Source organism: Elephas maximus, chromosome 8 (genome assembly GCF_024166365.1).
Source record: "Elephas maximus indicus isolate mEleMax1 chromosome 8, mEleMax1 primary haplotype, whole genome shotgun sequence".
Taxonomy (NCBI): Eukaryota; Metazoa; Chordata; class Mammalia; order Proboscidea; family Elephantidae; genus Elephas; species Elephas maximus.
In genome coordinates this window covers 49,469,200-49,541,288 of record NC_064826.1, presented here as the reverse complement: position 1 = coordinate 49,541,288, position 72,089 = coordinate 49,469,200, and positions in this window count along the sequence as shown.

Sequence of the window (72,089 nt, the reverse complement as noted above, 5' to 3'; positions counted from 1 at the left end):
GTTTTCTGACCAAACAATTTCCTTTAGTATTTCTTGTAGCTTTGGTTTGGTTTTTGCAAATTCTCTAAGCTTGTGTTTATCTGTAAATATCTTAATTTTGCCTTCATATTTCAGAGAAAGTTTTGCTGGATATATGATTCTTGGTTGGCAGTTTTTCTCCTTCAGTGCTCTGTATATGTCATCCCATTGCCTTCTTGCCTGCATGGTTTCTGCTGAGTCGTCTGAACTTATTCTTATTGATTCTCCCTTGTAGGAGACCTTTCTTTTCTCCCTGGCTGCTTTTAAAATTTTCTCTTTATCTTTGGTTTTGGCAAGTTTGATGGTATTATGTCTTGGTGTTTTTCTTTTTGGATCAATCTTAAATGGGGTTCGATGAGCATCTTGGATAGATATCCTTTCGTTTTTCATGATGTCAGGGAAGTTTTCTGTCAGCAGATCTTCAACTATTCTCTCTGTGTTTTCTGTCCTCCCTCCCTATTCTGGGACTCCAATCACACGCAAGTTATCCTTCTTGATAGAGTCCCACATGATTCTTAGGGTTTCTTCATTTTTTTAATTCTTTTATCTGATTTTTTTTCAGCTATGTTGGTGTTCATTCCCTGCTCCTCCAGATTTCCCACTCTGCATTCTAATTGCTGGAGTCTGCACCTCTGACTTCCTAGTGCGTTGTCTAATTCTGTAATTTTATTGTTAATCTTTTGGATTTCTGCATGCTGTCTCTCTATGGACTCTTGGAACTTATTAATTTTTCCACTATGTTCTTGAATAATCTTTTTGAGTTCTTCAACTGTTTTATCAGTGTGTTCCTTGGCTTTTTCTGGAGATTGCCTTATTTCATTTCTGAGTTCATCCCTGATGTCTTGAAGCATTCTGTAAATTAGTTTTTTATATTCTGTATCTGATAATTCCAGGATTGTATCTTCATTTGGGAAAGATTTTGATTCTTTTGTTTGGGGGGTTGGAGAAGCAGTCATGGTCTGCTTCCTTATGTGGTTTGATATCGACTGCTGTCTCTGTGCCATCACTAAGATATTGTAGTGATTTATTCTATATTTGCTCACTGAGTCTTATCTTGTTTTGTTTTCTTTCAATATACGTGGATGGGCTACTAGATTGTGCTGTCTTGATTGTTGTAGCCCTTGAGTTACTTATGACCTATTACCAGCTGGTTTGGGCTGTTACCAGATATATATGCCTGAGTCCATTCACTATTCTTGAGTAGAATCTGATTTTGGGTCATCAAGTGTGTGGTGCACCGTATCACCTATCCACCTTGAGAAGTAGTGATGATAGTTGTGTGCACCAGATTCTAGTAGCAGCTGGGGTTCACACTCCAGGGGGGGCAGGATGCTGACAGGCTTCCCCCAAGTGTCAGTGAGGTAGGTGTGTCTCTATTCCTAAAGCACCTTGCTGGGTGGGCTCTGCAGCTATACCTTAGGCCCCCAATGCAAGTATCTCCACAGATTGGTAGGTGTCACCCTCCTTAGACCCCTAAGGCAGGAGGCTAGGTAGTCTGGGGGGAGCTTCAGCCCTCAGTTCCCTGTTGTGGGTCAGTGAGGGCTCTGTTGAATAAGCAGAGATATCAGACCTGGGAAACTTGTGTTTCCAGTAAATCTGTTAAAAAAATGCAGTCAGATCCCTTTCAGAAAGGCCTTTGCATTACAATAGCCACCTTGTTCCCTGTATGGTTGAAAGCTGGAGACTGTGGATCACATATGCTTGGCTGTAGCTGGTTCTGTGTTTTTAGTCCAATTAGGGAACGATTTTTGGTCCCTGGGTTTTTTGTGGTTGCTTCTCTCAGGTCGGAAGAATGGGTTAGGAAAAGACTAAAAAAAAGGGGGGGGGAGAAAAACCACGGAGCAGTTCTCCCTCTGGCTCAGGAAATTCTAATGTTAATGAATCTGCCTGGGAAGGGGAGGGGAGGGTTCAGAAAAACAGGAGAGAGTAGCACCCCTGAATATAGACAAAGTTACTTATCTTGCTTGAGATGACTCTTTTATCTGAGATTCCCGAGGGGCGTGTTGCTTATGTGTGCTGGCTGGGTAGAGATTGCCCCCAAGGGTCAGGCCCACAGAAGCTGCAGTCAGTTCATCCACTGCCAGTCCAAAGCTCAGCGTCAAGTTTCCCAGGCTGGGACGCTGCACTCCCAGCTCCAAAAACAGTCGCTGCCTCCCGGGGACTTCTCCTCCCGCCAGCTGCCAGCCGTATTGCTGCGCCGCCCACGCAGACTGGCTGGGCCCCCTCCCGGGGTCAGTTCAGGGAGGTAGGGCTGCACCCCGTGTTTGCACCTTCACAGGATGTCCTGCTCAGCTCCCCCATGCCCAATCCAAAGCCCCGCGCCAAGGTTCCTCGGCTGGGGCACTGGACTCCCGGCTCCAATACCAGTCGCTGCCTCCTGGTGACTTCTCCTCCCGCCAGTCGCGTCGCCGCACCTCCTGCGCTGACCATCTGTGCCCTCTCCCGAGGTCAGTTCAGGGGGTAGGGCTGCACCCAGTGTTTGTGCCATCACAGAATATTGTGTTCTGCTCCCCTGTGCCCAATCCTAAGCCCGGAACCAAGGTTACCTGACTGGGATGCTGGCTCCAGGCTCTGAAAACAGTCTCTGCTTCCCCGTAGTTGTTCGTTCTCCATCTCTGTCACTCAGGTCAACTCTTTAAATTTGTGTTTGTTACTCAGGGTTTGTAGATTGTCATGTATGTGATCGATTCACTTGTTTTTCTGAGTCTTTGTTGCAAGAGGGATCCAAGGTAGCGTCTACCTAGTCAGCCATCTTGGCCCCCCTTCCCATTCTCATGGATTTTTACCTCAATTTTTATGTGATTTGGGCCATTCAGGGAAATTCAACCCATGACTGGTTAACTATCATCTACAACAGTTTCTCCCAGACACCTGGCAGGATCCAACACAACTCCTCTATGGAAAAGGGCATATTCATCCCCAGTCTCAGAGCATCTACACAAATGTCAGCTTTCTAGGGCAGTGATCAACAATCAGTCAATAAAGAAAGACAGGAAAAAAATAAAAGAAAGGAAGGAAGGAGGGATGAAGAGAGAGAGGAAGGACAGAAAGGAAGGAAGGAAGGAAAGAAGGAAGGAAGAGGAAGAACCAAAAGACTCAAGAGACAGCAACATTAGACCTATAAAGTCTTGAGATAATGGAATTAAGAAAAGCAGATTTTAAAATGGCAATGCTCACCATATTTAAAGAAACATATATAAAATTTGAATTTTTTTTGTACAAAGGAGGTAATTATAAACGAGTGATATAAAAAAATATAATAAGCATGAAAAAGAATATAAGACTTTATAAGTAAAAATAAAATACTGAAATTAAAAAACACAAAAAGAAACTGATACATTTACAGCAATTTGGCTATGAAGAAAAGAAAATCAGTAAAATTGAAGATAAACTAAAACAAATTATTTGGAATTTGACCTAGGGAAACAAAAGAAAATGGAAAATATAGAGGGTAAAGGACATGGGAAATGTAGTGAGAAGATCCAAAATAAGTTTTCTGAAGGACCAGAAGAGAAAGAAAGAGAAAACGAAGAAGAAGCAGTGTGAGAAGAGATGAAGACCAAGAATGTTTTACATCTGAGGTGTATCAGGATATGGTAGTCAGAAGGGAGGTACTGGTCATGCAATATCTCAAGCACTTGAAAAGTATAGGCACAACAGATAATGTCAACTGTGGAGGTAATTGGCTGTTATGAACTACCCTAGAAGACTTGACTAAAAAGAATGACAGGCTCAGGAAAGCCAACAATTACCTCAGGCCATGTTGCGAATGCCAGAGGCCTCTGTCTCCAGCAGCTTGATGGCAGATTAAGGTGAAAATCACAGCCCAAGAGAACTGCGAGGTAAATTATATGCTCAGCCACGACTCTTCTATGTTAAAGTCATGGCCCTGGTAAATAGATGTGCAACCCTGATATCTGAATGTGGACATTGTGGTGGATGTACCTGGGAAACCAAAACTCATATTCCTCTGAACAGGCCAGATGAAGTAGCCCACTCCTCCTTGCCAGGGGCAGTCAGTCTTCCCAGTTGTATTTAATTCTGCTGAGGAATATATAAAAGTTAAACAAGAATAAGTAAAAGCTAAAATGTGGCTATTATTAAAGGTGAAGCCATACCACTTTTTAGTAGGAATATAAGTACTATATGCATGTAAGCACTGTGTCATATTCAGCATGCCAGAGAACTAGGTAGATGACTTATGTCATGTGAGTCAGAGCTTGACAACAGGTGATTGGGTTGCTGTTATCTTTAAGCATTTCCCCCTTCTACCATTGTATCTCCACCAAGCTGAGAAAAAGAAAAGAAAAAAAAGAGAGAGAGAGAAAGATTGGTCTAAATCCTTAGGTAATGGATTGTATAAATCCAAATCTATCTCATCAGAAAAATCAACAGATTCAAAACTTTACCTTATCTTCAGGACTACATCTGGTCATCTGCAGGAAAGAAAAGAAATTTCATGTTTTATTTTGTCTTGTTTTCAGAAACTTGTTGGACAAAAGCAGGGTAGAAAGGCTAAATGTTACATTGCATGATAATTGTATGTGAAAGAACCAAAAGGAAAAAGAAAATGATGATGTTTATACTTTGTTTTTAAATTCATGGCAATTTTTATCTGAAACTAACTTTAAGGGGAACATAATTATGTCTATCAGAAAAGTCATAATAGTTCAAATCAGTCTTTTGAAATAAACTAATCACCCAAATTAAAGACTCTACTCTCTTTTCAATAGAGTTTGATTATAACCTGGTGTTGGAATTACTGACACACTGAAATAACTACACTAACTCTGTGTAATTCCTAGTTAGAACAAATAGAAATAGCTCTTTGACCTTGAAGAAGTCATCCAAGGTTTATGGAACCCAGTTTCCTTGACTATAAAATAAGTAATTCAACAAAATGATCTCTAAAGTCCATTCAAACCCTAGTATATTATGAATTCTTTGACACTCTGTTTCAAAATGTATTTAACCTTAAATTAAAAAACAAAACAGCAAGCCATCAATACTATTGTTAAAAATATATTTATTTGCCATTTTTAGGCTTTTCATGATCTATGCTTTCTTTGCCTTTCTTTTGGATTCTACTTTTATTTGTATGTCAAAAATCTCTTCTTTAAAATTTAGGTAAAATGTCAGCTCCTTCATGAAATCTTCCCCAGTGGCCCAGGCAGCAACCCCCCAATTTCCAACTCACTTGAAGCCCTCACATGGTGTAGTTCCAACCCATTATTGTCTTCTTCAAGCCTCATGGTAGTCTATGTATTAGTTAATGGCTAGTCTCCACTCTGCAAATGTAGATACTGCTTATGCTATGTTTCTTCCTTTTTCTTTTCTCTGTTGCTTTCTTTTGGGTGACTTTCATTCTACCATTATTTGATGTCAAAAATCTCTTCTTTAAAATTTAGGTAAAATGTCAACTCTTCCCCAGTGACCCAGGGAGAAATAATGTTTCCTTACTCAGTTCCTAGTAACTATTATTAATCTTTCTTCTAAAACATAACCTATCATGTTGGCCTGAATTTTTATTTTTTGTGTTTATTTCTTGCCCTCTTTAGGAGAAACAAAGTTCTTTTTGGACATATCATGTGTTGGGCATGGTATATCCTTCCTGTTGTCCACTCCATGACTAGTATTGATTATTAAGAAGAAAAGGAAGGTTCATGTATATATATATATGCTATTTTTTCCTTTATCAAAATTTTATTTTGTTGTTGTTGTTGAGAATATACACAGTAAAACATACACCAATTCTAATTCACACTCATGACCTGAATTCAGGCCTCATTTCAGGATTGACAGGTCTAAATTAGTGTTTCATTGGATTGTATGACTCTTCAACTGTTTGCACACAATATACCATTGAAAGACATCACTAGCCATATTATCTTCTTGAGAGTTGTGCCTCCATTCCACTGGGTGTCTTGACAAAGTCACTTCTTATAAACAACAGGCAAATGAGTGTGACATGCATTTAACCAACCCATAATAACGTGGCAAAGAAGAGGACTAGCATGCTTATAATAGAATTTGCATCAAAGGAAATCTGGGCTCGATTAAAGACAAAAGGGAATTCCAGGACTTGAATACTCCAAAGCAAAGAGTTTGTAAAATGTGTGGAGCACACGGCTATTTATTAATTTAATTGTTCTTCTTATTATTCCTTAATACCTGGAATTAGTACTTAAAGCAACAGATCATCGAACATAGAAAGTACCAAGAAGATATTTTGCTTGAGGAGCCCTGGTGGTACAGTGGTTAAGAGCTTGGCTGCTAACCAAAACTCAGCAATTTGAATTCATCAGCCACTCCTATGAGGCAGTTCTATTCTGTCCTATAGGGTCACTATGATTCGGAATCAACTTGATGGCAATGGGTTTTTTTTTTTTTTTGGTTTGAATTACTATGAAGAAGAAAAATAATAGATTGTTTTATATTTGACTAGATAACTATTTGAATCTTAAAGGGAAACCAAGAACTATTACAATGCAGAATCCTTTTATAGGAAAAGACCATATTATTTTTTGTTATTTCCTCTTCATATTAAATGAGAGGGAATTTTGTTTTTTATTCATAAAAGCTTTTTGTTTCAGATACTAATTACATAATTTATTTGTGACTAGTACAAATTGTTTAATCATTATAGTTAATCATCTATGTTAATTAACAAGAAACATTAGTTATAAAGCTTAATTTCTACTAAACATCTTACTGCTTATGTAGGTATATTTCTTTATGGATTTATTAAGGATATTATTTTCCTGTTAAATGTTGCAGTATATCCAGAACACCTATTTTATTATACAGCATTATTTTAACCTTAGGCAGTTGATATATAATCGTATAATTAGGATCTTTCCCATTTAAATGTTTTGACGTTTATACTAAGTTAATTTTTTTCTTAGCCTAATATATAGAAAAAGAAAGGGCAGGGAGTTTTGTTAAATAATTCTTTAAACACTATCTTTTAGAATTTTTTATAACTTTGTTGTACAAATAGATGCTATAATTAAATCTCACTTGTTATTTTTAAGCACATCTATAAGGTCCTATTCTTAAAAACAATTTGGGCCCAATGGTGTGAAAGAATCTCTTCTAGATATTGGGATACAAGCTTTCAAAAAGCTTGACATCTAATTGGAAATATGGGCTAGAAGTGTAAACATAAATAATGCCAAATACATTCTGTAGACACTATTAATAAAAGTTTATTATTTCTATCATTGTTATTATTTATAGGACAAGTACTATGAAAAGGTGATACAGAAAAGTTGGATTTTGGACTGGTGTTTAAGAATCGGTTGTTGTTGTTAGGTGCCATCGAGCCAGTTCAACTCATAGCGATCCTATGTACAACAAAATGAAATACTGCCTGGTCCTGTGCCATCCTCACAATCATTACACTTAAGCCCATTGTTGCAGCCACTGTGTCAATCCATCTCATTGAGAGTCTTCCTCTTTTGTGCTGACCCTCTACTTCCCCAAACATGATGTCCTTCTCCAGGGACTGATCCCTCATGACAACATGTCCAAAGTATGTGAAAGTTAGTCTCGCCATCCTTGCTTCTAAGGAGAACCCTGGTTGTACTTCTTTCAAGACAGATTTGTTCCTTCTTTTGGCAGTCCATGGTGTATTCAATAGTCTTCTTCAGCACCACAGTTCAAAGCCATCAATTCTTCCTTGGTCTTCTTTATTCATCGTCCAGCTTTCACATGCATAGAGGCAATTGAAAAGACCATGGCTTGGGTCAGGCGCGCCTTAGTCTTTAAAGTGACATCTTTGCTTTTTCAACACTTTAAAGAGGTGTTTTGCAGCAGATTTTCCCAATGCAATGCTTCTTTTGATTTCTTGACTGCTGATTCCGTGGGTGTTGATTGTGGATCCAAGTAAAATGAAATCCCTGACAGCTTCAATCTTTCCCGTTTATCATGATGTTGCTTAGTGGTCCAGTTGTGAGGATTTTTGCTTTCTTTATATTGATCCGTAATCCATACTGAAGGCTATGGTCTTTGATGTTCATCAGTAAATGTTTCAAGTCTTCTTCACTTTCAGTTGTGTCATCTGCATAACGCAGGTTGTTAATGAGTCTTCCTCTAATCCTGATGCCCCATTCTTTTTCCTATAGTCCAGCTTCTCGGATTATTTGCTTAGCATACAGATTGAATAAGTATGGTGAAAGGATACAACCTTAACACACATCTTTCCTGGCTTTAAACCATGCAGTGTCCCCCTGTTCTGTTCAAACAATTGCCTCTTGGTCTGTGCACAAGTTCCTCATAAGCACAATTAATGTTCTGGAATTTCCATTCTTTGATATTTTATGCATAATTTGTCATGATCCACACAGTTGAATGCCTTTGCATAGTCAATAACACAAGTAAACATCTTTCTGGTATTCTTTGCTTTCAGCCAAGATCTATCTGTCATCAGCAATGATATTCCTTCTTCCACGTCTTCTTCTGAATACAGCTTGAATTTCTGGCAGTTCTCTGCTGATAAACTGCTACATCTGTTTTTGAATGATCTTCAGCAAAATTTTGCTTGCACATGATATTAATGATGTTGTTCGATAATTTCCACATTTAGTGGGATCACCTTTCTTGGGAATAGGCATAAATATAGATCTCTTCCAATCAGTTGGCCAGGTAGCTGTCTTCCAAATTTCTTGGCATAATTGAGTGAGTACTTCTAGCACTGCACCTGTTTGTTGAAATATCTCAGTTGGTATTCCACCATTTTCTGGAGTCTTGTTTTTCACCAATGCCCTCAGTACAGCTTAGACTTCTTCCTTCGGTACCATTGGTTCCTGCTTATATGGTACATCCCGAAATGGTTGAACATTGACCAGTTCTTTTTGGTATAGTGACTCTCTGTATACCTTCCATCTTCTTTTGATGCTTTCTGAGTCGTTCAATATTTTCCCCATAGAATTCGTCAATATTGCAACTCAAGGCTTGATTTTTTTCTTCAGTTCTTTCAGCTTGAGAAATGCCAGCGTATTCTTTCCTTTTGGTTTTCCACATCCATGTCTTTGCAGATGTCGTGATAATACTTTAGTTTGTCTTCTTGAGCCACCCTTTGAAGTCTTCTGTTCAACTCTTTTACTCCATCACTTCTTCCTTTCACTTTAGCTACTAGACATTCAACAGAAAGTTTCAGAGTCTCTTCTGACATCCATTTTGGTTTTTTCTTTCTTTACTGTCTTTTTAACGACCTCTTGCTTTCTTCATAGATGATGTCCTTGATGTCATTTCACAACTCATCTGGTCCTCAGTCATCAGCGTTCAACGTGTCAAATCTATTCTTTTGATGGTCTCTGAGTTCAGGTGGGATATATTCAAGGTCGTATTTTGGCTCTCGTGGACTTATTCTAATTTTCTTCAGTTTCAACTTGAACTTGCATATGAGCAATTGATGGTCTGTTCCACAGTCAGCCCCTGGCCTTTTTCTAACTGATGATATTCAGCTTTTCTATCGTCCCTTTCCACAAATGTAGTAGATTTGATTCCTGTGTATTCCATCTGGCAAGGTTCACGTGTATAGTCGCCATTTATGTTGGTGAAAAAAGGTATTTGCAATGAAGAAGTCTTTGGTCTTGCAAAATTCTATCATGTGATCTCCAGCATGTTTCTATCACCAAGGCCATATTTTCCAAGTACCGATCCTTCTTCTTTGTTTCCAACTTTCTCATTCCATTCTCTAGTAATTATCAATGCATCCTGATTGCACGTTCAATCAATTTCAGTCTGATGAAGTTGGTAAAAAATCTTCAATTTCTTCATCTTTGGCCTAAGTGGTTGGTGCGCAAATTTGAATAAAACTCATATTAACTGGTCTTCCTTGTAAGTGTATGGATATTATCCTATCACTAACAGTGTTGTAATTCAGGATAAATCTTGAAATGTTCTTTTTGACAATGAATGCAATACCATTTCTCTTCAAGTTGTCGTTCCTGGCATAGTAGACCATATGATTGTCAGATTCAAAATGGCCAATACCAGTCCATTTCAGGTCACTAATGCCTAGGATGTCAATGTTTATGCATTCCATTTTATTTTTGATGATTTCCAATTTTCCTAGATTCATACTTTGTACATTCCAGGTTCCAATTATTAATGGAAGCTTGCAGCTGTTTCTCCTCATTCTGAATCATGCTACATCAGCATATGAAGGTCGTGAAAGCTTGACTCCATTCATGTCATTAAGATCGACTCTACTTTGAGGAGGCAGTCTTCCCCAGTCATTTTTTGAGCGACTTCCAACCTGACAGGCTCATCTTCTGGCACTATATCAAACAACGTTTTGCTCTTATTCATAAGGTTTTCATTGGCTAACTCTTTTCAGAAGTAGATTACCACGTCCTTCTTCCTAGTCTGTCTTAATCTGGAAGCTCAGATGAAACGTCCGCTATGGGTGACCCTAATGGTATTTGAATACTGGTGACATAGCTTCCATCATCACAGCAACATGCAAGCCCCCACAGTATGATCAACTGACAGACACGTGGGGAAACAATGGATTAGATTTGGGTAAACAAACAGAGTGAATTTTTAGGAAGTAAACAACATGAGCAAAACATAGGGACTAGAATCTATACAGTGGTTCATGGGATAATAGGAAGACCAATTTGACAAAAAGCTAGAATTTGTATAGTTAAATGTGGGAATTAAATTTTGAGAGGAAGCATGTAATATTTTAAATTTAATCAGTGTTGCTTTCATTGACACTGAGGCAAATGATTGGTTTGAAGTTCTTGTGAGTAGAGAAATCATTGGTCGTTCACAACAGAGCTTCTCAAACTTCAATGTGCACGCCAATTACTTGGGGTTCTTGCTAAAATGTAAATTCTGATTCAGAAGTTCTCAAGTACAGCCTGAGATTTCATTTTTCTAACGAGCTCCCAGATGATGTCAATACTGCCAATTCCTAGATCACATCTTGAATAATAATGATGTAGAGACAAATTTAGCCGCAGTACCTGGAAACCAAGAAGCTAATTGGAAACCTAATGCAAGAATCCTGATGTAAAGTGAGAAAGGTTAGTGACAGTAAGGAAGGGGATAAAGAAATTTTACAATGAAAGAGTTAATAGATTAAGTAATTTGGATCGATTTGGGAGGATCCCTGAAAAGATGATTCCGCTTACTATATATTCCACGTTGTTGTTGCTGTTAGGTACTGTTGAGTTAGTTCTGACTCATAGCAACCCTATGTACAGCAGAACAAAACACTGCCCAGTCCTGCACCATCCTCACAATCATTGTTATGCTTGTTGCAGCTACTGTGCCAATCCGTCTTGTTGAGGGGGTCTTCTTTTTCACCTATGCTCTACTTCACCAAGGATGATGTCCTTCTCAGGGACTGTTCCCTCCTGATAACACGTTCAAAGTATGTGAGACGTAGTCTCGCCATCCTTGCTTCTAAGGAACATTCTTAGTGTACTTCTTCTAAGACAGAGTTGTTTGTTCTTTTGGCAGCCCATAGTATATTCAATATTTTTTGCCAACACCATAATTCAAAGGTATCAATCCTTTTTCAGTCTTCCTTATTCATTGCCCAACTTTCGCGTGCATATGAGGTGATTGAAAATACCGTGGCTTCAGTCAGGCGCACCTTAGTCTTCAAGGTGGCATCTTTGCTTTTTAACCCTTTAAAGAGGTCTTTTGCAGCAGATTTGTCCAATGCAATGCATCATTTGAATTCTTCACTCCTTCTTGATTCCTTGTTAGATCTTTTCAGTTACTTAACTCACAGCTAACTGAATCAGCCACCTGGTATTCCTTGGTTCAAATTTCAGAGAGAGAATGTAATTGTTCCAGCTCCAAATTGAAGGTCACTGAATGGATTAGAATTGGACACATTTAGGTAGAGAGCCCACATATTGTTCAAGGCCAGGATGATGTGAATAAACTCACATGCAAAATACAAAAGAAAAAACTACTTCCTCAGAGGATTTGGCCAGACTTATTTCCATTAGATAGAAATTTGGGGAAAGAAAGCACAGTGATTTCTCTATTAAATTTTTTTCCCAATTTTACAAATAAGAGAACTGAGGTTCAGAAAAGTTATATAACTTACCCTGGTCATATACCTTGTAAATTTTTGAGAAAGATTTAAATAATTGCCCTTTTAACAGCATTAAACAGTTTTTTAATTCTCATTCTCATTTCGATCCTTGGTCATGTTCTTTTCTCTCTCTTTACTCTATCCTCTTGTAACTTAAAATCTATTTTTTAGAGGATGATTCCAAAGTTTATATTTGCAGTAAGGAAAGAAAGGAAGAGGAAAAAGATTAAAAGGGTGGAAGCATGAAATTAAGAGTAGGAAAGGAGAAAATAATTGCAGTAGGAGCTGTGATAAAGTTATTCCTAACTTCATATGTGAGTCTTTCTTCTAGTTAGAGCTCACCCAATTCTCTAAAGAGAGTAGATTTTATGATTCTTTCCATAATATATTCTGATTGTGTACTGCTGCAAGCATGCTATTTAATATTTTGTTGAGTTCTTCAAAATGGTTTGGATTCCTGAATTTACTAAGCAAAGTTAACTGGTTTTATAAACCAGCACACCTATCAATTTGAAGCTCCATGAACTCCAAAATTATGTATTATATATTATAACAAAGAACACAGTGATGTGTAATCATACATGTGCTTTATCTGGAGAATTGTCCAAATAGAAGTTTATTTATAAGTACATAGAGCAAGTATGCTGACATTTTGCTTGCTTGACAATGAATAGACACACACATGAGACTTAAGAACAGGGCATCTATTAGGTCTGATAAAATATTTAGCTGAAATGCCAGCAGTAATAGTTGACTTCTTGTGGGTAGTCCACTCCAGAGATTATAATCTTGAATTTCTCTCTTTTAACATTTTAGAAGAGTGCAGTGACTGGTAAAAAGAATGCCTATGAAATAACATAAGGTAATTTTTTTCTGATTTATTTTCAAATATTTAATAAAAATAATAAGCTCCAGATGCAAAACCCCAGTGTTTTACTGTTTTATTAAGTGTTTTTTTATGAATACTTTCTGCCCTCTCTATTTACTGTCTGTTTAGAAAGCAAGAAAAAGAAGCAGTCTGGCTTCCATTTTTACAAACACGATTCCACTAAGTTTACGTCAAAGATAAGTCTATTCTACGAGATCTATACTTTTTACAGTACAGTCTTTTGAAGAAAAGAAAGCAAGGTGTAGAATGGTTTCCAGCATATTTCTACTCTAATAAAGAAAATATGTTTTTGGATAATTGAAACAGTGTTTATGCTTCTTCAGTGATTAAATATCAAATTAAAAACAAGACAACTCACGCCAACCAAAATGACAGCAAGTAATATCAGCTAAGCAATCTTCTATCACTTCAAAATAGAAATTTCTTTGGCTCCTTTTTAATTTCTAAAGCTCAAGACCAGAAAGAAATGAGGAGAAAATTCATTTTCACATAACAGCCCAATCATTACAAATAGATTATGAAATATTCTGTGAATCAAGGGAATTGTGACTATTTAAATGAAGAGTTGTTACTGACAATAAAGATGTTATCTAGTAAGGGTGTCATATAAGGCATCAGCCTACCATATTCCTTTTTAAACACACGTGGCTGGTGTGTTCAAACCACCGACCTTTTGCTTAGCAGCCGAGTACATTAACCACTGTGCCACCAAGGCTGCTTCAATTAATATAGGTGACCACAAATGTAAGATGAACTAGCAGGATGCAGCTAAGAAAAAGAATAAGGTGATTTTCTGAATTAATATGAGAAATATGTTTTTAGATTAAGAAAACTATTAATAATAATGATCATTATTGAGTATTCACTATGTATCATAAACTTTTTTTAAAATAATTTTTATTGTGCTTTAAATGAAAGTTTACAAATCAATTCAGTCTCTCACACAAAAACCCATATACACCTTGCTACACACTCCCAATTACTCTCCCCATAATGAGACAGCCTGCTCTCTTCCTCCACTCTCTCTTTTCCTGTCCACTTTGCCAGCTTCTAACTCCTTCCGCCCTCTCATCTCCCCACTGGGCAGGAGATGCCAACATAGTCTCAAGTGTCCACCTGATCCAAGAAGCTCACTTCTCACCAGCATCCCTCTCCAACCCATTGTCCAGTGAATCCATGTCTGAAGAGTTGGCTTCGGGAATGGTTCCTGTCCTGGGCCAACAGAAGGTCTGGGGGCCATTACCACCAGGGTCCTTCCAGTCTCAATCAGACCATTGAGTCTTGTCTTATGAGAATTTGGGGTCTGCATCCCACTGCTCTCCTGCTCCCTCAGGGGTTCTCTGTTGTGTTCCCTGTCAGGCAGTTATCATTGTATCCAGGCACCATCTAGTTCTTCTGGTCTCAGGATGATGTAGTCTCTGGTTCATGTGGCCCTTTCTGTCTCTTGGGCTCATAATCACCTTGTGTCCTTCATTCTCCTTTGATCCAGGTGGGTTGAGACCAATGGATGCATCTTAGATGGCTCCTTGCTAGTGTTTAAGACCCCCGGTGCCACTCTTCAAAGTGGGATGCAGAATGTTTTCTTAATAGATTTTATTATGCCAATTGACTTAGATGTCCCCTGAAACCATGGTCCCCAGACCCCTGCCCCTGCTACACTGGCCTTTGAAGCATTCAGTTTATTCAGGAAACTTCTTTGTTTTTGGTTTAGTCCAATTATGCTGACCTCCCCTGTACTGTGTGCTATCTTTCCCGTCACCTAAAGTAGTTCTTATCTACTATCTAATTTTATGTAATTAGTGAATACCCCTCTCCCACCCTCCCTCCCTCCCCCCTCGTAACCACAAAAGAATGTTTTCTTCTCAGTTTAAACTATTTCTCAAGTTCTTATAATAGTGGTCTTATACCATATTTGTCCTTTTGCAACTGACTAATTTCACTCAGCATAATGCCTTCCAGATTCCCCCAGGTTATGAAATGTTTCACAGATTCATCACTGTTCTTTATCGATGCGTAGTATGCCATTGGGTGAATATACCATAATTTATTTATCCACTCATCCATTTTTGGGCACGTTGGTTGCTTTCATGTTTTTGCTATTGTAAACAGTGCTGCAATAAACATGGGTGTGCATATATCTGTTCGTGTAAAGGCTCTTGTTTCTCTAGGATATATTCCAAGGAGTGGGATTGCTGGATCGTATGGTAGTTCTATTTCTAGCTTTTTAAGGAAGCGCCAAATTGATTTCTGAAGTGGTTGTACCATTTGACATTCCCACCAACAGTGTATAAGTGTTCCAATCTCTCCACAGTCTCTCCAAAATTTATTATTTTGTGTTTTTTGGATTAATGCCAGCCTTGTTGGAGTGAGATGAAATCTCATTGTAGTTTTGATCTGCATTTCTCTAATGGCTAATGATCATGAGCATTTCCTCATATATCTGTTAGCTACCTGAATGCCTTCTTTAGTGAAGTGTCTATTCATACCTTCTGCCCAATTTTTAATTGGGTTATTTGTGTTTTTGCAGTATTATGTAGATTTTAGAGATCAGGCACTGATCAGAAATGTCATAGCTAAAAACTTTTTCCCAGTCTCTAGGTAGTCTTTTTACTCTTTTGGTGGTCTTTGGATGAGCATAAGTGTTTGATTTTTAGGAGCTCCCAGTTATCCGGTTTTTCTTCTGCATTCTTTATAATGTTTTCTCTACTGTTTATGCCATGTATTAGGGGCCCTAACGTTGTCCCTATTTTTTCTTCCATGATCTTTATTGTTTTAGATTTTATATTTAGGTCTTTGATCCATTTTGAGTTAGTTTTTGTGCATGGAGTGAAGTATGGGTCTTGTTTCATTTTTTTGCAGATGGATATCCAGTTATGCCAGTACCATTTGTTAAAAAGACTGTCTTTTCCCCACTTAACTGTTATGGGGCCTTTGTCAACTATCAGCTGCTCATATGTAGATGGATTTATGTCTGGATTCTCAATTCTGTTCCATTGGTCCATGTATCTGTTGTTGTACCAGTACCAGGCTGTTTGGACTACTGCGGTGGTATAGTAGGTTCTAAAATTGGGTAAAGTAAGACCTCCTACTTTGTTCTTCTTTTTCAGTAATCCCTTATTTATCCGGGGCCTCTTTCCCTTCCATATGAAATTGGTGATTTTTTTCTCCATCTCATTGAAGAATGTTGTTGGGATTTGGATCAGAATTGCATTAAACGTATAGATCACTTTTGGTAGAATAGATATTTTTATAATGTTAAGTCTTCCTATCCATGAGCAAGGTATGTTCTTCCACTTATTTAAGTCTCTTTTGGCTTCTTGCAGAAGTGTACTGTAGTTTTCTTTGTATAAGTCTTTTACATCTCTGGTAAGATTTATTCCTAAGTATTTTATCTTCTTGGGGGCTACTGTAAAGGGCATTGATTTGGTAATTTCCTCTTCGATGTTCTTTTTGTTGGTATAGGGGAATCCAACTGATTTTCATATGTTTACCTTGTAACCCGATACTCTGCTGAACTCTTCAGTTAGTTTCAGTAGTTTTCTGGAGGATTCCTTAGGGTTTTCTGTGTATAAGATCATGTCATCTGCAAATAGAGATACTTTTACTTCTTCCTCGCCAATCTGGATGCCCTTTATTTCTTTATGTAGCCTAATTGCTCTGGGTAGGACCTTCAACACAATGTTGAACAAGAGCAATGATAAAGGGCATCCTTGTCTGGTTCCCGATCTCAATGGGAATGTTTTTAGGCTCTCTCCATTTAGGGTGATGTTGGCTATTGGCTTTGTATAAAACCCCTTTATTATGTTGAAGAATTTTACTTCTATTCTTATTTTGCTGAGAGTTTTTATCATGAATGGGTGTTGAACTTTGTCAAATGCCTTTTCTGCATCAATTGATAAAATCATGTGATTCTTGTCTTTTGTTTTATTTATGTGGTGGATTACATTAATTGTTTTTCTAACGTTGACCCATCATACCTGGTATGAATCCCACTTGGTCATGGTGAATTATTTTTTTGATATGTTGTTGAATTCAGTTGGCTAGAATTTTGTTGAGGATTTTTGCATCTACATTCATGAGGGATATAGGTCTAAAATTTTCTTTTCTTGTGGTGTCTTTACCTGGTTTTGGTATCAGGGATATGGTGGCTTCATAGAATGAGTTTGGTAGTATTCTGACCTTTTCTATGCTCTGAAATACCTTTAGTAGTAGTGGTGTTAACTCTTCTCTGAAAGTTTGGTAGAACTCTGCAGTCAAGCCATCCAGACCAGGGCTTTTTTTTGTTGGGAGCTTTTTGATTACCTTTTCAATCTCTTCTTTTGTTATAGGTCTATTTAGTTGTTCTACCTCCTTTTGTGTTAGTTTAGGCAGGTAGTGTGTTTCTAGGAATTCATCTATTTCTTCTAGGTTTTCAAATTTGTTTGGGTATAGTTTTTCATAGTAATCTGATATGATTCTTTTACTTTCAGTTGGGTCTGTTGTAATACCATCCATCTCATTTCTTATTCGGGTTTTTTGCTTCCTCTCCTGCTTTTCTTTTGTCAGTTTGGCCAATGGTTTATCAATTTTGTTGAGTTTTTCAAAAAACCAGCTTTTGGTCTTGTTAATTCTTTCAATTGCTTTTCTGTTTTCTATTTCATTGAGTTCAGCTCTAATTTATATACTTGTTTTCTTCTGGTGCCTGTGGGTTTCTTTTGTTGCTCTCTTTCTATTTGTTCAAGTTGTAGGGATAGTTCTTTGATTTTGGCCCTTTCTTCTTTTTGGATGTGTGCATTTATTGACATAAATTGGCCTCTGAGCACCACTTTTGCTGTGTCCCAAAAGGTTCTGATAGGAATTGTTTTCATTCTCGTTGTATTCTATGAATTTCTTTATTCCATCCTTAATGTCTTCTATAATCTAGTCTTTTTTGAGCAGGGTATTGTTCAGTTTCCAAGTGTTTGATTTCTTTTGCCTGCTTTTCCTTTTATTGATTTCCACTTTTATGGCCTTACAGTCAGAGAAGATGCTTTGTAATATTTCAATGTTTTGGATTCTGCTAAGGCTTGCTTTATGACCTAATATGTGGTCTATTCTAGAGAATGTTCCATGTGCACTACAAAAGAAAGTATAGTTGGTTGCTGTTGGGTGGCGTGTTCTATATATGTCTACGAGGTCAAGCTTGTTGATTGTGGCATTTAGATCTTCCGTGTCTTTATTGAGCTTCTCCCTTGATGTCCTGTCCTTCACTGAAAGTGGTGTGTTGAAGTCTCCTACTATTATTGTGGAGCTGTCTATCTCACTTTTCAATGCCAATAGAGTTTATGTATCTTGCAGTCCTGTCATTGAGTGCATAAATATTTAATATGGTTATATCTTCTTGGTGTATTGTCCCTTTAATCATTATATAGTGTCCTTCCTTATCCTTTCTGATGGATTTAACTTTAAAGTCTATTTTGTCAGAAATTAATATTGCTACTCCTGCTCTTTTTTGATTGTCGTTTGATTGATATATTTTTTTCCATCCTTTGAGTTTTAGTTTGTTTATGTCTCTAAGTCTAAGGCGTGTCTCTTGTAGGCAGCACATAGACGGATCTTGTATTTTAATCCATTCTGCAACTCTCTGTCTCTTTATTGGTGCATTTAGTCCATTTACATTCTGGGTAATTATGAATAGGTATGAATTTAGTGCTATCATTTTGATGTCTTTTTTTGTGTGTTGACAGCTTCTTTTTCCCACTTCATTTTAGGTGCTGAGTAGATTTTCTTTATATATTGTCTTTTCCTATTTGTTGTTGTTGATTTTGTTTCTGCTGTGTCTGTATTTTTCCCTTGTACTTTGTTTTGATGAGTAGCATAGTTTGTCTCCTTTGTGGTTACCTTATTATTTACCTTATTTTTCTAAATTTAAAACTAACTTTTATTTCTTTGTATTGCCATATCTTCCTCTCCATATGGATGGTGTATAATTACATTTCTTAGTCCCTCTTTATTATTTTAATGTTGTCTTCTTTTATATAATAACATCGCTGTTACCATGTGTTGGGCTTTTTTTAATCTTGCTTTTTTTTTGGATTTCCTTGTCTGGGTTGACTTCTGTTTGCCCTGCTCAGTGTTCTAGTCTTGGGTCGATACCTGATATTTTTGATTTCTAACCAAAGAACTCCCTTTAGTATTTCTTGTAGTTTTGGTTTGGTTTTTACAAATTCCCTCAACTTGTATTTATCTGGAAATATCTTAATTTTACCGTCATATAAGAGACAGTTTTGATGGATATATGATTCTTGCCAGGCAATTTTTTTCCTTCAATTTTTTAAATATGTCATCCCATTGCCTTCTTGCCTGCATGGTTTCTGCCGAGTAGTCCGAGCTTATTCTTATTGGCTCTCTCTTGTAGGTGACTTTTCTTTTATCCCTTGCTGCTCTTATAATTGTCTCCTTATCTTTGGTTTTCACAAGCTTGATTATAATATGTCTTGGTGACTTTCTTTTAAGATCTACCTTATGTGGAGTTCGATGAGCATCCTGGATAGATATCTTCTCATCTTTCACAATATCTGGGAAGTTTTCTGCCAACAAATCCTCAACAATTTTCTCTGTATTTTCTGTTATCCCTCCCTGTTCTGTTACTCCAATCACTTGTAGGTTATTTCTCTTGATAGAGTTCCACATGATTCTTAAGGTTTCTTCACTTTTTTAAATTCTTTTATCTGATTTTTCTTCATATATATTAGTGCCAAGTGATTTATCTTCGAGTTCAGAAATCCTAGCTTGTACTTGCTCAATTCTGCTTCTCTGACTTTCTATTATCTAATTCTGTAATTTTATTGTTAATCTTCTTAATTTCTGATTGTTGACTGTCCATGGATTTTTCCAGCTTTTTAAACTTTTCATTATGTTCCTGAATAATCTTTCTGAGTTCTTCAGTTGCTTTATCTGTGTGTTCCTTGGCTTGTTCTGTGTATTGTCTCATTTCCTTCCTGATGTCTTGAAGGGTTCTGTATATTAAACTTTTGTATTCTGCTTCTGGTAATTTCAGGAATGCACTTTCATCTAGAAGATCTGTGGATTCTTTGTTTTGAGAGCCTGTTGAGGTGATCATGGCCTGTTTCTTTATGTGACTTGAAATTGACTGTTGTCTCCAAGCCATCTATAAGTTATTGTATTAGTTTATGTATTATGTATTGTATTAGTTTATGCTTGCTTACTGTGTCATAGCTGCTTGCTTTGTTTTGTTTTGGTATATCCCTATCGGTTGCTTGAGTGAGCTAGGTTGATTATTTTCACCTTTGGAGCTCTGGTGTCCTGTCCCCAGCTGGCTAGAGCTGTTATCAGTCTAGGATTCCATTCAGTTTTCTTGTATGAATTCAGCTCAGGTTTCCAGGTAGCTGATCACCAAGTGTGTGGTACAGGCTCTGTCCTACAGTCTTAGAGGGGCAGGGGTGATTGGCATATATACCCGTATCTGATTGCAGCAGGGGGGTCACGCTCTGAACAAGGCAGGGTGCTGAGAACCGACCCCCAAGTGTCTCTGAGGAAAACGCACCTCTGTTCCCTACAGTGTGCTGGTGGGTGGGCTCTGCAGAGGGACCATGGGACCGGGAGGTACCAGTTATCCCTGGACCCCTGTCGCGGGTGGCTGGGCGACCCAAGTGGAGCCACCAGTACTTAGGTCCCTGTTGTGTGTAGGTGAGGACCTTGTTTAATAGGCAAAGCAATGTCAAGTGTCAAACACCCACCTCTCCACCACACTGCTGAAATGGTTGGAGTTTGCGAACAAGGGCCTATTCTCCCAAAATAGGCCCACACAGGTCCATGCAGAAGGGAAAGGTGCTCAAGATCCATAGATGGTTTATGCCTGGACAGGAGCTGCTTCTGTCCTGAGCTCCTCCAGTTAATGGAGCTAGCAAATTATCTTTTCCCCCAAGTTGGAAATTTTTTCCTTCCCCAAGGCCAGGAGGACGGCTCCAGGTGCTACCAGGGTCTCTCTCATGCCTAGGGATTTAGTCGCTGAAGCTGGTTTGGGGGTGGGAGGGGCACGGTAAAATATACACAAGTACTTAGCTTTTGCTGAGAGTGCCCTTTTGCTCAGGTTCCAGAGGTGCGAGTAGGCTGTGTGGCTGGCTGCTTCTCCGTGAGGAAACTGAGGCCGAACACTAGGGCCAGCCTGCGGCCGCCGCTGCCGCCACTCTGGGAATGGTGCCTGAGGGCTGCCCACAATTCAGGTCCAGCAACTCCTCTTTGCTTCTGAGTGGTCTCTTCCTTCCCCTGCCCCTCAGTTCATTGTCTAAGCTTGCCTTTGATGCTCAGGGCTCCCAGCTTGTCACAAATATACTCATTTCACTTTTTTTCCTCAGGTCTTTGTTGTAAAGAGGGCTGGAAGGAAGCGTCTGTCTATTCTGCCATTTTGGCTCTGCCTCCTCATCATAAACTTTTTAAAGATTTTTTATAGATTTGTATGTATATTCATATGTTATTAATTAAATTAATCCCCATGACAAATCATTTAGGTGGATCTTATATCCCCATTTTATATACATGAAAGATTAAATGCATAGAGTTTCTTGCCCAAGATCAAACAGTTAATAAGTATTAGAGGCAAAATTCATACCTAGGTTGTCTAGAACCAGATCCCATACTCTAATAACCATATCTATATATTCGAAAGGCTTTAATGTGTAAGAGAGTTGCTAACATTGATTTGGGAGTTGTTTCAGAATTCAGTACTAGAACTATTAGGTCAAAGAGAGTTGTCTTTTGACAAAACATAAGGAAAACCTTGGTCAACAATTAGAAGAACTGTCATAAATGGAATGCGTTGCGTTTGAGGTTCTGAACTCATAATAACTAAATTTATCCAAAGAATCGCGATGTATTAATTTGTTAAACATGTCCTGGTGGAGATTTTTGTATGAAGTAGAAGAACCCCAGATACACTCCAACGAAATAGCCTGTGCATTTGACATTAGAGAAGAAATCAGGGGAAAGCAGATCTGTTTTGGCATCTTGTCCTGATATCACTTTTTCCATGTCTTGCCTGGTACAGGATAGAGCCCAGGAGTAGATTTAGAACACCTTGTACAGCATAATTCACATTCACAGGGTGTTTTAGTGAGCACCCGAGAGCAGAATTAACAAATAACTTCTTAAATCCCTGCAATTTTTTCAACTAGCCTTAAACACGGGAGTTATAAAAGTTAAAATCCTTTATTTTATAAAGTCTAAAGAGGCAAGAAGGCACTTGCAATGCACGTTTCCCCATGATGTTCTATCAATGTTACTCAACTTTCTTTGGAAAAGTGAAGAATAATTCTTATTCTGTGACCAATCTTGGACCTCCGTTCACAGACTCAGGAAGCTGCCCAAAGAGATAAACTCTGCAAGATTTTCTGTGCTTTAGCATCCAGATATGTATTTTAAAATGACTTTCCAAACTTTGGCTATTCAATACACTAAGTTGAGTACTAGAAGAAAATGTGAAATGATGAAACTGATTACAACCTAATTAAACAAAAGTACAAAATCTGCCTTTAGATTATTACCCCCGAGCAGCACAGTAGTCACAGAGAAGCATGCTTAAAATACAGCAACAAGAATGTGTATGGAATAATATTTATATATATATGCACAAAGTATAGTTTATTATTCATAATCCTTTTGGCTTATCTTAATTATTTTAATTTAAAAAAGAATACATTTCTTCAGTTTTAATCACCTGCTTAGATAAAAATTCTATCAATTGATAACAACACCTCTTTAAATTTAATTATTACTACAAATCTATCTTAAGGATCTTTGGTTTGGTCTAAGGTCCCTGGGTGGTGCAAATGGTTTACGCCTGTCTACTAACCTAAAGGTTGTTGGTCTGAACCCAACCAGAAGCACCATGGAAGAAGATTCTGGCAATCTGCTTCCATAAAGATTACAGCCAAGAATACCCTATGGTGCAGTTCTACCTTGTAAACATGTGGGGTTCACCATGAGTAAGAATCAACTAGACAGCAAGGGGTCAGTCTGGCCTCTTGGAAAATTAGTCTATATTTCTACCATCTCAATGATAATGTATATTGCCAAATCCCTATCAGTGAAGAAAGCACATTCATACATAAGGCGAACTGTAAACATGAAGGGTATATTTGTGAACAGGAGAAACTTTGATAATATACTAGGAAAGTAAGTTCAAAATGCAAATTAACAGTCCAGCTAGAAACAAAACAAATAGAGCAAACACTGGAATACAAGTATTATGAGAAAGAGAACTTCATTCATTTTCCTCATTATTTTCCAGGCGCCTAGAAGAGAACAAGGCACTCAATAGACACTCCATAGATAAATAAGTGAATAAACAATAGTTAGAGAAAATAATCTTTGGTTTTTTTTACTGAATTGCTTACTCAGAGATATGAGGCAGAACTCAGAAATAATAACACTGTTTGTATGTGTCATTTTACAGGAGGTAAAATTAAAATTATAGTAAAACAGGATAATATAGGAGGTTTTCTAAAAGGAAACAAGAAGAAATTCTATCCAAATAGAAATGCTATTAATTTATTGTCCCTAATTCAGGTCAGGTGAATTTACATGACATTAGGCACACATGTATAAACATGTCTATGTCAAATTTTAGGAAAAAAACATTAGAGACTTTTCTTTGGTAGAATTGCCAAATTTACCTGCAGCAAATTAAAACAAAAGAAAATTAAAAAAAAAAAAAAAGTGACGTTCGCCTCCTCCTTGGATGACTGTGAATTTTTACCTTGTTATCCATACCTTCTGGAGCGCAGTAACAAATAATGATCTAGTATAGAAATAGTAGATTTAGGAATCTCCTAAATGATACTGTCAAATTTTAGAGGTTCTATGCCGTCTGAGAGGGCCCTACATTTATAAACTTTGTAACCTAATAAGGAAAGCAAACATTTGTCAAATAATCTCACAACTACAGAGGTAGGAGCCCTAATAAGTGCTATGAAGAAAATATACAGGGTTCTATGAAACCATAACATAGGTCGACTCGTTCTAGTTTGCAGGGTCAGAAACTGCTCACCTGAGGAAGTGTTAAGCCAAAAAAATAAGAGATAAGAACCTCAAAGTACAAACAATGCAGATATAAAAAAATATTTCATGATGAAATACGTAGAGACTCAGCAGAATACACATGCCTCCTTAGTGCTCATCAACATACAGTTGGGGTTGGTCCTGATATGGATGACCGCTCCATGGTTTATGCTCCAGGAGAAGAAACCTGCTTCTTTGTCACACCTTAAGTGTATAAGTAATTTGAAAATGGTCAGTGAATATCAAGCCAATTACACTTATGTTTGGGGAAATTATGGTTGGATGTATTGCTGCAAAGAGGAAATTCAGAGCTTAGATATTATATGCTGAGGAGAGACTGAATAGCAGCACTTATAAGAGCTAGAGACTTTTTAGTTCTTCCTTCTAAGCCAACTGAAAAGAAAACATACCCAAAGATTCCAAAGCCATAGAGAGTAAGGTACCTATGAAGAACTGAATTCAGACCAGTGTGGCTGGTACACAGAAGGCAATGAGAGGTAAAGGTTAGATGTGCCGAAAAATAGGCTGGGGTCGAATCAAAAAGGGCTTGTTAGCCATAGCAAGGATGATTGCCTTTTCCAGAAAGCCATGTGAAATCACTTAAAGGTTTTAAGCATTTGAGTGATATGATCAGATCTTCTCCGGTACTGAGATGTAAAAATTAAAGATTTTGAACATGGAAGAAAAATATATGATGACTCACTCCTCTGCCTCTTCAGACAATGAATTTATTTTAAGAGCCAAGTGAATTGAGGTACCTAGAACTGGATGGAAGACAAATCACAGGACAATTTTCTGAGAGCCAACTCACCAAAAGGACACTCCACCAAATGATCAATTTGCTGAATGACTAATGTGTCAGATTTAGTGGTTTCCTTTACCTCTTTACTTTCAGTTTATTACATTTATTTTGCCTTTAAAAATAATTTTAAAGGATTTTTAAATTGTCTCTGCACCAGATCTCTACTACAAAAACTGGAGACAATGGGGCAGAGATTTTTTATTATTCATAAGTATAATATATGAATAATAATTCTTATATATATGGGCAACTATTCTTAATGCTACAGTTGTCATACACATTACATGTAAGTACATTGTAGAAGATGATCTGATAATTTTAGTTTTAAACAGTGATATCTATTTTAAGCAGTTAAGAGGAAAGAAATCTTATATATTTACCCAGATTTACCATTTCAGTTGCTCTTCATTCTTTCTTGAAGATGTGAGTTTCCATCTAATATTATTTCCCTTCAATCCATTTCTTTCTAGTAAGGCAGGTCTGCTGGCAACACATTCTCTTAGTTTTTATTTACCTTGCAGAGGCATATCTAAGGCATGGCAGGTATGACATGTGCCCTGGGTGCCACTTATGGGGGTGGAGGGCATCAATGAACAGTTTCTGTTAGCAGTTTCAATCACCAGCTGTGAAAGATCATTCAGTAATTTAAAACTAATTGCCATATGTGTTATTTTCTGTAGATATACCCATTTATCTGAAAATATCTATCTTTGCCTTGATACTTGAAAGAAGTGTTTGCACTGGATATAGAATTCTTACTCTTTTTTTTTTTTTCAGCACTTTAAATATTTCATTTCTCTGACTTCTGGCTTCTATCGTTTCTGATGAGAAGTTTATGATCGTTTGATTCACAGAATGTAATGTGTGGTTTTCTTCTAGCTGCTTTCAAGATTTTCTATTTATCTTTGAATTTCAGCTGTTTGACTGTTTTTGGCTTTCTGTTTATTCTGTTCTAGGTTTTCACAGCTTGAATCTATAAATTTGTTTTTACCAAATAGAGGGTTTTTTTTTTTTTTTTGCCATTACCTCTTTAAATATAGTTTATGATCATTTTTTATCTCCTCTTTTTCTGGGATTCCTGTATTTTATGTCTTAGACCCATTGTTATTGTCCCACAGGTCCCTAAATTTCCATCAATTTTTCATTTTTTCTCTCTTCTCTTCATAGTGAATAATTTCTATTGATCTATATGGTCACCATGAGTCAGAATTGACTTAACGACATTGGGTTTAGTTTTTTAATATTAAAGTTCACTATTTTCTCTTTCATCTCCATTAGGATATAATAATATCTGGTGAATTTTTATTTTAGATGTTGTATATTTCAATTCTAAACTTGCAATTTGTTTTTGTTTTCTATTTTGCTACTATCTTCTGTCTTTGCATTCATTACAAGTACATTTTCCATTACCTCACTGAACATAATTTTAATAGATATTTTTAGAGTCTGTCTAACAATTTCACTATCTGGGTCATCGTTGACTTGATCAGTTGGTTGCCTGCCTCCCCAAGAATGGTTCACATATCCTATTTCTTCCTATGCCACATAATTTTGGATTATATCTTGGACATTGCAAATGTTGTGTTGTGGAGACCCTGAAATCTGTTATAGTCCTCTAAAGGGCACTGATGCTTTTGTTTTAGTGAGCTATGAACCTGGTTAGACTCTAATTGCAAATTCCATCTCATTTGGAATAGACAGCAACTCAAATTGTGGTTGAGATTGCTTTCAGTCTTTCTGTCATGGTTCAGTAGTCAACTAGAGACTTGGGGCAAAGTTAATATGCTGAATCTGGAGTTCCCTTTCTTTGACTGTCTCCATTCCATTATTTCCCCTTCACTTACCCTGTTTGCTCCAGGCTCCTTCAGGGTTCCTTCAGCAAGCAAGGTTCTCATCTCAGTTTCCGTAAAAATGTTAGCAGACCTGTTCAAAGCTACAATTGCAGCTGCCCTCAAGGCAAAGATACAAAATAAACAAACACAAACAAAACAAAACAAAAATCACACAGCTGACTCGGTGTCTGTTGCTTCCTCCATGTTTAAACTCTCCTCTAAAATATGCCTCCTCTTGTTGACTCTCAAGAACATTCATAATACTGTATTTTGTGTGTGTGTGTGTTTTTTTTCTAGCACTTACCACTTTTGTATTATCTCTGGAAGAATAGGTTTATTAGAAGACTACTGCTAACATTCATTATATTTGAATATAAATAACTATTTTGCAAAAAATAAACATAAAATTATTATTGTGGAAAATATAAACAGTGTTATATCTCCACCCCTGAGCCATCCCTTTCCTTGGCTGCTCAGTCTCCAGCTATGTTTATGCACTATTAAGCAGTTGGAACAAAGGAAAATAGAAAAGGTTTTAAAATCATTAGAGAGAGAGAGAGAGCTGCATAAGACCTCTTAAAATGTTTAAAACCAAAGATCTTACTTTGGGAACTAAGGCAAGCCTGATGCAAGCCATGTTATTTTCAATTACTTCCTATGGATGTGAAAGCTGGACTGTGAATAAGGATGTTTGTTTGAAGAAGAAATAATGTCTTTGAATTATGGCATTGGTGAAGAATATTGAATATACCATAGACTGCCAGAAGAACGAACAAACCTGTCTTGAAAGAAGTACAACCAGAACGCTCCTTAGAAACAAGGATGGTGAGGCTTTGGTTCACGTACTTTTCACATATTATTAGGAGGGACCAGTCCCTGGAGAAGGACACAATGCTTAGTAAAGTAGAGGGTCATCAAAAAAGAGGAAGACCCTAGACGAGATGGATTGACACAGTGCCTGTAACAATGGGCTCAACATAGCCACGACTGAGAGAATGGCCTGGGACCAGGCAGCGTTTCATTCTGGTGAACACAGGGTTACTATGAGTTGGAACTAACAATAAAATACATATATATATAAAACATATATATACATACATACACATACACATATATATGTGTATATATATGTATATATACATATACATGTACATATGTATACACATATATATGGAACCCTGGTCTCTCAGTGGTTAAGCACTTGGCTGTGAACAAAAAGTTTGGCAGTTGGAATCCACAAGCTGCTCCTTGGAAACCTTATGGAGCAGTTCTACTCTGTCCTACAGGTTTGCTATGAGTCAGAATCAACTCAATGGCAGTAAGTTTTTTTTTTTTTTTATGTCAATTTGCTGCACTGTGGTGGCTTTTGTGTTGCTGTGATGCTGGAAGCTATGCCACTAGTATTTCAAATACTAGCAGGGTCACCTTGGTGGAGAGGTTTCAGCAGAGCTTCCAAGCTAAGATAGACTAGGAAGAAGGAGCTAGCAGTCTACTTCTGAAAAAATTGGCCAGTGAATAACCTTATGAATAGCAGCAGAACACTTTCTGATGTAGTGTTGGAAGATGAGCCTCTCATGTGGGAAAGCACTCAAAATATGACTGGGGAAGAGCTGCCTCCTTCAAGGGAGAGTTGACCTTAATGATGCGGATGGAGTGAAGTTTTTGGGACTTGGTTTGCAGATGTGGCATGACTCAGTATAAGAGGACACAGATGCAAACATCCATTAGTAATTGGAACGTGGAATGTTTTAATTGATCAAACATGCAATCAAGATGCATTGGTAATTACTGGTGATTGAAATGTGAAAGCTGGAAACCAAGAAGGATCAGTAGTTGGAAACTATGGTTTTGGTGATAGAAATGATGCCAGAGATCACAGGATAGAATTTTGCAAGAGCAGTGACTTTTTCCTTACAGGTACCTTTTTTCAACATAAGCAGAGACTATATGCACGAACCTCACTGGATGGAATACATAGGAATAAAATCAACTACATCAGTGAAAAGACACGATGGAAAGGCTCAATATCGTCAGTCACAATAAAGCCAGGGGCTGACCGCAGAACAGATTACCAAAAAAGAACAAACAAATCTCTTCTGGAAGAAGGTGAACTAGAATCCTCCTTAGAAGTGAGGACGGTGAGATTTTATCTCAGGTACTTTGTGCATGTTATCATGAGAGACCAGTCCTTGTAGAAAGGGCATCATATTTGGTAGAGGGTCAGCAAAAAAACAGGAAGACCCTCACTGAGAAGGATTGACACAGTGGCTACTACGATGGGCTCAGATATAGCAATGATTACAAGGATGGCACAGGACCGTGCAGTGTTTCGTTCTGCTGTACACAGGATTGCTGTGATTTGGAGTCAACTCAATGGCACCTAGCAACAACAGTCCCTGTCTTAAAACGGGATTCCATTCTGTAGATTCCGTTGTAAGTCGGTTCTGACCTTAGCTGAATACTTTTTTTTTTTTTTTTTTTTAGTTTTCATTATTATTGCCTTTTATTATCAGTGTAGTTAGAATTCTGAGCTTTGTCTTTGGGTGGTGGAAATATTAGATATAAACTTACAGATATATTTTAACACATACATACATAAAAAACACACAAACGATAAAAATTTACTCCAACAATAAAGAAGAGTTGGACAACATTGACATTCTGTCAGTTGTGGTTATAACTCCACTTGTGGAAGGTTCTGGATCATCTGGATTATCCGTCAGACTGGGGATAGCATTTCCAGTCAGAAAATTAGTGAGAATTATCTCTCATTTTTTCGCTCATGTATTTCAAAGTAACGTCTCCCTGCTTCCTGGATATGCCTATCGGCTTTAGCAAAGTGATCAGCGTTTGGGTCCATGTTTTCGAGTAACTGAAGCCCTTAATTTAATTTAGAAAAAAGTTCAGATAATTCTTTCACTGTAAAATTTTTTGACAACTTCTCTTCTTCCCCTTCCTTATTCTTTCTTTTTTCGTCAGCATTTCTTTCATCTTCAAAAATCCATAACTCCTGATCTGTCGATTCCCCTCCTTCATGATCTATGAGCTGTTCTACATGGGCATTATCAAGTTCTAAATTCAGCGTTCTTGCCATATGGACGATTTTCCCACTGAGCTCTTTTGTCATATTATCCTGATCAAATGCTTGGAGCACGTTCACATAACTAAGCAATTTTTTTTCCAAATTCCCTGCATATATTTTCCTGTAACTTTCTCTCAGGAAGAGACAATGTTCCGGATATACTGAAAAAAAAAAAAATACTGAAGAACATTATAATTCTTCCAGAAATCACATTTTGTTACCATACCTCCATCTGTTGCAGCTATTGCCTGAGAAAATGTAGTCCATAGATAGTATCCCTTGAAAGTGGTGACTGCACCTTGATCCATAGGCAGAATCACAGCTGTCTTTATTGGGAGGTAGATGTACAAAAAAGAACAGATAAACAGATGGTCATAAGTGTGGTTTGCTGTAACTTGCCTACTTCATAAATCAGGGACTACCCATGTGTGTGTATATACATATATATATATACCAAAAAAAAAAAAAATGCCTGTTGCCGTTGAGTCGATTACAACTCATAGTGACCGTAGAGAACAGAACAGAATGGCCTCATAGGGTTTTCATAGCCATAAATCTTTATGGAAGCAGACTGCCACATCTTTCTCCTGCAGAGCAACTGTTGGATTTGAACTGCTGACTTTTTGGTTAGCAGCTGTTGCTGTTAGTTGTCATCAAGTCAATTCAGACTCATGGTGATCCCATGTGTGCAGAGTAGAACCGCTCCATAGGGTTTTCAAGGCTGTGACCTTTTGGAGCAGATTGCCAGGTCTTACTTCAGAGTTGCCTCTAGGTGAGTTCGAGCCTCCAATCCATGGTTTAGTAGTCCAGTGCTTAGCCATTTGCACCACCACACACAGAGAAAGACAGATAAATAGATACAGACACTCTACTCTGATATTTCTGCACAGTGTAATAAAAATAAGTATGCACTTTCTACATTTGACACAAGCAAAAGTCAAGGCATGAATCCTGAACACGACCTACCAGGAAATTTATATACATTTTTTTTTAATTTTAGAAAGGTTTTTTCTTTTTAAAGAAAACAATTCTCTGCCTCCTTAATGTGCTCAAATAGTAGCAGTAGCAAATTGATCATGAAGAAGTGAGGAAATTGTTTGTTTGGAGACTACTTCATAGGTATCTGTTTCTTTATGTTTTTGCACTTCCATTTGGCTACATAGAATTTGTAGGGTTGACCGGCATGAGAACAATCCAGTTAAAAATATTCCAGCCAGCGGTTTGCTAAACCTCACAATTCAAATCATTGAACATTTATGATAGTTCTTTGAATATTTTAATCAAAAAATAAGTATTGATAGTATCTGTTTAATAAATATACACGTACACACATGAAACATTTTTCCTCTGTAAAATGGAAGGGTTTGGGATCCTTAAAGAGCATATCCAGCATGCATGTGTGGCCTTAGTGGGGTTCAGATACCAGGGACAAGTCTCACAACAGATTGTCACTTAGCTGAACATTAAAGCCGCTGTGGTTGTTTTGGCCATTATGTAATTATGTTTTTATGCTTAGTCATATAGTATATAATTTATTTATAATTATTGCAGTTAAAGACAGACAAGATAAAAGACACTGATAATGAATTACAAATTAATGACAAAAATGCATTCACACAATAATAGTTATATAAATTTGCATTAAAATATTCTTCAAAAAATTTACAAGTTGCTTTTGTCTGACTACAATGATACGTATATATGCATATGTATATATACAAAATTCCCAAATCCCAGATAGTGAAAGCAGTTTAAGTAATGTGTAATAATTTTTTATTCTTAAATTTTATTTATTTTGTTGTTGTTGAGAATATACAGTGCAAAACATACACCAATTCAACAGTTTCTACATGTATAATTTAGTGGCACTGATTACATTCTTCGAATTATGCAACCATTCTCACCCTCCTTTTCTGAGTTGTTCCTCCCTCATTAACATAAACTCACTGCCCCTAGGGTTCCCATCTAATCTTTTGAGTTGCTGTTACCAATTTGATCCCACACAGATAGTCCTTAAAAGAGCATAATTCTCAAGGCAAGACTTTTTTTTACTAATGAAGCTGAACTATTGTTAAGTTTTAAGAAAACTTCAGGGAAAATTTTTGGTATAAGCTTTAAAGACTATCTCAGGCAAGAGTTTCAGGGGTTCATCCACCCTCTATGGTTCCAGAAAGTCTGTAGTTCGTGAGAATTTGAAATTCTGTTCTGCGCTTCTACATACACCTACTCCTCACTTATCAACTGTCCCATTATCTGGCATTTCACATTTATGACAATAGTAAAAAAACCTACTATTTTGCACATTAATGACGTATGTCGGCAGTAATGAAGGCCAAGGTACAAGGCAAGGGTAACATTGGTTGTGATGGTTAATTACATGCCAACTTGGTTGGACCACGATTCTCAGTGGTTTGTCAGTTATGTAATGATGTAATTTGTCAGTTATATAATGATGTAGTCATCCTCCATTTTTTGGTCTGATGTGGTCATCCCCCATTTTTGCATAATGCCATTTTTACATAATGACCTGGTCTTTGGAACCTAACGATGTCAATAAGTGAGGACTGGGTGTGTTTTATTTAAGATGCTCAATTTATTGTTAAGATTATACAGTGAAACCTGAGAGACTTGGAACTGGACAGGGCTGCCTTGTTTTTCCAGTTCTTCCAAATTTTCCACCTTTGACAGGGTGCTGTTTTACTACTCTCTATCACTTGTTTCAGTGGAAAATATTTCAGTTTTCCTTCTTTGACAGGTTTTCCCCTTATAGTTTCCAGCTTTGTAGGTTTTACTTTATAAATAAAAGGAAACCTGTGGTGCAGTGGTTAATGTGCTTGGCTACTAATTAGCTTCTCCAGGGGAGAAGGATGTGGCAGTCTGCTTCTCTAAAGATTCAGGGCCTTGGAAACCCTATGAGGCAGTTTTACTCTGTCGGAATGGACTCAATGGCAATGCATAGTAATTTGACAAATAATTGTTTCAATTCATATTTTAAGCAATGTTTGGCCCACAAACCATATATATAAAGCATGTTATATTTTGGCTGCAAAAACTGGAACCTATGTAAGGTGGAAACCTGTTAGAGAAGGAAAACTAAAATATTTTCCACTAAAACAAGTGATAGAAAAGTGGTAAGGCTATACCCTGTCAAAGATGGAGAACTTGGGAGACCTGGAAAAACAAGACAGCCCTGTCAAGTTCTGACTCTCACAGCTTTCGTTATCAATAAACTGAATACATTGTTGAATAGAATATGTGAAATTTCTCCTTTTTAAAAAAAAAATTTTTTTTTAAGGTTATAAATAATATTATAGTTCAAACATGTAATAGGATATAAACAAATTATTTGGAACTATTGTTTTTACACACCTTCTACATTTGTTTGCCAACCACTTCCTCCCCCTGGGAGGTAGTTTTATGAACACCACTATCAAAAATGGATTACTCAATAAGCAAGGTAAGCATGTGCATAGGGCATCAACAAAACAAGGACACCAGTTGCCCAAAGCAAAAACTCAGAGATGCCAAGCAGACAGGGCCCAAGGAAAAGCGAGGGCTGCAGTGGAAGGGAATGGGCAGGGCACTAAATGAAATTGATACCAGCTCCAGTGCATAAGAATGTGCCAGCCAGAAATAAATTTCATGCTGGGTCACAAGCGCACTCACACGGAAAGTTGTTTAAACTATGAGGCCCCTACCACTTCAACACCTTCGTTGACATCTGTCTCCTATGGTCTGCTCCCGTGTAATTGAAACTCCTTATCCAAGCAAGTCTCTTGAGAGTATACTATTTCTTTCTAATAAACAAGAGGTGGGGGTGGGCTGTTGAGTCTAACTCTTGCTATATTCACCCAATATGCAACTGGATCCAACATGAGTGGTTACTAGGCAAGGATATTAATAGATAACAGGACTCTGATCCATTTTGACAGGACTGTCTTGTACATCCACATCTGTTGATCCAGCAACTCAAGCCAGGAGGTCCAGCAGCGCTCTTTGCCATGATACAAACACAAGGATATGCTTTTGTACACATCCTGGTAAACAACCAATGGGAACTGCAGTCTCAGATGATGCACAATAGTGACGGAACTTGCATAAGTCTACCACTGCAATGAATTCAATCAAATTACTTTTTAACTGTATAGCATTTACACAAGTTATGTCCTAAGTTTTGTAAACAATAATATTTATAACTTCATCTATAAAACGTGTGACATATATGGGAACACAATCTAGTATACGTTTAATATAATACTAACATGGGTAACAATTTAATATAACACTAACTTAGCAAATGTGCAAAAAATACTGGAAATTTTATTTATTGTATAATAGGTGGGATATTCTTTTTGTAGTAATTGTAGTATATAGTAAAAATGTTAGTACCTCTCATCCACTAAAAATATTATAATCCAGTTCACCTCCTTCTGCTAAAATGGCATGTGCCACTTTTGAATTCAATCACTAATATTACAGTCACATTTAAAAAGAAGTTACATCATGGATAGCTAAGACACACATATCACATATATATATGTACATATATAACTCATATATCCTATTCAAATGCATGAGTAAGCAGAGAAGGGGGCACCACAGATTATCAGTGTTTAGGTCCCTCACATGCCTTAATCCAGCCCTGGCTACTATGCCAATTTTTTTTTTACAACAATTTTGTTCTTAAAAAAAAAAAAAAGAATTGGCAAAGCATATTTACAAAAATACCTCCTATGGAAAGGGAGCAGTTGGCAAATATACAGAACCAAAAAAAAAAAAACCCATTGCCATCAAGTCAATTCCAACTCATAGTGACCTTATTGGACAGAGTAGAACTGCCCCATAAGATTTCCAAGGAGCAGCTAGTGGAAACAAATAGAAGTTGGATGTTATTTATGCAAAAATATGGTACACTTAAAGGCAATATTAAATACATTATTTTACTTTTTTGCCTTAAAAATAACAACAAAAATTTCTAAAGAGCTTTTGAAATTACATGAAACACCAAAAAGTTACTAATGAACTAATGAAAAATGGTGATTAGAGACTATTCTACCATTTTGCAGTTGACAAAACTAGACTGCGAAGTGGTGTCTTCATCATGGTCATAAAACTAGACATGATAACTTCCTGGGTCTTACTGTTATTTTCATATTTTCTCACTATATTTCAGGGCCACAACTCAATAGTTTTTATTTCTGTTATGTATTATAAATAAAAATACTCTTATGCTTTAAGAAATCTAGTATTATTAAAAAATGTTATTTCCCATTGCTGAGAGGGCTTTAACCACTGCACCACCAGGGCTCCAAAAGAGAGCTAGAATGGATTAAAATAAGAATTAGCATCTATTACAGAGAAACCAGTTAAGAAAATAAGATGGTAATTTGAACATCTCTCCTGAAATAATAACAGTATTACAATATCAAGTGTGAGTAGCAATTTAAAAAAATGTAATTATAGAGTTAGCAAAAATTTCCCTTTTCCTTGTTATGAGAAAGTAGGAATAGGAATTAAATCTGTTCCATTAGTTTTGGCCCTTTATGAGCACAGCTTCCGGGTCACTGGAGGCACTGAACTCACATCCATCTTTTATTGTTTTCAATTCCAGTTTTTCATCTCTCTAAAATGAGATTTTTACCTGTTTACAACATAGTGTTTGGTTTTAAAATTTAACAATTGTTTTGTCCAGGTTTTATAGTTTGTTTGTTTGTTTTTTTTCCCCCGGAGGAAAGATTTCACTGAAACAAGTTATTCTCTCATAGTCAAGACCAAAGTTTTGAAAATCGTTATCTGAGCTCACATTTATTATCCCTATTTTAGAAATGACTAGGTGATAGAGACTCGCCCATCGTACAGAGCTAGTTACTAGCAGAACTATAACTTACATTCAAATCTGCTAATGCAAAATCTATTGATCTTTCAGTTTTACCTCAAAGGTTATAAGTATTTATGTTAAAAACACGTTGAACATGTAGAATCAACTGTAAATAAAATACATTAAAACCTGTTATTTATGACAGGCTCGTTGTTGATTTTATCTGTGTGTGTGTATATTATATACATGGAAACCCTGGTGGCATAGTGGTTAAGAGCTACAGCTGCTAGCCAAAAAGTCGGCAGTTTGAATCCACTAGGAGCTCCTTGGAAACCCGAAGTGGCAGTTTTACTCTGTCCTATAGGGTCGCTATGAGTCAGAATTGACTCAACGGCAGCAGGTTGGTTTTTTATATATATATATTTGTGTGTATATATATGTGTATGTACGTATGAATGTGTATATATATAGAGAGAGAGAGAGAGAGACAGTCTATTTTCCCAAACACTGTAGAGCTCACGGTATGTAAAATCTATTTCTATTCCAAGCATTCTAGCCTCCTATTCTATGGTGCTATTATGTTTTGTGGATATGCACTTATTATATAAGACTGATGCTCTTATTTAGGAGATGATCTAGGACAGAAGGGATCTTAAATAGTTAACACAATATCGAAATTGTTAGGATGAGTCATTAACTTTAATGAAGGGCATTTTTTTCCTTTCCTTTTTATATTTTATCTACTCATGTAATAAATAATAGTCATAATGAAACTATAGAAGTGACAATGATAATTTTGATGATTGTATAATTTCACATTTCCAGAAGAGCTAAAGCATATCCCATCCTTAATCAGTTGTTTAAATTATATGTCTTAAAATGACACTCAGTGTTTTAAAAAAGAAAATGTATTTTGGGAGACTTTCATCCTAAAAATAAATCTGCCTCCATTAGAAAGCCTGATTCCTCATTCTCCTGCTCATTTAGCTTAATGAATGCCATTAGCACCGGCTGTTGATCATAATGGATAAGTTATGAGTTGCTCTTCTTCTCCCTTATGTTTTCCACCCCAGGAAAAAAAATCCCCCATGCAGGTGGAGTCTTTACAAGCCTGGTACTTCCTCATCACTGAATAAGAATGATGATATAAAAATAACTTTGAAGGCAATTTTGATAAGAACAAGGCCAGATCCTTGCTCTCCAACTTATTAGCTATGGAAATGAAAGCATATTGAGAAAATGTGGATGATAATGCATTGGGGGGTATTTTGGAGGGTGAAACAATATGGATACAATTTATTAAATAATTTTATAGTATGTTATGACTATACACCATATTATTTCTGTAATGTATAGATTATTATTTATTCCCCCAAATATATATATATATATATGGAGCCCTTGTAGGGCAGTGGTTAAGCATTTGGCTGCTAACCAAAATGTCAGCAGTTTGAAATCACAAGTGGCACCACAGGAGAAATACGCGGCAGTCTACTTCTGTAAAGATTACAGCCTTGGAAACCCTATAGGGCAGTTCTACTCTGTCCTGAAGGGTTGCTATGAGTCGTAATCAACTCTATGGCAATGGATTTTTTTCATTTACATATATAGATATCTATATCTATATATATAAACACACACACTATACATACATACATACTTGCTTTGTAATATACCCGTGTGAGTATAAGTGCGTATGTATGTAGCTACCAGCTACCAAGAAATTATAACTTAAAAGCTTAAAAACCCACTGCCGTCAAGTCTATTCTGACTCATAGCAACCCTGTAGGACAGAGTAGAACTGCCCTATAGAGCTTCTGAGTCTGTAATCTTTACAGAAGCAGGCTGCCACATCTTTTTCCTGAGGAGAGGTTGATGGGTTTGAATCACTGACCTTTTGGTTAGCAGCCAGCAAACCAAAAATAAACCAAACCCATTGCTGTCGCATAGATTCTGACTCATAGCAACCCTACAGAAAAGAGAACTGCCCCGTAGAGTTTCCAAGGAGTGGCTGGATTCAAACTGCCAACCTTTTGGTTAGCAGCCTGAGCTCTTAACCACTGCACAGCCTATATCCTAAAGCAATAAATTTCCTTTAGGGAATAAAGAATGTCACTTGAGGTACAAGCCCTCAGATTCACCAATATGAAATGTTAAGGAAAATTAATAATTAATCCATGGCAATATGCCAGTAGAAAAGGGTGGTCAAAGTGAATATATGTGTAGTTTTAAATGGCTTTACTTGATACAGGTCTGCTTTTATAGCATAGTCTAGAGGAACAAACATATTTGTAGAAATTTCAGACCTGGAAGGTGGTATACGGTAACACAAAAAGGCTACATCTCTATTTGAAAAACAAACAAATAAAAACTACGAAGGCAAAGTGTTAATGTTCATATAAAGTGTGGCTCAGAATTTTTGATACTTTCTATTTTTCTGGCAAGAAGATGCTTTAAAAGATGGTTCACCAGTACCTGGGGAGAGAACTGGGGAAATCGTCATCCTATTGGCATTGCCATGAAATTATGAGGGGTTGATAAATAATCTCTGTCCATCACGCAGAGCCAAAAAATAGAACAGCAAACACACAAGAACATCCTGGAAATAACTTCAAGGAGACACAGAGCACATGAATCTTAACATTAAATCTGTAGAAAAAAGCGAATGAACTGAGAGTGTAGGAAGACAAAATAAAAATAGCCCAATATTGTATAGAACAAAGTGTACAGAGAACATGAGGAATAAGGTGTATAAAAGAAAGAAAAGGAAAATGGAGTACTACGTAGCATAAATGCAAAAAAGGTGAACAAGGAATCTTCTACATACTTGTATTTAGGCCCACCAAACTTTTTGTGACAGTGGCAATAGCTGAGTACTAAAATATTTGCTGTCACTCAAATATCAGTTACAACTGAGAGAGCTTTTTTTTTTTGAGGTTATGAAACAAATATTCCAACTGGAGTGATCAGCAAAGACTTGCTGCTAGTCATTTTGAATTTACTTGGTCCTTGAGTAAACATAGTTTGGATCCTCTGTGTAAAACAAGAAGATACTCTCTTCTTGGGAATTGCCATCTGTAGCCCCAGGAGCCAATTTTGGAAGATATCATGTACAACAGCGTAAAAATGGAGAGCCATATTGTCTAGCTTCAAATACAGACTTTGCCACTTACCTTTGACAGATAATAATAGCATTTTGTGTCTCAGTGTCCACATCTACAAAAAAGGAACAAAAAACTATGTCATGGATTGAACTGTATTCTCCAAAAATATGTGCCAACTTGGCTAGGCCATGATTCCCAGTATTGTATGTTTGCCCTCCGTTTTGTGATCTGATGTGATTATCCTATGTGTTATAAATCCTAATTTCTATGATGTTAATGAGGCAAGATTAGAGGCAGAACTCAATCTATGGGATTAGGTTATATCTCAAATCAATCTCTTTCGAGATATAAGAGAAGCAAGCAGAGAGGGTAGGGACCTCATGCTATCAAGAATGAAGTGCCGGGAACAGAGTGCATCCTTTGGACACAGGGTCCCTGTGCTGAGACGCTCCTAGACCAGGGAAAAGTTGATGACAGAGACTTTCCCCCAGAACCAACAGAGTGAGAAAGTATTCCCTGCTACCTGGTGCCCTGAGTTAGGACTTCTAGCCTCTTGGACTATAAGAGAATAAATTTCTGTTTGTTAAAACCATCCTCTTGTGGTATTTCCGTTGTAGCAGTACTAGATAAGACAGACTATCTACCTCATAGGGTTGTTATGAGAATTACCGTTGTTTTTATTAGGTGTCATCAAATTAGCTCTGACTCATAGCGACCCATGCACAACAGAACAAAATACTGCTTGGTCTTGTGCCATCCTCAGAATCGTTGCTATGTTTGAGCTCATTGTTGCAGCCACTGTATCAATCTATCTCATTGAGAGTCTTCCTCTTTTTCACTGACCCTCTACTTTACTTGGAGACCCGGTGGTTAAGAGACAATGGCTGCTAACCAGGAGGTTGGCATTTCAAACCCACCAGCTACTACTTGGAAACCCTATGGGGCAGTTCTACCATGTCCTACAGGGTCACTGTGAGTTGGAATCGACTCAATGGCAATGAGTTTGGTTTTTTTGGTTTCTGCTTTACCAAGCATGATGTCATTCTCCAGGGACTGGTCCCTCCTGATAACACATCCAAAGTACATGAGACAAAGTCTAGCCATCCTTGTTTCTAAGGAGCATCCTGGCTGTACTCCTTCCAAGACATATTTGTTTGTTCTTCTGGCAGCAGAGGTGTTGAATTATGTAGAGTGCTTACAATCCTGTATGTCACATAGTAAGCACTATATGTTTGTTAAATACATAAAAATTAGAGGCACCTATTAGAAATACTTTCTCATTCATTCAGTAAATACTTTTTAAAATCTGTTCAATTAATGCCTGCTATTTGCCAGGCACTGTTCTGGGTACTTGCGATTCCCTAGTCAATAAAATGAACAAAAACCCTTGCTTCCTTTGAATTAACATTCTCATAGATGTATTCTATTTGAAACATCCAGGCATAACTATAATGATAGTATCTCGTTGGGCTTTGTTCCAGCGTTTTTGTATATATTATCAATTAATCCCCATTGTATAGTTAACAGAAATGTTAACTAAGGGATCTAATACCTGTGTGTTTCTAAGTACCTAGCCTTCCTCCAAGGAACCTGGTGGTGCAACGGATAAGCACTCAGCTGCTAGCTGAAGGGTCAACAGTTGGAAATCATCAGCTGCAGTACATGGGCAATCTTCCCATAAAGATTTACAGATTTGAAAATTGGATTCAGTTAGAACCCACTAGCCTCTCTGCAGGAGAAAGATATGGCAGTTAGAACCCACCAGTCTCTCTGTGGGAGAAAGATATGGCAGCATTGGAAACTCTATGGGGCAGTTTTACTCTGTTCTATAGGGTCGCCATGAGTCGGAATTGACTTGATGGCCATGGGTTATCTTTCCTCCAATCTTAACAGATTGAAACTGCCCAAAGGGCTTCCAAGGCTGTAATCTTTACAGAAGCAGACTGCCACATCTTTCTCCCACAGAGAGGCTTGAGAGTTGTAAATGAACACTACCGCTTTAACCACTCTACCACTAGGGCTCCTTCTAATCGTGTTAGCTTCTTGTTATTTTTTATTCAGCTCTCCCTCCTTCCCTCCCTTCCTCCCTCCCTCCCTCCTTCTTTCCTTCCTTCCACAAACAGCTAGTAATATTTTCTGGTTGAGCCTAAGTCCAAAACCAGAGATTCTAGTTCCAGACTCTTTTAAAAAATTTGTTTCTTCAATTAACAATTTGGTAAAGCTGGAAACAATTTCATACATGTTTGGCTTATTATAGAAGTTTAATTCCCATCTGAGTTGCAATTTAAGGACTTTTTTTTACCTAACTAGTTTTGGATTTTTAAATACCTAAGTATGTTGATAAAAAGGTAGCTTTCCTCATTCTCTCAAACAACACATCAGAACAGTTACAATGACAAGTCAACTCTACCTTCCAAATATATTTTGTACACATTATTTTCTCCCAATTTCCAATTTTATTGCCTTTGATCATGTTCCCATTGTCCTCAGGTACAGAGAACTATATTTACGTTACAACTTCTTAACAGGTCTCCCTTCCTGCATATTTCTCTCATAATATTCCTTGATAACATGTGTCTGATTACGTTTCCCCCATATCTGTAACCCTTAAATGATTTCGCAACATGTATTAAACCATTCACTATTTTGTTCTTACCTAAAGCTCTATCTAACCTGACTCCTGGCTTGGAATGGTATTGATCTTTCTAAATATTTCTTAGATGTTACCTCTTCGGAAAATCTTTCCTGATCAATTGCTTGATACACCCAATACTGAGAGTTTGTCCCGCTTCTCTGCTCTACATCTGCATTTCTTTTTCTAGTTTTACATTTTGTCTTTATTGCTTAGTATTTAATATTCGCTTACTGATATGTCTCCCGTATAGGACAGAGTAGAACCGCCCCACAGAGTTTTCAAGGAATGGCTTGTGGATTCAAACTGTCGACCTTTTGGTTAGTAGCCATAGCTCTTAACCACTGTGCCACCAGGGTTCCATGTCTCATCTACATGACTGAAATTTTATAGGGCAGGTTTTATGCCTTATGCATTATTTTATTCCTAAATTTAGCACAATACTTGGCACAAACTAGCTGTTCCAAAAATGTTTGTTAAATTAAATTAGTATTAAATCAAGCATTGAAGAAAATTGATATCATGAAGTTGTTCCATTAGCCTTATTTTCCCTTTTACTTATTTAGTCATTATTCATAATAATAAGAAAAAAGTAGGTGTCAAAAAGAAAAAAAGCCACTATAATTCATATTAAGGAATATAATTGCTTTGTTTTCTCAGACTGACATTATAACAAATGGATATTTGTTAGCTCTTCCCCTATGGCAGTTCCAGACAAACAGTTTGGAAAGGTAACTGAAGACAATGAAGTCTCACCATCTTTGCCCACCTCACATTTATTTGAAAAAAAAAAAAAAAAAATCAGAGCTGATTTAGGGAATAAATAGCTTTTAGACAAGCATGTACAATACTAAATATTGTCATCTGTAGGACTTCACATGGGATTTGGGAATTTGGGAGGTGAGCCAGTTATTAATTAGCAGAAAACTTCTACCACCCCTATGTCTGAGGGACAAAGAGAAAAGGTACTGTCATCAGAGTTAATGGGTCAGAATTGCCTAGGAAATCTAGAAAAATGTACTTCTCCAGCTTTCTGGCAGGAGCTAGAGCCTTGGAATAGGCACAGCTATTGCCAAAGACGCTACTTTAGGCAGAGCAGGAGGGGCATAACTTGGCTCCTCCCTTTCTCTGGATCTACAGACTCCTACCAGTTCCAGAGCATAGGTTGTTTCTTTTTGGGTAACTATTTGTTTTTAGAGCATGTCAGAAAGAGCATGTATAACCAGAATATGTTGTATGATTTAAAGCTTATCATATTCCTTTGATAGAGTCATCTATGGGTTTGACAAAAAAGATGATCATTTTTCTCCTTTTTTGTTTTTGTGTTTGGGAATCTGTGATCACCCGAGAGATAATGAGATCACTAGCACATATCCATTTATCTGATTAATTTACTGACATTTTAGTGACTATTCTATATAAATAGAAGAGATAATTTCATTAGGAGAAAGTTTGGTAGCCACATGTGTAAATGACGGAGAAAAGGGTGGAGGAAGGAACAATTCTAACAATAGTGAACAAGGAGGAACAGCTTGGGATGGTGGCACCTTGGATAGAAACCTAGCAGGCAGCTGTACTGGAAGGTTAGGCAGATGAGTCCAAAAAGGGAGACAAAGACCCTGGAAAGCCACCTCATCTACAATGCAGTGTGGCCCAGAGCTGTTCTGTCTACCCTTGTTGACAGCTCCAGGTTTGTCTTTAGGAGGAAGGGTATGATAACTAGGGGGCTTTCAGTGAAGGTATGTTTGCATAACAAACACACAGGTTCTGTTTATTTTGACTTTAGGGGAGAGGTGCTGGTGGAGACTGAGTGAGGTCAAGACTTCAAGCAAACCCTGGGCCCTGAAGCAATCTCTGCTTTTTATTTCCTTGCATATGTAAAGTAAAATTTTCAATGATAAAATTTTTTCCTCATTTGAATCAATCAGGCTTCTTTTGTATTTCATTTCCCATATTATCTTGCATATGTCACTATTTTCCTAAAATGAAAAATAAATTCAACATAAGTTGTCAAACATCTTCATTAATGTTCTAATGTGATGCAGTATAAAGAACATGATTTTCATTTTAAAAAAAATAGCAAAAATGATATTTTAAGAATGTGTCTTAACTAAAGTTTTATGGATTTTCTTTGTACCCTCACCTAGATAAAGTCAATTTAAAATTTAGGCATGGTAAAAATAGAATTTAAAAAAATACGTAGCATCTTGATCATGAAGATGAAACAATGGGAGTAGATGTTCATGTTTGTATTAATGGAAATATATGGACATATCAATCAAACCAAGAAAACCTAGAATAAATGTCATCTGGCTTGGTTAGTCAGTAGAATTGTGAAGGAACATCCCCTGTCAAGTTTGTCCCTGTTATTGAGGATATAAGGCGTGGATGTGAAATAAGCAATACTCTTGTGGAATTCTCTATGCTTAAAAATATCTTCTAAATGTTTCTACAATTATAAACTACAATTAATAAAGTTCTCTTTTAAAATGCTGATACCAAGTGGTAACATGGAGTCTTTGTCATTTATATATCCTGTGATAATTCTTTTAAAAAACTCAAGTAATATGGGATTTGGATAGAGCAGGACTGAGAAGTGTTTCATTCTGTTGTACATAGGGTCTCTATGAGCCAGAACCGACTCAACAGCACCTAACAACAACAATGTGGTATTTATTATAAGGGTATCCACAAAAAGAAATTCAGAAAATAAAGACCAAGCAGGGCTCAGGAGGAGCAAGAGAGGACCTCTAAGGAGCACTCCAGTAGGGACGTGTGGATATTGATCCTCCTGCACTTTCCCATTGTGATTCTTTTTGATTCTCTATTACTTTCTTTTACACTTTACTTTCTATTTTTCTCCATATCTCATAGTTTTATCCACAAGGGTTCCTCCTTTCTAATGTTTAAAATATTTAAAATTTGGGTTTCCTGATATATTTGGGCCCATTCACTTCATGACTCACATTCTTTGAGCTTCAAGCAACTGCTGCTAACTGTACCATTCTCTTGCTATGTTCGTAGACAAAAATCAATGGAAATAGCTTGTCTTTTCTCTCTAGGCCCCTTGGGCCAGTGCCCAGGCTATGGACTACCTGCTTTATCCATGATCCAATCAACTGTGGTCTGCAAACAAATGTACCAAAGTGAGATGGAAATTATTTATACAAACCAGGTTTTATAGCAGCTTCTGTGGTAGTTGGGAGCCAGGGGTGGTGGTTAAGTAATGGGGTGTTCCTTAATAAAGATATTTTTTTTCCTCTGCTCCAGATCATTTCAAATTCAGTCATGGAAGAATAAGAAATGGCTTTCAGCTTCTAAAACTTCAATATCATAGATTTTTGTTCAAGAAGAAAATCCCTCATTTTACAAATAAGCAAAGTGAGGGCTAGAGAGATTGAGTAACTTGTGCCCTATTACACAACTAGTCATTGGTATAGCTGGGACTAATACACAGGAGCTCTGTTTCTTGCAGCATACCAAGCTATTCCTCACTCCTTATCCATTCAAGACTGAACAGGAACAGAATTAAAAACTTTCTTTTTCTTTGCCTGTGAATGAGCAACCCCTGCACTAAGCCTGTTTAGCATATTTCTACAGATTATGGCTGACCAACGTTTTGGGGAAGGCATTAATGGACAGGCTTAAAGCTTCTGAACAGCTTGTAACCAGTTTAGTTTTCAAGGTACTGACACCCACATAACAGGTTTTTGCTCAAGGGTTTGTTTTCATTTTAGATGTAGACTATTAAAACAGAGATCCAAAATTCGGTGGGAGGCAAGTACTACTAGCCACTTTCTTTGCCTCAGACACACTGAATAACCAGGATTCTATTTATGACTCACAGCAAAGATACCACTACTTAGGAAGTAATTCATATGTTTCTGGAAGTGAAATATGTGAATGTCATGATGTTGGTCAAAGGCAGCTTGCATACCATGTGGTAATGTAGCTTTTAACCCACCTTTTATATATATGAGATATTTTTAAGGAAATTATAATTAAAGCCAATTTTGTAAAAAAAAAAAAAAAAAAGCATGTTACTTGGCACTTAAAAGCATACTTATTTAAAACTATGATCATATTTAGCAATAGTTATATTTTTGTGTCTAAGTATGTGGAAAGACAAGGGAAGAGAATGTCATTGGTAATACATTTCAAAAGAAACAATAACTAGCTCAAATATATTTCTGTTGACTACCATTTACAGTGTCATGTTCAAATACCATGGAGCAGACATTTCCAATAAAGAAAAAGGAACAAAAATCATGTTATGATTCTGGGTTCTTGCTCTCCAAGACAAGACCCATTTTCTCCTGGTAAGCACAGTGCAAGTAAAACACTCAAAGATTGGTCAGTTATACTTCAGCCGGAGAACCAAAAAAAAAAAAAAAGGGGGGGGGCCCTAAAGAGAGCATTGTATGTCTGAGCTATGTTTAGAACATGACCAATATTCCAAGTTACTCATAAAGTTTTTTTTTTTTAAGTGGTTTCTTGACTGTGACTTCTGATTGATTGTGGGTCATAGAATCATTTCTATCCAGCATTTTTCTTGTTTATAATGAAAAAGAGCCAAAGCCCCAATCCAGGAGAGTCAATTTTTCACTATTTTGATTGGATGTTCTATCCTATTAGGGTGGAGAATCAAACTTAGTACAAAAGAACACAGGTCACTTGGACAAACGTTAACAAAAAATGACTTGTTTTTGTTTTAGGCTAATGTTTTCAAATACATTTGATTTGTTCTTCATTTTTTTAAGTTTCTAATAAAATAAAATTAATTTTTTATGCTATTTCTTTTATTTTATAAAAGTAAAATAGATTTAAACAATTGGTGGTTAATAATTAGTAATAGTATCATGCATCTGTCAGTTTGTCATACTGTGGTGGCCTGCGTGTTGCTATAATGCTGTGCTGGAAGCTATGCCACCGCTATTTCAAATACCAGCAGGGTCACCCATGGTGAAAAGGTTTCAGTAGAGTTTCTAGACTAACATAGACTAGGAAAGAGGACCTGGCAATCTACTTCTGAAAAAATTGACCAGGGAAAACCTTATGAATAGCAGCAGAACACTGTCTGAAATAGTGTTGGAAAATGAGCCCCTCAAGTTGGAAGGCACCCAAAATTCAACTGGGGAAGAACTGTCTCCTCAAAGTAGAGTTGACCTTAATGACATGGAGGGAGTCAGGCTTTTGGGACCTTCATTTGTTGATGTGGCATGACTCAAAATGAGAAGAAACACCTGCAAAAACCCCATTAATAATCAGAGCATGGAATGCATGAAGTAAGAATCTAGGAAAATTGAAAATCATCAAAAATGAAATGGATTACATAAAGACCAATATCTAGGCATTAGGGAGCTGAAATAGACTGATGCTGGCCATTTTGAATCAAACAATCATATGGTCTACTATAGGGGAATGAAAAATTGAAGACAAATGGTGTTACATTCATCATCAAAAAGAACATTTCAAGATATATCCTGAAGTACATAGGTGTCAGTAATAAGATAATATCCATATGCTTACAAGGAAGACCAGTTAATATGACTATTATACCTACCACTAATGGCAAAGATGAGGAAATTGAAGATTTTTACCAATTTTTGCAGTCTGATCTTGATTAAAAATGCAGTCAAGATGCACTGATAATTGCTGTTGATTGGAATGCAGAAGTTGGAAACAAAGAAGAAGGATAGGTATTTGGGAAATAAAGCCTTAGTGATAGAAATGACACCAGAGATCATATGATGAAATTTTGCAAGATCACAAATACCTTTAAAAACAACATAAATGGTGACTATACATGTGGATCTCACTGGACGGAATACACAGGAATCAAATCAATTACATCTGTGGAAAGAGACAATAGAAAAGCTCAACATCAAAGTCAGAACAAGGCCAGGAGCTGACTGTGGAACAGATCATCAATTGCTCTTATAGAAGTGCAAGTTCAAGCTGAAGAAAATTAGAACAAGTCCAAGAGAGCCAAAATATGACCTGAAATTAGAGACCATCTCAAGAATAATTTTATGCATTGAACACTAATGACCTAAGACAAGTCGAGCTGTGGAATGACATCAAGGACATCATATATGAAGAAAGCAAAAAGTCATTAAAAAGACAGGTAAGAAAAGACCAAAATGTATATCAGAAGAGACTCTGACTCTTGCTCTTTAACACAGAGTAGCTAAAGTTAATGAAAGAAATGATGAAGGAAAAGAGTTGAATAGAATATTTCAAAGAGTGGCTCAAGAAGACAAAGTATTGTAATGACATGTGTAAAGACCTGGAGTTACAAAACCAAACAGAAAGAACACAGTTCACATTTTTCAAGGTGAAAGAACTGAAGAAAAAATTCAAACCTCAATTTGCAATACTGAAGGATTCTACAGAGAAAATATGGAGCAACATAGGAAGCATCAAAAGAAGATGGAAGGAATACACAGTCACTGTACCAAAAAGAATTGGTCGATGTTCAACCATTTCAGGAGATAGTGTGTGATCAAGTACCGATGGTCCTGAAGGAAGAAGTCCAAGCTGCACTGAAGGCATTGGCGAAAAACAAGGCTTCAGGAATTGAAGGAATACCAAATAGAGATGTTTGGGCAAATGGATGCAGTGCTGGAGGTGCTCAATCATCTATGTCAAGAAATTTGGAAGACAGCTTCCTAGCCAACTGACTGGAAAGATCCATATGTGTATTTATTCCAAAGAAAGGTAATCCAAGAGAATGTGGAAATTATCAAACGATATCATTAATATCACACGAAAGTAAAATTTTCCTGAAGATCATTCAAAAGTGCAGCAGTACATGAACAGGGAAGTGCCAGGAAGTTCAAGTCAGATTCAAAAGAGGACATGGAACAAGGGATATCATTGCAGATGTCAGATAGATCTTGGCTGAAAGCAGAGACTAGCAGAAAGATGTTCACCTGTGTTTTACTGACTATGCAAAGTCATTCGACTGTGTGGATCATAACAAATTATGGACAACATTGTGAAGATTGGGAATTCCAGGACATTTAAATGTGCTCATGTGGGACCTGTACATAGATCAAAAAAAGGCAGTAGTCCGAACAGAATAAGGGAAACTTCGGAGCTTAAAGTCAGGAAAGTTTTGTGCATCAGTGTTGTATGCTTTCACCATATGTATTCAATCTGTACACTGAGCAAATAATCTGAGAAGCTGGACTATACGAAGAAGAACGCAGCATCAGGGTTGGGGGAAGGCTCGTTAGCAACCTGTGATATGCGGATGACACAATCTTGCTTGCTGAAAGTGAAGAGGACTTGAAGCACTTACTGATGAAGAATCAAAGACTACAGCTTTCATTATGGATTATACCACAACATAAAGACAACAAAAATCCTCACAACTGGACCAATAAGCAACATCATGATAAGTGGAGAAAAGATTGAAATTATCAAGAATTTCATTTTACTTGGATCCACAATCAATGCCCATGGAAGCAGCAGCATCAAAGGATGTGCGGCACTGGGCAAATATGCTGCACACAACATCTTAGAAGCGTTGAAAGCAAAAATGTCACTTGAGGACCAAGGTACGGCTAACCCAAGCCATGGTATTTTTAATAGCCTCATATGCATGTGAAAACTGGACAATGAAAAAAGATCAAAAAAGATTTACAGTGTTGGCAAAGAATATTGAATATAAATCAACTCGACGGCACTGGGTTATAGACTGTCAAAAGAACAAATCTGTCTTGGAAGAAGTACAGCTAGAATGCTCCTTAGAAGCAAGGATGCCTAGACTTTGTCTCATGTACCTTGGACATGTTATCAAGAGGGACCAGTCCCTGGAGAAGCACATCGTGCTTGGTAAAAGGGAGGGTCAGGGAAAAAGAGGAAGACTCTCCATGAGATGGATCAACACCATGGCTACAACAATCAGCTCAACATAATAACGATTGAGAGGATGGTACACGAATGGGCAGCATTTCGTTCTGTTGTACATAGGGCTGCTATGAGTTGCAACAGACTTGACAGTACCTAACGACAATTAATAACAGCAAAATAAATTGTTGGAGATTACATTAGAATTCTTGTCAATATTTAAGTATACTTCATAATTATTTTTGTAAATGAATTTATCAATACTATTTTTTTTATAGGAATTGACTCACATTCAACTCAGTTGTATTCATTTTCCAAATTTGACTATATTTCTGTCCTGATTTAACTTTAGTTGTTATCCTTCTCCTCTTCCTCCTTTTTTGCTCATCCTCCTGTTACTTTGTTCCAGATTCTAATGGTTTTTGAATATATAAATTAGCCCATTGAAAACATTTATCATCAACTTATTATTATTATATCTGATAGTAAATCTTGACACTTTTAAAGAAAAGAATGTTATGAAATTATATCTCTAATCCATCAATTCTCTTGTTTGTATTGATTGATGCAGACTGCCACTCAAATTCCTACTTTCAGAAGCATTTTTGAATCAGGAAGTTAAATTTTATCCATGTGTGAACAATCCATCTATAGCTTGTTTTAAAATTTATCAAATGTTAATATTACAAATGTAGAACATCTCAGTCATTTATAATTACTTATCAACATTTTTAAAATGAAGCTGCTGGCTTTCAAAACTGTGAAATCCTAGATGGACTCCACTCAAAATTCTGTGTTTTCCTTGGCTCAGGATCAGAGAATGAACAAGATGGTTTCGTGAATAAAAGGGTTAAGGATTCTGCAACTGCCTGGCATAGACTGACACTTTTTATTTTTTCTACGTAAATTATCAAACTCTCTTTTTCAAATGGACCGTGGTGTTTGCCCTTTTAAATTTATGATGGATGCTATACAATTAACATTATCTGACAGCTGAAATGTGAAAGCAATGGGCCTATAAAAAGTAATTGTAATAAAATAAGCCTGGCATTTTTCAAGTATAGAAGTAGAAAGTATTCTATCTCAGTATCTAATCTTTTTCTACCTTTATGGAACACATGTTTTTGTTTTTATTATCATAAAAAAAAAATTAGTAGATTTCTTTATTCTTATTCAAGGTACAGATAATTATATTATTCTGGCTAAATGTTTCCCTTCCTCTGTGAGAACAAATTAGAATAATTCCACAAAAACTCAGCTGATATTACTGATCTACTTATTTTCCTTCATATTACTCATACCTTGAAAAGTCAGTATTTTATAGGATTACAAAATAGGGTTTATAGTTAGTTGTTAGCATTAGTGTTATTCTCATTCACTTTGTACGTTAGAGGATTCTCACAGACTTTATTAAATGTGCTTCCATATTTATGAGTGCATTTATTTTTTTCTGCCTAGTACCTTTACCTCATACAGCATACTGGGATTCTGAATTTCAGGGTTTTTTTTTTTTTTTCCCCCGATAAAGTGTGGTTGCCATCATATTCCTTTGCCTTTAAATCTAAAAGTTATTCACAGTTTGAAGTAAAAGTAGCAAATAACCCCAATATTTTTCTCTTTTTCCTACATTTTCAACAATTATTAGTAACAGCAATAATAATAATTTTAAAAATTTTAGAAGTTTATATGTATTTGTCTTCTGGAACAAGATTCTTTGAGGAACTGTCTAATTTCATCAATATTTTGATCATTCCAATTCTCTGATCAGATTTAATTTTGTGATAAAATTGCTAGTCTGTATTCAGTAAAGCTTTATGACATACCGTTAGCAAGTGGAAAAGGAATATCAAGCATATTTTGAAAGTCAGCAATAGTGAGAGGCAGCATGAAAGATCTCTAGATTGGAGTTACGCTATTAAGGTTCCAATTCTGGCTCTACTATTATATATTATCTACATGACAAACTTGGTCCAAGTCCCAGGATTTGCACTTGACTACTAGCATAAAGGCTGGAGGTTAGACTCACTGCAAAGAAAACCCTGGAGATCTGTTTCTGTAGATTACAGCCAAGAAACCTCTATGGAGCAGTTCTACCCTATAACACATGGGGTGGCCTGAGTCAGAAATGACTCAACAGCAATGAGTTATTTACGGGGTTTATTTGAATAAACATTCTTATACATTTTATATGGTTGCTGTCATGATATTTTTAAACTGTAAGAATTATTTGTTCAATCAAAAGAACTATAGAACTATGAAAGGTGGGTGAAGATATTATTATCTGTATCATTAAACAACATTAAAAAAAGGTAAACTAGAAATATAAGAATTGCAAACCATGTTCAATAAGTAAGCTTCCACAGGAACATTCATGGAAAAAAAAAAAAAAAAGTCACTTGTTTAAGAGGGCCAGGAGGTATCCTTGACAGAGTTGTTGTTGTGTGCAGTCCAGTTAATTGTGACTCATAATGACTTTATATGACAAAGTAGATCTGCCCGATAGGTTTCCTAGGCTGTAAATCTTTACTGGAAGCAGATAGCCTGGTTTTTTTCTCCTGCGGAACAGCAAATGGGTTCAAACCTCTGACCTTTCAGCTGGCAGTCGAGTTCTTAACAATTGTGACTTATCCTTGACAACACTAGAATATAAACCAAAATAATGGTGAAGGATATGGGCTGTTTTAAATTTCAGTATAGCTTTAAATTAAGAATACCTTTTCCTCTTATTAATTAAATAACGGCTGTGATGAGCTAATCTTAAAAAAAGATTTGTTACAGAGAATTTTCTTCTTAGGTAGGAAAATCTTTCCAGGGACAAAGAATAAAAGGCAAATTTTCAAAATTCACATTTATTCCAGGAATTTAACGACACGATTTTCTCTGTTCTACAACTCTTAGTCACAGCGATGATGTGTAAAATCTTACAGAAAAGTTTGCCTACCTTTTACGAAAAAGTACAAGCATTATTTGCAATAAGCCAAAGCCAAATCCACTGCTGTCGACTTGATTCTGACTCATAGTGACCCTATACAACAGAGTAGAACTGCCCCATAAGGTTTCCAAGGAGCAGCTGGTGGATTCGAACTGCAAACCTTTTGGATAGCAGCTGAACACTTAACCACTCTGCCACCAGGGCTCCATTATCTGCAATATCTACAGTTAATTTCAAATAGGTTTGAAAATAGAATTCACAAAGTTTTCTATCTTGTTTTATGTAGGAAAATGTGTAGGTTTTAGGTAATAATAATAAAAAAAATCTGCTTATTCCTCCATACAGCAGTCTCCAGAGTCATGGCCATTTTACAGACCATAAAGTTTTTGATGTGCTGCTTTAAGAGCCTCTAACCAAATCATGATATATTCTTACACCTTAGCTTGTGTTTTTAAATTTAACAAAAGGAGAACCTAACCTTCCAACAAAACAAAACAAAGCATGAGAGTAACAGACAAAGCAGAACTTTGGAGAGAATCCAAGTGGCAGTCCCGGGGTAATAGCCCCAGCAGGCTGTATCAAGGCAATTTTTCTGCATTAATTAAAAAAAAAAAAATTTTTTTTCTTTTTTTAATGAGTGGCTACCATTCCATGGGCGGAATATCTATTATAAGCTTTGAGACCTATGGATGGGAAGTAACATTTATTAATTCACCAATTCTCATTCTCTACATGTTGCTAAAAACTGCTTCCTTGTTCCCCATTCCAGGAAACACTTTATTAACACTTACATTGTTGAAATAAGGCAAATCTGGCCTCGGGCCACATTTGTAAAACTACACCCAAGTACGCCATCCATCAAATTTTACCCAAATGGCAGTGTGCAGCTGGGTATTACAGATGTTCAACAGAGTCACTCATCTCCTTTCCACAAAAACAGATCAAGGGAAGAAATTTAAAAACAAAGCAAAACGAAAGAAGCTAATTTCATTTTCGGACTCTTTCTTTTTCTCTCAACTACAAATTCTAGTTGTGAACTGACGTAAGTCAGTGTTATTTGGCAAACTGACTATTATTTAGACAGATTTAAGCATATTCAGAGTTCTGTTTCTTTACATGTTTCCCTTTCATGACTTTTTCAGTTATTCTAAATATCCACCTGACTACCCGTGGAATATTTGTTATTCTGAAACTCCTTTACAGTACAGCTACATTGCCTTTTCCTTTTGTGAATGTTTTTCGCTTGAATGGGTTAGAACATTTGGAGCATTGGTTTTAATGTATTGGTTTGACATGAAGTGACACTACAATGATATCCCCAAGGCCTTATGTTCATCCAACCAAGTTAAATAAGATTTTTGTTCTTAAAATGTAGAAAATAGAGACATCTACAAGATCGTCTGAACCTTACTTGAAAGCATATAACTACTTCAGAAAACACCTACTTTCTTTTAACTTTATTCTAAATTTTTCTAGTAATTAATGTATATAAGGTTTTTTTTTTTAATATTCCTAAGACCAGAAAATAATGGCATTTTTGTTTTTCTTTTTAAAATAATCATCAGGCAAGTATTATATTTTTGTAAATTAGGTGAATTACATTTACAGTTTACATTTGCCTATCAATCTTCTGTAAATATTATATAGGAAATTGCAGAATTGGCTAAGAGTATATATATTTATAATCTTGCATGAATACTGACAATGAACACAATTGATAAAAATATTTATAGTTGAAGTATTAACAAATCACATATAGCCACACGTGTTTTAAAAGAAATTATCAATTTCCCAGATTAAAGAGAGTAAAAAAAAAAAGAAAGAAAGAAAAAGAAAAAGCCATGGTGCTCCATGAAAAGAGTCTATGGTGATATATTTGATAAAAATACATATTATTCTAACTAGCTACCTCCCCACCAACATAATTCATGAGATGGCCAAATATACATCACTTTTTACAATTTAAACGAATAATTTCTTCTATAAGGATCAGCACAAAGCTGGTTCCTATGAGGCAGAGGTTAAAAATGCCCCAAATGTCCAACTTTTCCAAGCTGTGGTACCACCCCATCATCTCTAACATCAACTACTCCCTCTCTCCTCAGCAATCTCCCTCCCATTTTGGGGTTCCCTAATTTGTCTTTGGGTTCCCTAATTCACTGCAATATTTCACAGAACTCACCAACCATACAAAGGAAATGGCTCAGGCAGTTGTGCAGGCTGGCAAGTCACAAAATGGTGGGTCAGGCATAGGCTTCTCAAGACCCACGTGGCTGCAGGAGCTGAGGAACCCAAACCGGCAATTCAGACTGCAAAAACTGGCGAATCAGCTCACAGGACAGGCCACTGGCCCAAGGGGCTGTGGAGGCCTCCAATCCCAGAATCAGCAGGTCAAATTAACAGGCCTCTGGAGGGGTCAATTTATCACAAACCAGACGTCGAATCCAGATGCAGAGAAAGAGAGAACCTCACCAGGACACATGCATATATTTTAGATGCAGGCCACATTCCAGGGAAGGGCATAACTTTAGTAAGAATGGGGATTAAGAAATGCCTTCCTGCAAGGCTGCAACGCAAGACAGACCCTATACCAATCCTGCCTCATTAACATGCAGAGGCCAGGATCCACGACACATAAAATGGAGGACAACCACCCAATACTGGGAATCATGGCCCAACCAAGTTGACACATAACTCCAACCATCACAGGTTCCATATACCTTATTTGCATAGTCCCACTCAGTCACTGTGTATGAGTCACAAAGACCATGGCTAGAAGGGCCATATTAAGAAATTCATTGCACCTCAAATGACTTGAAAAATTAGAAGACATTTTAGAAGCTGCCAGCATGAATTAAGGGAGGAAAAAAAAATAATAATTCTTAGTAATGTTTTTAAAATGAATGCCCTTCACTATGAATATCTTTTAAAGATCAGATAATTCATTATAAAGAATACAAATATAATAAATGCATCTCCATTTGCTTAAAAGTACAGTCACACACTCCATAACGTCTGATCAGGCTATGTCTGACTGAATATATGTCCTTGGTCACATAAGGTTATAATAAAGTTCAGAAATTCTGATCAGAGAACAGGAGGTAGCAGACATAATCACATAGCGATCACGACAGCTTCCCACAGACAACACATGTATCTCATGTTTCTAGTATACAAAGCAATTGTGCTGCCAGATGTATAACGATGTAGTACATATATAACCTATAATACATATGATTTGATAGTCATAATAATTGCCTGTATAACTGGCTTATGTGTGTACTGCACTGTATTTTCTTTCATTATTTTAATGTGAACTTTCCCTACTTACAAATAAAAAGTTTACGGTAAAACCGACTCATAGGCAACAGTATCCAATCTCATGTATCCTGCATCTCTTGAGTGTTGGCATTTTCTCTCTATTTAATTTTCTTTCAAAAATATTACCATGAAGTGCATTATGGCTCTCAAAGGCAGCAAAACCGGTGCTAGTCACAGCAGCAGCAAGAGGCAAAGGAGGAGTATCAATTTGGAAGTGAAAAAAAAGTGAAACAACAGGTTATTAAACAACAGGAAGGTGGAAAATCAGTGAATGGTATTGTTTGAGATTTAGGCACGGTGCACTCTACAATCACTATGATCCTCAAAAAACAAAGAAAAAATTCTCCAAGCTGTTAAAGGATCAGCTCCACTGAAAACTACGAGGCTAACTAATGAAAACACAAGAGGGACCAATATCAAGTATGGAGAAATTGCTAAAGATGTGGATTGAGGACCCAACACAAAAGAAAATCCGTTTCAGCCCGTGGACGATTACTCCCAAGGTACAGCAGTTGTTTGAGATACTTAAAAGGCAGAACCAGACTACTTTATCGAGTTTAGTGCTAGTTCTGGGTGGTTCAAGAGCTTCAACAAACATTTTTGCTGCATAACGTGAAAGTGAGCGATGAGGCTGCAAATGCTGATGCGAAGGCAACAGGAGAATTTGTTGAAACCTTAAACTAGTTATAGAGGAAGATTATTTGCCCCAACAAAATTTTAACATAGACAAAACTTCCTCATTCTGGAATCGGATGCCTGAAAGGACCTTATCCATAAGGAGGTCAAGTCAATGCCAGGCTTTAAGGCTTTTAAAGACAGAGTAACATTGTTGTTAGGAGGTAACGTTGCTGGCTACATGTTAAAGCTAATTGTTATCTGGCATAGTGGAAACCCCATGGCTTTCCAGAACATTAACAACACAGCTTACCAGTTTATTACACGTGAAATAAAAAGTCCCAGATGACACAAATTCTGTTTCGGGATGCCCTTCTGATTTGCTATGTCAGTGAAGTGGAGAAGTACTTCCTGGAAGAAGGCATACCTTTCAAGATTTTGCTAATTGTAGACAATGCTCCAGGATAACCCCCTTTCATTGATGATGTCCACCCCAACATCAAGGTGGTGTTCCTTCCACCAAACACCACGTCTTTAATCCAGTCAATGGACCAAGGGTTATTGTAGTATTGAAGACCTACTACCTGAGGAGGACCTTTACTCAGGCGATTGCTGCAACTGAGAACACTGGCAAGACACTGATGCAGTTCTGGAAGGAGTACAACACTGACCACTGAATAAAGAACCTTGCTTGGGCCTGGGATAATGTGACCAAAGAGTATATGAATGGTAAAAAAAAAAAAAAAAAATTCATAATGACCCTATAGGTATATGAATGGTATATGGGAAAAAATCCTGAAATGATATGTGCATGGGATTTGAAAAGGATGATGAGATCGCAAGGATTAATAGTCAACATGGTGAACAACAACCTGAATCTAGACATAGGTGAAGAGGGCATTGAAGAATTCCTAGAGGTGATTCCTGAGGAATTAACAAATGAAGAGTTGCTAGAGCTAGATAGAGCAAGAGCAAAGAGCTGAAGAAGAGGCCGGGAAGAGGAAACCGCAGAAGGAGATGAAGAACAGGTGCAGAAGAGGGTCACTGTCAAGGGTTAGCCAAATTCTTTGCAGACCTTTACAGCTTGTTGAAGAGTGCTGAAGAGACGGACCTAAGCACTGACCTCTTTGCACTAGTAGAGAGGAATGCTCATGCCGTGTTTGCTGCATATAAAGAAATTTATGAAGAAAAGAAAAAGCAACCTGGGCAAGTAACACTGGCCACAATCCTGAAGAAGCCAACACCTCCCCAAGAAGAGCCTCAGCCAGGCTCCCCGGGCATGACAGGAGAGGAAATTATCATCGCTGGTAGCAGTTCATCAGCGGAGGTTCTTCGACCTGAAACTCTTCCAGCGGAAAACTATGAGGAAGTCGAGAACAGTGATCCTCGTTGTTAAACTGTGTGTGATATAGGCTAAGAAAGGGTTTACATAAAATTTTAAAAAGTGAAAAAGAAAAATTAGAAAGTGTAAAATGAAATAAAAACATTAAAAAGTTTAAAAATAAAAGTTTACAAAGTAGCCTAAGGTTATTTTATAGAAATAAATATTTGTTGTACACACAGCTGAACACCGTATTATAGTGTTAAAAAAAAAAAAGTTTCGGTACATACAGTAATTTAGTGTAAATTCAGTATCTGGTACAATACAGAGCTGTACCAGCAACAGCCTGCAGACTCACCTGATAGTACATTAGCCCTGCAAGCTCCAATGGTGTAAGTACAGATTGCATATTAGCCGATGTATGCAGCAGTGTATATTTATAACGTATTATTATATTATGTATACATTATTGTAGAATATTAACCTACTTAACCAATATATTACCTTCCCAGATACGTAAGCTGAAATACAGTTCTGTATGTGTACGGTATGTTGGCTATTTAGTCAATACAGGTATATCACCGTAGTCCACATGCTTTGCTAAGTGAAACGAAAGGTTATTAAACAACATGAAAGTAGAAAATCAGTGAACGCTACTGCTCATGATTAAGGCATGTTTGCGCCAAATCCAAATCACATAACGTCCTGTTTCGCAGAATGTATCAGGGACATTAAGTGACACAATGTGTCAGTGACATTAAGCGACGCATGGCTGTACTGACTATACAAATAATTTTTTCTTCCCACTTTGTGTCTACCTAAATTGCACACATACTTTTTTTTCATATTTTGTTTTTAACAAAGCAATACTGCTGGCAAATCTTGTGTTTAATTTCCTAATGTTTACCAAAGCCTGCTATTCAAACGGCACATTCACCAGCTGGAAGCTGGCTCCAAGCACTTCGGATACATGGGCACAAGCAGGGCTCAGGTGCCACCAGACTTCCCTGCCAGTGGGTCAGAAGCCAGCTCAGAGCCGGAGTCAGAGGCAGAATCATGTTGAAGTTACAAAGCAGAGGCAGCAATCATCACAGCAGGAACAGGTTCCAGACGGGAAGTCACAGTTGGTGGCCTGCCACAGGAGTGGGTGCATGGTGCGTGGTGAGAAAAGTAAAGCAAGCAGTCAGTGCTCAATCAACACTGATTTCTTTGAGCTTTCTGCATCTTTCCCATAGATGCTGATCAATCACAAAAGATTAAATGTGGATGATAAAACAGTAAGATTCTGTGGACCGACTAGCTGCCTACAATTGATCAAATGATACACAGTCACAAGAATTACTTCCATATTAAGGAAAGCTAGAGGCATTTTTACAATACTGCAGTTTATTTTTGGCTCTCTATGCTAATATCCCACTCCAATTTTATACTTTAACTTTTTAAATTTATTTCCTTTCTTGATACTCAAAAACTGTATTAAGATTTCACTCACAGCTATGGTGTTAATATATTTATTCAGAAGATAGATTAAAGAATTACCATTCCACATTTTAATTTGGCATCTTTCAGTATAGGTTTTTATTTTAGAACATTCTAACATTTATGCTAGTTTAAAAAAAAAAAAAAGCTTTATTTTTAACAGGGAGTAAACCACATTAAAGAGTTAAAACGTAATCTCAGACCCCCAAAATGTCTTATGATTTTACTTGTGCATCAATATCAGAAATCTATTACATTTCTTCATAATGGATAATTTTTTTTAAAAGTTCCCATTGTATTAAGGATATACTAGAGCCTTATAAAATTAGAGCCTTATAAAATTAAGGTAGAAAAGTCAATTTTATAGGCTACATTCAGAAAGTGAAACTGCCTTCAAACAAAAGCCTTCTCCATGTCAGTAACTAAATCCATTTGAAAAGGACTTAAACTCAGAACATCTAAAATTTTGTTTTGTGAGGTACAAGAGCTTCATCTTAGTGAATAAAAAAAGTACATCCACAAAATCATCTATTTTCTTACCTTATTTTCATAATGAATTATAAATATGTGTTCCTCAGCACAATGTCCACGATTATATTTGTTGTTATTTTCTAATAAAATCCAAGTAAAATTAGCAATTCTCAAAGGTTATAAAAGATATCTGGGTTTATTTGAATGTTTGCCTCAAAAGTTATCAAAAGGGAAAACAAGCACTGCACATGAAAAAAAAAAAAGTGTCAAAAGCTCTCCTTTCTATAAAAAAAAAAAAAAGAGGGCACAATTGTATTCTCTTTTCTATTATGATCATTTCCTAGCACTTTGTGAAAATCGTGACATTTGGTCTTTTTTAATGGAAGAGAAAAAGATTTTTACACACAAGCTGAAATGGAGAAAAGAGATTCAAAATGTGATCATAACAAGGAAATCGAGGCAAGAAAGCAAACATGTTATGTCTGCATTTTTCCATGCCCTCTGCTAAGTATTTTTCAGTTTTTCAACTCTTTCAATCCACAAAACTATTCTACACAATGGATATTATTATCCTAAATTCACTCACCTTCAAAGACTTTGTTCTTTTCTCTTTATACCTCAAAACTTCTGGAAGAACAAATTTTAGAATATTAAGTTTGATCCATTAACTTTTTAATGTCTCTAGTTTCCTATCTGGTGACTGCAGTCTCTCCCTAACAACAGTCAAAGTAGCTGATGTGGCCTTGAATGGATAAGAATGGACTAAACCGGAAAAGGAGGTCTGGGATTGGCAAAGCGCTCACTCAACTAAGATTAATGGCCTATTGTGCCAGTCCTGGAAACCCTGGTGGTGTAGTGGTTAAGTGCTACCACTGTTAACCAAGAGGTGGGCAGTTCGAGTCTGCCAGGTGCTCCTTCAAAACTCTATGGAGCAGTTCTACTCTGTCCTATAGGGTCACTATGAGTCTGAATCGACTCAACGGCAATGGGTTTTGGGGTGCCAGTCCTAATGTGCCAATCAGAAACCCTTGATTTTACTAAACCCTTCAGCTTCTATGACATGACTATAAGAACCCCTGGTCAAATTACCAGTGAAGCAAGGGGAGAAAGTGTGATGGTCCTCTGTTCTATGACAAATGGCAGCCGCTCTTAATCCTCAGGTTCCCATTAACTGTGGAACTCCAGTTGATATAGAGAACAACACTTTACTAGAAAAATTTGGGACCCCCTGACCTTGGAATAACACGTCTAATTAATTTTCCCAGCTCCTTTTCATACCCACCATGTATACCAAAACAAACAAGTAAACAACCCCATTGCTGTCCAGTAGATTCTGACTCATAGGGACCCTATAGGACAGAGTAGAACTTGCCCATAGGGTTTACGAGGAACAGCTGATGGATTCAAACTGCTGACCTCGACAGCAACGGGTTTGGTTTTTAACAGGTTTGGTAGGCCTATATCACAATCACTGAGGTAAGTATTAAAATGCACATTTCTAAGGTCCACTTCAGACCTATTGTATTAGAATCTCTAAATGTGGTGCCTAGGACTCTGGCTTTTTAACATCTTTCCTGAGTACACCCATATTTAACAATTACAGAGAAACTAATTGCACTGGACTATCAAGATCTAAAATTAAAATGGGAGATGATGTAGCTCAGAGATAATTGGCATCAGCAGTTATCTTGTACCTTTAGCTAGGTAAGAACCCTGGGGTCAGGGATTTTCCAGTAATATAATGGGCAGAAAGTAATATGTACTACTTATTATAATTTTTCTTTTTTAGTAATTATTCTCAGTAAGGCTACATACTCAGCAAGAAGTTAGTGGATTTTTTAATCAACTTTTTCCTGAGGTTTTTTTTTTTTTGATGTTTGTTAATTTTATAAATATTATATATGGATATATATATTGCATACATATCTATATAAACATATCTACATAAATATTAAACATTATCTACATAAATATTATAAATATAAGACAGTGAAACAAGTGTCTGCATGGTCTATTTTGCAATATTCACTTAATGCTCCAAGAGTAATATTTTCAAATACCTAGAAGTCTTTAGGCAAGTGGTATAATTTGGTCAGCATTCCTTCATTGGCTATACTCGGAAGTCTTCTCAAGTATGAGCTAAATCTGACTCAGATTAGAACTTGTTTGTCTCTCTTCATCAGCATCAGTCACTTGTGAATGGAGGCAATTGAGCCACTTTCAACAACTGTGGAATTCTAATGTGATGCCACTACAAAGCTATACAAACTTTAACTAGTCCTCTGTTATGGATTGAGCTGTGTTCCCCAAAAATATGTGTTGTAAATTCTACCCTCTCAATCGGCACTGGGTGTTCTTGGTTGTCTGTAATTATAATCCCAATGGGGAATGGATTGTCTTTGTTATGTTAATGAGACAGGATTAGTGTAGTGTGTGTCTTAAGTCAATTTCTTTTGAGGCGTTAAAGAGATTAAACAAGCTAGCTGGAAGCAGAGATGGGGGAAGAGAGATGCCAAGCCACATGAAGACTGACCAGGAGCAGAAGCTCAGAAGAGCCAAGGACCTTCCTCCAGAGCCAACAGAGACAGAAAGCCTTCCCTCAGAGCCGGAACCCTGAATTCAGACTTCTAGTCTTTTGAACTGTGAGAAAATTAATTTCTGTTTAGTAAAGTCATCCACTTGTGGTACTTTTGTTATAGCAGTGCTAGATAACTCAGTTATCCTCCAAAACAAAATTATAAATTGTTCACTTACTTTTGCTTGGGGTTACTCCTAGTGGGATTTCGGGAGACTCATTAAATAAGAATGGTCTCAATTTTAGCTACCATTTTGAATCAGGACAATCTACTCCACAGAAAAAAGTTTTGTTTTTTTTTTTCTCTCTCAGTCAACCTGCTATCTATAAAAATATCGACTTCACTGGGATGCTTTTGTTTTTACATTTACTATAGTTAATGAAGCCACCATATTCTCTATCTAATATTATTTAAAACTGTGGATTGAGAGAGTAAATCTGAATTACTTATAATGAATTGGAGAGTATTTTGTACCCCAGGCATATTGTTATACCATCTTTACTATCACCAGAATATCTAAACTTCAGACTTCTTGTCTTAGTCATCTAATTCTGCTATAACAGAAATACCACAAGTTGATGACTTTAACAAAGAGAAGTTTATTCTTTCACAGTCTGGTAGGCTAGAAGTCCGAAGTCAGGGTGCCAGCTCCAGGTAAGTCTTTCTCTCTCTGCTCTGGAGGAAGGTCCTTTTCATCAGTCTTTCCTTGGTCTGGGAGCATGTCAGAGCAGGAACCTCGAGTCCAAAGGATGTGCTCTGCTCCCGGCTCTGCTTTCTTGGTGGTATGAGGTTCCCCAACTCTCTGCTTACTTCTCTTTCCTTTTCTCTCCTGAGAGATAAAAGGTGGTGCAGACCACGCCCCAGGGAAACTGCCTTTATATTGGATCAGGGATGTGACCTGGTAAGGGTATTACAATCCCATCCTAATCTTCTTTAACATAAAATTATAATCACAAAATGGAGGGCAACCACTGAATACTGGGAAGCATGGTATAACCAAGTGAATACACACATTTTGAGGGGGCCATATTCAATCCATGACACTTCTCCATACCACAAGAAGCAATTTTATTGAACTTCTCTTTCATTTAATAATTAAAAACTCACAAGACTGTTGTTTGCTTTTTTGTTTTTCTATATTTCTTACACATGAATTAAAAAATGGAGGTGACTTCTCCTAAATGATTTATATAATATACTTAATAAACAGAATATGGTTTTTTTTTTTATAGAACTATCTAATTGAATTTATTTCCTGGAGAAGCTACTCCCTGACTGGTCTGTTAATTCTCATATACGAGTCGGAATCGACTCGATGGCACTGGGTTTTTGGGTATAGATATCTTGTTGGACTTGATGAATTAATGCCTAAATCTTTCAGAGATAATTACAAAGATAAATACTAATTCAGAATCCATGGGCAGGATAAAAAATTATTTTAATCCTTCATTTACTGTGTATTATCTAACTGATCAGCAATGGGTTGTCTACTAAATTTACCAGGAAGAAAAACTGTATGCTTTTTGAAATCTTTCTTACAAATATCAGTGTATTCGCAAAAAACAAAGTCTGTGCTATAACTCACAGCTTTGCATTAACAGGACAACTTCCATTCCTATATGAGTTTCAATTTTCTTCACTTTTTGAGGTAAATATTGGATTTCTCTCTAAAATATGTTTCATCTATTCATAAAATTCAGTTATATTAGCTGAACCAGTAAAATTCATCGAGGAATTAAAAATTGACATCTGCACATATGTACAATCTAAATGGGTCTATATACTACTGAAAACTAATCTGCATTTTTTATGTGACCCCAGCTTTGGGAAAAATATGGAGTTCCCAGGAGGCTGAGGAAACATAGTTAAGACTGGTGAAGGGGTGGGGAATGGGGAATGGAAACCAGAAATTCAAATCACTACAAACTTTCTCAGCAAACACTTAGCTGATCCAGAGTAGAGAGTGACTTGAGACGGAGCCTGATGCTGGAGCCTTTAGAAGCAGAAAGTCTTATCCACCAGATGTCAGTATGATAAACCAAATTGACATGAAAGCCACTGGAAGCAGAAGAAGCCTAGGAAGAATCAGAAATGGAACCAGGGCCCTCACCAAACTGGACTGATATCCTGGGATCGTCCCCAGCTAATAGGGAATGAGGGGTCTGGCTGAAAGACTGTTTGAGAAGAGTACCTTCAACAGTGTATGATAAATAATGCCTGAGGTCTACTTTTATCATTGTATGCTCAAAGGAACATTAGGCTTAGAAGGCAAAATTTTAACAGGCCAGCCGGACAAGTGAAGGACAAGTTTCAGTGCAGCCTCTGGTGGCTCAGGGTCAGGCTGAGCCTTTTGGTAACAGCTCTTTCTAAACACAAGAGCAGCAGGGGTTGACAACTGCTTGTGTTTCACCAAGATTTTACAGCATTTAAAGGGTGATTTTTTTTTTTTTTTTTTTGAATAGAGGTTCATTTTCTTAAAATTCAAAGCTTACTTAGGGGTCATTTCCTTTTCTGCCTCATTCAAATTTCAGGGAATAATAACCCAATCCCAGACAGAATGTGTTTGGCAGAAAATTACTTTTTTTTTTTTTTCAGGTGTTCAATCATTCATTCAGTATTTTAATTAAACACTTGCTAGGTTCTTGCCACTGAACTAGCACATGTGTTTCTCTCTATGTATTTCTGTCATTGCAGGATTGTAGGTAGCTCTAAATGTAAATATATACATGGTCTATACAAATTTTCAGTGGTAAATCCCTATAGTCAAACATATTTATGTGGAATAACTTGCTGCAGTAAGGGAGAACATACAACATGGGAATTATAAGTGTCTTAAGTGAGAAAAGGAATCCCTGGGTGGTCCAAATGGTTAACCCACTCAACAGCTAACCAAAAGGTTGGAGGTTTCTGTCCAGCCAGAGTGCCTCAGAAGACAGACCTGGTGATATACTTGAAATAAATCAGCCATTGAAAACCCCACGTAGCACAGTTCTACTCTGACACACGTGGGGTTACCATGAGTTGAAACTGGTTAAGTAAGAGAAACTTAGGATGAGATTATTATAGGCTTGGGTTTATGCTGAGTGGTTTAGGAAGGTATGAGTTTGTTTGGGATTGGATGCTACCAAGTAGTAGGTGCAATTGCTATTGGATATTTTATTAATTTTTATCTAGGAGGTGGGAGGTTTGACCTTATAGGACACAGTAGAACTGCCCCATAGGGTTTCCAAGGATTAGCTGGTGGATTCAAACTCCCAACCTTTTGGTTAGCAGTCCAGCTTTTAACTATTGTGCATCCAGGGGTTCAGGGGTGGAGTAGTTTGTGGTAAAGAAGTAGTAGTCATTCATAATAGCCAGGAGAGGGCAATGTTTGGTTATTGTGATATTCGTTTGTTTGGTGTTTTTGACTTGTTCACTTCATGGCTACAGAATGACCTCATGTGGTATTAACATTCTGTGAAATTGTTAATGCTCAGCACGCCACATCATAGCTCAGCTGTTAGTTGCCAGAATTGCTACCGGCTATCAGCAGCTATAAAATTTTTCCCTCCCAGAAGCCATAAGCACTAAAAAAAAAAAAAAAAAAAGCACAAGCTAATCAAATTTTTAAGCCATAGTAGCTTAACAACTATTTGTTTAGTTTAGAATGGATAAATCTGTGAAGGGTTTTATAAGCATATAGAAGTCGTAAACCATTGAAGAGATTAGTTCCTTTATATTTTGTAAAGTGGGATTAATAATTTAAATACTTATTCAGTTTCTATGCTTTGCCAGACATTTTGGGAACCACTGACTTTTTTTTTTTTAAAGACAAAAAATAGAAAATTCTAAAAAGCACAATGGAAGTTTGGCCAATTTTGAGTATAAGAAATTTATAAATTGCAAGGAGGTTGTGAAGTTTAAGATCATGTGTGAAAAATGATTTAAACATTTGGCATGTGAATATAAGGCATTTTCTTCTTTATTAATATTAACTGTATCTCTACTATTTAGGCTAGTAATAAAAAAAAACCAAACCCGTTGCTGTCGAGTCAATTCTGACTCATAATACGGGAGACTAATGCTACTTAAAGCTTAATTTTTTTAATTTTGAAAATTCAGCATTGTTTCAATGATTTGGATGAGACTTAAAATATACCTAATTAAAAAGTAAGTCATCCTGGGAAATTAAAACTATCAGCAAGAGGAAAATGTAATTTCCTCCCAAAACTTCTACATTTATCTTTTATCCACTTTACCTACACAGTTTCATGAAAGGCAGATGTTATAATCATGAAATTGACTTATTAACCCTTGGATTAGAGTGTAACACAGGTCATGCAGACAATCTCAAGAAGTAACATTGAAGGAAATAATTTCAATATTTAAAAATAACTTCATATTTTGCCCCACACTGCCTCCAAAGATAAAAGCGAAGAGAACGTCACAGAAGTTATTGGCAGGAAAAAAAAAAAAATCTGTAGCATGCCATGGTTACACACCATATATGAAAGCTCTGCCTAAAAATGACAACCATGAAAGTTATTAATTTTGTGATACTTTAGGCGATATCTCCAGATTTCTGCTTACATGTTGCTTTTATATGTTATGGCTATTATGACATTGTCAAAACTATTTCTAACCAGAAATACAGGGGAAAAGGAAGATACTGTATATTTTTGTCATGGTTGTTTCCCTGTTGTCCCCTTTTTGACAATATTTTATAAAGTTAATTGTCCTTATATGCACACATATATTTACATATCCTTTTTACATCATAATACCATGATGTCATCTGCTGTAATCTTCCAGCTAGACCAGCATAGCTTATATGATGGTCTTCTTACTTCAATGTCCCTGTGAACTTCTAACCTTTGAACCTGATCTATTTAAGCGTCTCGTGAGGGTTCAGCCTCATTTGAACTCTTAGATTAATCATATTTCTAACTAGATGGAATTTAAGAACCCTAGGCAAGTAAGTCAGCAACTTAGCTTCAAAAGGACTTTGCTGGTCAAATCTGTTTGGCATTCGTTTAATCAGAATTTCAACCATTCCTTTATTTCTTTAGGTGTGTGATTTCAAATTACCTGGTAGTACCTGTCTCGCCTTTTTCCACCTGGAAAATTCCTTGAAAACCATCAAGATTGGAAAAGAAGAAATAAAACTGTATTTGTAGATCACATGATCTCATAAGTATAAAATCCTAAGGAATTTATTTAAAAAACACTATAATTATTTCTAAAGTTCAGCAAGACTGCAGGGTATAAGACCAACATACAAAATTAATTGTATTTTTATATGCTAACAAACCAAAAATAACATCAGAAAAACAATTTCAATTATAATAGCATCAAGCAGACTAAAATATTTAGAATAAATTCCACAAAAATTGTGAACCTCATACTCTGAAAACTATAAAACATTATTGACACAAATTAAAGATGATATAAATAAATGGAATGACATCCCATGTTCACGGTCTGTTGTGGTAGTTGTTGTTAGGTGCTGTCGCGTCAGTTCCAACTTATTGCAAGCTTGTGCACAACAGAAAGAAACACTTCCCGGTCCTGCGCCATACTCATAATCGTTGCTACACTTGAGAGATTTGTTGCATCCACTGTGTCAATCCATCTTGTTGAGGGTCTTCCTCTTTGTCATTGACCCTCTACTTTACCAAGCATGATGTCCTTCTCAGGGGCTGGTTACATGTCCTGATATCATGTCCAAAGAAATGATACTAAAGCTTGCCATTCTCTCTTCTAAGGAACATTTTGGCTGTACTTCTAAGACAAATTTGTTTCTTCTCACAGTCTATGGTATATTCAATATTCTTTGCCAAAACCATAGTTCAAAGGTGTCAGTTCTTTAGTCTTCCTTACTCATTGTCCAGATTTTGCATGCATATGAAGCAATTCAAAATACCATGGCTGTACTAAGCTGTTCCTTAGTCCTCAAAGTGACGTCTTTACTTTTGAACACTTTAAAGATGTCTTTTGCAGCAGATTTGCCCAATAAGTCATTTGATTTCTTAACTGCTGCTTCTGTGGACATTGATGGTGATACCAAGAAAAATGAGATCCTTGACAACTTCAATCTTTTCTCCATTTATCATGTTGTTGCTTATTGGTCCAGTTGTGAGGATTTTTGTCTTCTTTATGTAGAGGTGTAATCTACACTGAAGGCTGTAGTCTTTGATCTTTATCAGTAAGTTCTTCAAGTCCTCTTTACTTTCAGCAAGCAAGGTTGTGTCATCTGCATATCACATTTTGTTAATAAGTCTTCCTCCTATCCTGAGAGCATGTTCTTCTTCATATAGTCCAGCTTCTTGGACTATTTGCTCAGTGTACAAATTGCATACTAATGGTGAAACCATACAAACCTGATACACACCTTTTCTGATTTTAAACTGCACAGTACCCCCTTGTTCTGTTTGTACAACTGCCTCTTGGTCTATGTTCATACGTGAGAAGACTAAAAATTAAGAAACCAATACTCTCCAAATGGGTGGGGGTTTTTTTTTGCAGAAATTTAAATGGTGATCCTGAAATTAATATGGAAATTCAAGGGATCCGGAAGAATCAAAACAATCTTGAAAAGGAAGAAAAAAGTTGAAGGACTCACAAGTCCCAATTTCAAAATGTACTACAAATCTACAGTAATTAAGAGAGTGTGGTGCTGGCATAAAGACAGACATATAGATCATTGATATAGAATTGAGAAACGAATGCTTACATTTATAGCAAATTGATTTTTGACAAGGGCACTAGACAATCTAGTGAATAAAGAATAATCTTTTCAACAAATGATGCAGGTTAAACTGGATACCCACATCCAAAAGAATGAAGTTGGACCTCTTTCTCACATGTATACAAAAAGTAACAAATCAATTATAGACCTAAAATTTAAAGGTAAAACTATAAAACTCTTATAGAAAATATGGAATTAAACTTCTCTGACAGGATTAGCTAGGCCTTCTTAGGTATGATATCAAAAGCAAAAGTCATAAAAGAAAAAAAAAATAGCTGAATTATAAAAAAAAAAAAATTTTTTTTTTGAATTATAAACTGGACTTAATCAAAATTAAAGACTTGTTTCTCAAAGAACGCCATTAAGAAAGTGAAAAGACAACATTAAAATGGGAGAAGATATTTGCAAATAATATATCTAATTTCAATGTTTTAACTTTGACTTATTTTTGTGACTTCCCTGTCTGGATTAATATCTGGTTATTCTGTTTTGTGTTCTAATCTTCGGTTGTTACCTGATATTGATTTTTTTAACAGGAGGACTTCCTTTAGTATTTCTTGTAGTTTTGGTTTGGTTTTTACAAATTCCCTAAACTTCTATTATTCTGGAAATGCCCTAATTTTGTCATCATATTTGAGAGACTGTTTTGCTGAATATATAATTCTTGACTGGCAATTTTTCTTTTTTCCTTCAAGGCTTGATACAAGTCATTTCATTGCCTTCTTGCCTGCATGGTTTATGCTGAGTAGTTTAGTGTTATTGACTCTCCTTTGTAGGTGACTTTTCATTTAGCTCTACCTGCTCTTAAAAGTCTCTATTTTTGGTTTTGGCAAGTTTGATTATAATGTATCTTGGTGGCTTTCTTTTAGGATCTACCCTGTGTGGACTTTGATGAGCTTCTTGGATAGATGTCTTCTCATCTTTCATATCAGGGAAGCTTTCTGCCAACAAATCTTCAACAACTCTGTCTGTATTTTCTGTTATCCCCGCCCCCCCCCCCCCACGTTCTGATACTCCAGTCACTTGTAGGTTATTCCCCTTGATGGAGTCCCACATAATTCTTTGGGTTTCTTCATTTTTTTAAATTCTTTTTTCTGATTTTTCCTCAAAGAAATTGGTGTCAAGTGCTTTATCTTCAATCTCCCTAATTCTGACTTCCTTTCTCCATTCTGCTCCTATGACTTTTTATTGAGTTGTCTAATTCTGAAACTTTATTGTTAATCTTTTGAATTTCACTTTGCTGCCTCTCTATGGATTCTTGCAGCCTGTAAATTTATCATTTTGTTTTTGTATGACCTTCTTAAGTTCTCTGTTGCTTTGTCTGTGTGTTCCTTGGCTTGGTCTGCATGTTGCCTGATCTTCTTCCTGATCTCTTGAAGAGTTCTGTATCTTAATCTTTTGAATTCTACCTCTGGCTATTCCAAGGTTTTCTCTTCCTCCAGGAGGTTTCCTGGTTCTTTAGTTTGGTTGCTTGCTGAAGCCATCATGGTCTGCTTCTTTATGTGATTTGATATTGACTGTTGTCTCTGAGCCATCAATAAGTTATATTTATTTGTTATGTTTGCTTACTGTGTCCTAGCTTCTTGTTTTGTTTTGATAAGCCCAAATAGGCTGGTCATGTGAGCTACTTTGATTATTGGCATCTTTGAAGCTCTCGCATCCTTTCACCAGGTGGTTAAAGCTGCTTCTAAGTATGTGAGCCCAGGAGCCCACTTACTTTTCTTGTGCGGATTCAGCTCAGGTGTCCAGGTTGTCAGTCACCAAGTGTGTGGTGTAGGGTCTCACCTACAGTCTTATATGGGCAGGGCTATGTAGTGGTGATTGGAGCAGAGACAGATATCTGGCTGCAGTAGAGGGTTATGTGCTGACAGCTGCCCCTAAATGTCGGGGTGGAAGGCATGTTCGTGTTCTCTATAGCACATAAGTGGGTGAGTTCTGTAGCCAGACTTTGGGCACACAATGCTGTTGGTTGTAACGACTGGGAGGCACCACTTATTCTCGGACCCCTGTCATGGGTGGCTAGGTGGATTGGGTGGAGCCACCAGTCCTCAGGCCCTTGATGTGGGTAGGCGAGGACCCTACTTAATGGGGAAAACCAAAACCAAACCCTGTGCCGTCAAGTCAATTCCGACTCACAGTGACCCTATAAGACAAAGTAGAACTGCCCCATAGTGTTTCCAAGGAGCACCTGGTGGATTCGAGCTGCGGACCCTTTGGTTAGCAGCCATAGCACTTAACCACTATGCCACCAGGGTTTCCACTTAATGGGCAGGGTGGTGTCAAATGTCATGAATGTGTCATCCCCCCTTAGCTGTTGCAGTTGAAAATAGGCTTCAGGTATACAGCCTGTTGTACTCTACTAATGAGAGCCCATGCTGTTGAAATGGACCCACACAAGTCTAGGCAGGGGTGAAAGACATTCAAAGTCCATGGTCACCTTATGCCTGTGCCTAGGGAAAGTAGCTGTGCCTGCCTTGAGGTCCTGGCTTAGATTAGAGGATTGCACTTAACTTTCACAGATCCAACACTGCTTTTCCTGGGGTTCGGAGGCTTATGCAGACTCTTCTCTGCTTGGTTTCTCCCATTGTGGAAAACACGTCCCAAGTGCTACTGCTTGCCTCAGCCAGTGCGCCAGCCAATCCAGCCTATGGGGTGCCAGCCAGATCGGATCTGGCAAATCCTCGCCCCCTCTGAACTGTCTCTCCCTCCCCCTGCCACTCAGTCCAACTCCTCAACTTCGTCTTTGATGTTCAGGGCCCCTAGATTGTCATATATAATTGATTGATGTGTTTTTTCAGGTCTTTGTTGTAACAGGGACCACAGGAAGTGTCTGACTACTCCTCCATCTTGGTCCCACCTCTAAATTTAAACTTATATTGAAAACAAATTGAGAAACATACCAGGATTGAAAAGAAAAAATATATATACAGCTACAAACAATGAAAAATTTCTAAAGAGGATACTTCCTTAAGAAGAAAAGTAAAACCAGAGGTAAGCAATAAGACGATAGAAACAATTTTAGAAAGAAACAGTTGCACCTAATGAATTCTTGATTACAAAAGCAATAACAATTTTTGTGTTTAAAAGGAACTCTCAGGACTCCTGATTCCGGCAGTATGGAGATAAAAGTGTTCTGAGGAGTAATATTGCAGCGGCACAAACAGACCGTGGATAAAACACACTTTTTGATGTACTTCTGTTGGAAGACTTAGGGCTCAGTGGAAGCGGCAAAATTGCAGCCAGCCTCAAGTTTCCCACTTCAAGCAATGAAGGAGGGAAGATTACAGAAGACTTTTCTTGCCCCCACCGTTTCTTTCCAAGAGACACACACACACAAAAAAAGGCCAGAGCTGTGAGCACTGAGTGGTTAGAAATGCCAATAGAGAAGCTGCCCATGGGAGCACGGCCATCAGACACTGACATTTCAGCCAGAAGTGACGGGAGATGAGCCTGCAACTCACTCCTTGAATTAGGAAACCGGAGGCTGTCTGCAATTTCACCGGGTTCAC